This window comes from Mytilus galloprovincialis, chromosome 10, assembly GCF_965363235.1.
Source record: "Mytilus galloprovincialis chromosome 10, xbMytGall1.hap1.1, whole genome shotgun sequence".
Lineage (NCBI taxonomy): Eukaryota > Metazoa > Mollusca > Bivalvia > Mytilida > Mytilidae > Mytilus > Mytilus galloprovincialis.
Genome location: NC_134847.1, coordinates 31,083,423 through 31,155,511, shown reverse-complemented (window position 1 = coordinate 31,155,511; position 72,089 = coordinate 31,083,423). Strand labels below are relative to the sequence as shown.

At 31.8% G+C, this 72,089-nt stretch overlaps 1 protein-coding gene and 1 long non-coding RNA gene across 3 annotated transcripts; both read right to left on the bottom strand.

The window, feature by feature from the left end:
* Positions 1-21,060: 21,060 nt before the first annotated feature.
* LOC143048920 (uncharacterized) lies at positions 21,061-51,367 on the bottom strand. Its single transcript, XM_076222781.1, has 11 exons — positions 50,872-51,367; positions 42,260-42,381; positions 40,912-41,433; positions 39,916-40,222; positions 37,570-37,778; positions 36,996-37,199; positions 35,896-36,382; positions 34,789-34,883; positions 31,274-31,445; positions 30,726-30,827; positions 21,061-21,065 (listed from the first exon to the last, which is right to left on the bottom strand). The coding sequence occupies exons 1-11, from the start codon at positions 51,251-51,253 to the stop codon at positions 21,061-21,063; spliced, it is 2,607 nt and encodes an 868-aa protein (XP_076078896.1). The 5' UTR covers positions 51,254-51,367.
* LOC143049091 (uncharacterized) lies at positions 45,882-49,188 on the bottom strand. Of its 2 annotated transcripts, XR_012970055.1 has the most exons (3): positions 49,071-49,188; positions 46,922-47,073; positions 45,882-46,096 (listed from the first exon to the last, which is right to left on the bottom strand). It is a non-coding gene; the product is annotated as an uncharacterized LOC143049091 (long non-coding RNA). The 2 variants fall into 2 exon arrangements; XR_012970054.1 differs by lacking the exon at positions 49,071-49,188 and having other exon boundaries at positions 46,922-47,079.
* Positions 51,368-72,089: the final 20,722 nt, after the last annotated feature.

Here is a 72,089-nt window from a genome sequence, read left to right as displayed (position 1 = left end):
TGTATATAGTGCATCTAAATCATTGGTCAGTCCAAGTTATGGGAATTGTTAGGCACCAGCAAACAAGTTTGTCCTTTCACAAATGTGGAGCCAGAATGACAGCCACAGGATTATGAGCATATTTTTGATGTTGATCTCACACATGTCTTTGTAAATTATGCTTAACAAAAATCTCTTTGCTACACGTTTACTTGAGAAGTGTTGACAATGTTTAACTGTTAAATCACCGTTCAGTAGTAATATGTTCAATATATTAGGTGAATGTGTATCAACTAACTATTAACATGATTAAAGGACAGTTGTTTGAAAAACTCATAATTTGCATGTCCTGTCGTCAAAATCATCATTGGACAAGTTTCATTTCTCTGAAACACTGTGAGGTGCTTGTAGGTGTTATTTTCACCTTTCGTACCCTTGCTTTTATATATGAATTAATGTGTAGTTTATCGAGAAAGTCTTTATATATCATTATGTTTATCAACTCTTTTTCTGTCTTTGTTAGATATAATTATTTGTTTTTTTTTTATATTTTTTTATTTCAGTTGTGATGGATGTTTACACAATTATGACTGTTGAGTCCTAATTATTGTCACACTAACCAATTATGTTTGTTTAGATTACTTTTACAGTATTGCGAATATAACGGAATCAAAAAACAATTGTCATACAAGTTGGAGAATAATGTAACAACAAAATCATATTGTGCCTTTAATTTTCTTTGTAAACAGCTGCCTGATCAAGAGTTTGGCTTTGTCAAGTTTTATGGACCTTCCCCTTTTTCAATCTACCGTTGAAGTCCAGCTTTTTTGACATTATCATACATTAACGATTGGTTTATGTGTTTGCTTGATTGTTAGTTGAAATGGCAACAAGACATATATTTCTACAAAATGATAGAATATTAAAGTTATTTTATACATCAAAAGCACAACATATATTAACAACTACCAGTTGATTCAGAAATTACCAAATTGAATACACCATTGATAGACTTTTTAGCATTAAAATGATAACAAGTGGAATTGTAAGATTAATTCAAACAGAATCGTTACATGGTCAAACACCGTTGATCTGACATATAAGTTCTGAAAAATGGTCTTGTCTTGATTTTATACCATAATCATTGACTTGAATACATTCTTCGAACTTAACATCTATCGAAACCGATACCGCATAGCAAGCCATAAAAGACACCGGCATTCTAAATGTAAAACAATTTAAAAAAAAGGCCTGATTACAAAACGAAACACAAATACAATATATAGCAACAAAACAAACAAACAAACAAACAAACAACCAAACCCACACGTTCCTTGAATTATTGGAGCTACTAACCTACAATGATAATACTTGCAAATTTATATAAATTTCAACACAGCACGAAAATGTATGAATATGGTTTGCTATGTGATCAGGACGGTAAAAATAATATTGACCTTTCCCTAGATCCTCAAGTCAATATTAACTCCATTAGAAATTAAAAAACAAGTTTTTTGGGTAATTATTTATTTTAAAAACGAAAAGTCCCGGTTTCAAATAGTGTTTTGTAAAGTAAATAAATGTATCCATATTTGACCAAAATAGAGAACGTCTTTATATACAATTATTTTTATCCGCGATTACATGTTTAATATATTTTTGGTTAGGAGATTTTTAAATCGCAAACAAACATTTATATAACGCAACTAGAGATTCTAGTCCCATGCTGAATTGGAGCTTTGTTCCGGGTTCGTTTTGCCATTTGTTTCCCTACCTCGGTACTGTTTAATAACGGCTATTGTACTTGTTATATTTTGGTCATGATAGTGTCGGTTCTTCAAGTAATAATTTAAATGCCCCAAGATATCTCCATTATTTTTGTGATTTTACTTTTTACTTTTGTTTTTACAAGTACATGTGTAGAAAATTTATTTTTCTGTCGAAATTTCATCATCATTCACTAAAAATAACCAATTATGATCTTCTGAAGTAATTAAATCCTTATTTATGTCCAAAACTTTAGTTCTATATAATTGATCTCATAAGTAAGAGCGTTTCAAAGAACATTGTTGTTAACGCTAAACTTAACGAGTAAAGATTTAAAAGGCTCCTTTATGGACACATTTAAACTAAAAATATTTCCTCCATAATTAATTCAGAGAATACTAACCTATCAATAAGGTCAATGGCTAGCAAATCAGCGTTTGACTTATCTGTCTAATTTGGGTCTCAGGTATGGTAGTTCGTGAGAAATGAAAACACGTTGAATTGCAAGATTAATTAAAAAAGAATCATTTCAAAGTCAGTCACTGTTGATCTTAAAGTTCTAAAAAAAATCGCATTTTCACTCAAACACATTTTAGAACGTAACAAATGGAAAAGTTCATACCACATTGCAAACATTAAAAGGATCCAACATGCAAAAATTGAAACAATTTAAACGAAAAACAAATATGATATAAAGCAACAATCAAAAACAACATACCATGAATTATTGAAGGATATAGAAAAATGATACACTATTTAAGCACAACATTAACCTACTATGATAAAGCATTTTAATTCATATAAAAGTTGAAAACAAGATTTACGAAAAATCTTAGGCAGTAAGAAATAACTGCAACTGTATAAAACTATTTGAATATGAATAGCTGTGCGATCTGGAGCATGAAAATTAAATTGATGCATAAACAATCTAACCTAAGATACTGGAAGTCATTTTGACAAAATAAGTAAAAAAATAAGGGTTTCGAAAAATTATTGATGATAAGAAAGAACCGACCCGGTTTTAAACAGTGTTTTTTAACGTATATTTTATGCAATTAATGGATTATTAATTCGGAATAGAGAGCGTTTTCATATACATTTTTTCACCCGCAATTACATGTTTACAATATGATTTTTGTATTGGCAAAAACTTAGATGATTGCGTTGGATAAAAACCGCAATTTATATACGTGTGCATGTAAAACAAACTTCGTTGTAGAAGGGTCCACCTTTAACACAATTATAGGTTCGAACGTAGTTTTCAATTAAGACTCGTTTATATTTTTTCGTTTGGGCTTGTATCATATTTTCCCTCCGGTTTATATGATCCGTTGATCCTATATTGACTCTTAAAATTCAAGAGTCTATCTAAAAATGAGGGTACATTTTATATGGCCTTCCAAATACCGTTTCGATCCCTAACATCACTGAAGAGACATTTATTGTCGAAATCCGGATCTGGTGTACACAAAAATATTAACACCTTATGTTTGTGGCATAACATCGTGGCCACAAGTTAATTATTTTCTGTTTAGTATTAAATTTATATAAACCCTCTCCCTTTCACACCGGTACAGCTTACCGGTGAAACCAGTTTCGAGATTTTTTTGGGACATTTAGACATGTTTAATCGCCATTTGCTGACGTACAGATGTGGTTAAGGGCTCAAATTAATCCTCAGATAACCAGCCATTCGATTTAATGTGCATCAAACCTCTATCATTATTAGTTAATAAACAAGTCGCCCCTTACTGATGTGTAAATTTTCTGTAAAAACCATTTATTTTTCTTCGAATTTTGAGGGATATTCTCAAAAAGAAGTGCAAAGAAAACTGCTCTTTTAAGAGGATTTATGTCTTTTTTTTAATAACTGTGCAGTGAGTTTTTGAAGAATAGTATTAAACTAATAGTTCTAACTTGTACACTAGCTGCAAATGTAATTTTTAGTGTAGCAGCGCAATCACAAACTTGAATTACGTTAAAAATCTGAAGTCATTTCTTAAAGATATTATGAGAAAAGAGAAAAAAAAACGCTAAAATATTCTGAATTTTTTTGGCAAAGTTTAAATAGATGTAACAAAACATGGTTTCGTAAGTGTTGCGGCATACTAAAGTTGAAAACACTTTTGTTTGAATAAAGAAACATGTATATGTCAATGAAAAAATGACAGTTTAAAGAGTGGATTCCTCCAAGATTTGCGCAAAAAATCATGCATTTGACAACAAAAAATTATCATATGAACACATAATTCCAAAAAGAAAACAAACTGGGTGAGAATCTTTGTATTATTTTTTTTTCATTTCTTTCGTAGTATTAGACTTAAGTACTTAAATTTCGATAAATTCACTACAATGCCAGTGGCGCAGGGGTACGCTGATCTATCCCAAGGCTCTTGAGAGTTTGAATCTCACTGCCGGAGTTGGAAAAATAATTTCCTATATTAAATGTAACTTAACTTAACTACTTTCAATTTCAAAAAGGAAACCTACGATTTTTTTTTTAAAGAATGTGTGTGCAAAATTGCACACCCCCCTTTTTACCCCCTTTGCTCCATCGGGCTCGGTCAAGGGTGTCCCAGATCGAGCTAGCAGCCGTCCCGCTAGACCACACGACCACCTGGACTCTCAAAAAAAGAGCTTTCACTGGCCGTGTGTTACCTTTCCTCGTCAGTTTTAATCTAGCGGCGTACTACAGTACATGATATATAAGGCATGAAGATGTTATTGTTACAGATCAGCTAAATTATCTATACTAAAGGATCCTACAAATTAATGTAATATACTTGAAAGCTCTTTTTTTGAGAGCCCAGGTGGTCGTGTGGTCTAGCGGGACGGCTGCAGTGCAGGCGATTTGGTGTCACGATATCACAGTAGCATGGGTTTGAATCCCGGCGAGGGTAGAACCAAAAATTTGCGAAAGCAAATTTACAGATCTAAAATTGTTGGGTTGATGATTAGACGAGTTGTATATACATTATGTACACAGCCATGTATCACCATCATTGATGGCGATCCGATGGATACATCTGTTGTAGGGTTGTCACTGACTCAGACGTACTTATAAATATAATTATTTTCTGTGACTGTATCTTACATTCATATGCAGGATCCTTTACTATAGATAATTTAGCTGATCTGTAACAATAACATCTTCATGCCTTATATATCATGTACTGCATTACGCCGCTAGATTAAAACTGACGTGGAAAGGTAACACACGGCCAGCGAAAGCTCTTTTTTTGAGAGCCCAGGTGGTCGTGTGGTCTAGCGGGACGGCTGCAGTGCAGGCGATTTGCTGTCACGATATCACAGTAGCATGGGTTCGAATCCCGGCGAGGGAAGAACCAACAATTTGCGAAAGCAAATTTACAGATCTAACATTGTTGGGTTGATGTTTAGACGAGTTATATATATTAAGTGCCTAGAAAATCAACCTAACGATGTTAGAGTAGATTTGATTCGTAACTTGTTCCCCGGCGCAGGGGCTGGAACCTGTACTTTTTATTTCTAACTTCTACGACAACACCGCCTAGCATTACGCAGAGACCTTATCCCCTCCTCTAACTCTAGCTTATAAAAATAAGCTTTCGTTTCGGGAGGTGTTACCTTGTCGTAGGAATTGAACAAGGATCTCTGATACAATACACGCAGTATTCTTTTTAGTGTACAGAAATGATCATCTGTTATCTCTTCAGTATAATTACAGGATGCTAATCTATTTTTAGAAGCATACAATCACTGTAAATTAATATATGTATATCTCTGCCTATGTGTAGTGACAACTGCAAATTATACCTTGTCCATCGGATTTCTTATGATTAAGAAATACCAGGCGTTAGAATATGTATAAAGTGCCTAGAAAATCAACCTAACGATGTTAGAGTAGATTTGATTCGTAACTTCCTCCCCGGCGCCGGGGAACTACTAAAATGATATACATCCTTTTAAAACGGTAAAGTGAATGACTTTTGCCTTATTTATCACAACAACATGTGTTACTATCATTTTCTTAATATTTTCATATCCCTGCAGTAGTGATGCATATATGCATTCATTTACTGTGTAAACTGTTTAATACTTAATCCTTTATTGTGAAATTTGATACATAAAATAACAAATAATCATTAAAACATGAATGATCTTTATGAAAAACAATTGCAGTTCACTTCATTTCTTGTACAATATCACTGTGATTTGTATTTATCAATATCAACACTGGTTTCAACATGTTTAATGTTACCAGTTGTTGTTATTTTATATACTAGGTAATACTGTTTTTCTTTGAGTATATACAATAATGGACGGTAGAAATGTGAATATCTAGAATAAATTCAACTATAAAAGTTTATTTCTATAAGGGCACCGTCTGAAGTGAGAGAAATTTATAGGATTGGAATTCTTGGATATGCACCGCTTCGAATAGGAATTATTTAATCAAGAGGCAACATAAAGTGTTTGACAGTAAATAATATGTAAAGTGAAATATTCTAAAAGTAACCAACCCTTTTCTATTTTCTACTTGCATTACCTTACAAGAAAACTTTCTCAGGATCCATGGATGAAATAATTAGGCCGCATATTTCCAAAATGTTCATGGTGACAATTGCTGGTGTCTTGTGTTTAAAACGTTATTGGCTAATCAAGACAGGATACTTCTTTAAATCAGTAACCCCAGGGTAGCACTCTAACGCGAAATCCTACGTCGTTTTTGTCAATTAGGGCGCCCGAGCCGTGCAGATAAATTGAAATATACTCATTTATAAAAAAGAAGATGTGGTATGATTGCCAATGAGACAAAAATCCACCAAAGACCAAAATGATTTGCCTGTTTAATAACTATAACCTGTTCAATGGTGTATGCACATGATTTCCCTCATATGAATGGGTTGAATCAAATAGGGAGAGGGTTGGTATTATAAAATAAGGTTTATATAGTATGCCTAGATATCCATATGTCAATGGCATTATAAATACATGTTATAAATATGAATACTGGTCTTAACTCAAATTGTATGATAATAGCTATACATGAACTTGAAGCAATATATTGTGGTTTAGAGGGTCTTAACTCGACCCTGTCAAGTAGGGTTGAGTAGCTGATAAATCTAGTACATGTTATCCAAATAGATTTAAAAAATATTTTAGGCATTTGAATCGACATCTGAAAAGAAAGTTTCATATCCTTCATCAGCAACCTTATTTTATTTCTTGACTTTATCATATAACACAGTGACCAATTTCAGTGGTTCACCCCTACAACTCATTACAACATACTGATATACATGTAGATAGATATAGGAAGATGTGGTATGAGTCACAATTTATAAAAGTAAACCATTGTAGGTCCAGGTACGGTCTAGAACACGGAGCCTAGGCTTACACCGAACAGCAAGCTATAAAAGGCCCCAAAAATTAAAAAACATTCAAACGGGAAAAACGTAGATCTGTAGTATTTATCCATACTCTTATTTCCCTTTGTATTGCTTTCAAATATTTTGAGATAGTAAGCCCTATACAGATGTGTGGCATAGTGTTATAGCAGAGATACAAATGATACTAAAGATTTTAGAGGGTCGGTTAAAGAATATTTTTTGTAATTATATTTTACAATATCTGAAATCAATCCTACTAAAGTTAAATTTGAGAACATATATAATATATACTGTATACAAAACAAGTCATTTCGTGTTTCTTTTAACTGCCGTAAAATCAGTCAACATCAACATTATCCTTTAAGTGGGTAGACATGTTTCTTTTTGTAGTCTCGGATTAATTTCATATCAAAACACTCGTTTCTTTGTGGTTAGTCATATACCCGTGATATACTTCAAATATTGTCCTCCATCATATAACATTATATTGATCTCATTTCAAAACTAGTCAATCGTTACACATTATATTACAAAAAGCTATTTGAACATGTTAAAAATGACACTTAATAAATTATTTTACGTCAAAATATTTACACGAATTTGCAAACCCATTGCGATCTAAAAAAAATCACTGTTTGAATATGACACTTTGTAATCTGATGTTTATTTGTTTGGGGGAAATTAACAAATAACCGTAACAAAAACAGCTGTACTAAATGCATATATGCAGCACTGCTGCAAAAATTTATAAATATTAAAGAATATAATAAGAGATTCAAGATTAAAATAGTAACCCATGTTGTTATATTGAATAAGGCAAAACTACAATAATTGTGTACAACCTTTTAAAACTGTATAGGGAGTGACGTCTGCCTTATTTATCATAACAAAATTTGTTACTATTTTTTTTTTTTATTAAATTTCTTAATATTTACATATTTCTGCAGCAGCATTCATTTACTGTTAATAAAAAAAAATGTGTATTGATCAATCCTGTATTGTGAAATTAATCAATAAAATAACAAACAATTATTAATATCTGATATGGACTCGACCAAATTATACAAGACTTTTTTTCTCCATTATATCGATATTGATTGTCAGACGTTTTATTAAGGTGGCAGGTACCAGTTTTGGTGTACCAGAACATGTATCCCACGCAGAAATTTTGTTATAGTTAAGCATTGAGGTATATAATTGCATCATATGGACTATAAAAATAAATGAATGTAAATTCTGGGCTAGTGTACTACATAAGTAAGTAGTTGCATTCACGGGTTGGGGATTTCTTTCACACAAGGGTCCAATCAGATGTCAAAATTGTGGTCTCATCAGTTGATGACTCTAATTCACTAAATATCCTTTGTCTCTTGAATTTTGCCTTAAATTCTTGTCGGCTTTTAGCAGGATTCTCCAGGCGAGCATTAGATTGGTATCAGAGCATCACATTTTTTGCCTTATTTGCAATGCATTTATACATTTTCAAATCTCCATGCTGGACAGACACGCACATTTAAAGGTTTTCTATATATTTACATAGCACGCACACATCTCAGTTCCTTGAAACCATACATTTTATTTGCATATAAGCTTGAATGAATTTTCAAGAAAAATAAAATCATAAATCCATGAAATTCTAAAGATTTATTGTAAAATAACTGGTTTCTGCCACCTAATCATTCTCTCTATTCTGTAATCAGATTTAAACACAAGACCTGAAAGTGCTTAAATGTATTTTTTCTTTCTCAAATTTAGACCTTGACATTTTGAATTGACAACACATTCAGTGCGAATCTTTATAAATGTGTAAATATCAGAACAATAAAAATATAAAAAAAAATGTCGTTCGTAAAGCATAAATGTCCGCTTAGTCAAACATAGATCTTTAACAACATGCTGTTTCAGTAACAATTCTTCGCGAAATCATGAAATAATTATTCTACAATAAAGATTATTTTTATTGTACATTACCCTGAGTGTATATAACAGTAGTAAACGACAGTGAATCGCTTGAACATTTTCGTTGTCGACGTTCCATCAAAGCAATCAGACCACACCATTTACCTCTTATCCGTGAATCACCACAGATCAGTACACTTGACTGATCACACATGTCACAATATAATAATTAAAATTTAAGGATGTATTCTTCTGACGTTTCAGTCTCATTCAGTCTCATTGAAATCTCGTTCTGTTATTATTTCCAAAACGTGGGTCACAATTGAAAAATAGCAATGAATTTGATAAAAAATAGGTTTTTCCAATGAGTAGTTTTTGAGAAATCAAATTTTTAAATCTTATTACCAATTAAGTAAGTCTTTTTAGCCAAAATCTTGAGAAAATGGGTGAGGGATACAAAAAATGAAACATGACTTTTGTACATCCCACATCCCTTTTTTCTTTTCAATTTTTTTAGATATGTATTTTTTCAATCATTTATAACAAAGAAGTTGAAAAAATATGCAATTTATAATTAAAACTGAGAAAAATCACAAATTTACAAAATTAACAACATGGTAAATTTGACACAAAAAAGCATCAAAATGTGATAAAACTTTCTTATACACCTACCTATTGTTTTTTCAATTCAATTTTTTTCAGATTGGTCCCCTTCATATTGAAAGTATTACAAAAAGTTTAACTGTGGAATTGTGATTTAATATGTAATGTTAATAGCCCAAAATTAGGTTAAAATTTAAGAAAAAAAGGTAAAATCATGAAAATTGGGTACTTTCAAAGGGCGGTAGCAAAAAAAGAAGTGCACCACCATATGATTTTTTCTTCACCAATTATTATTTTACAGTCATATAAACCCAAAAATCAGGTTTAGAAAAAAAGTTTAATTCTAGAAATGTTTGGCTCCTCAGAGGTGTACATCCTTAAATGCTTTTTCTCCTTATCGAAAATTTTCAGAATTGTACATGTATTTTGTCAGTTACATGCATTTATATTAAAGTTTATAGTGACACATACAAACTGTTTATTATTATCTAAAATATTATTTAAGTAAAAAGAAAAAAAATATAATAAATGAATGCTTTAACGCTGACAATTCCAAATACTATGTTCAATGATATGAATAAAGCGAATAGAGCTGCAATGACATAACAATTAATGTTCTTACATATATAAAAGTATTATTTGTATTGATTGGTAAGAATTCTTATCATTTTGTCATGTCTGTATATACAAAAAAGACTTTGCTGTTGACATTGCTCCTTCTTTGCCATCGTTGATGCGAAGTAACATAGCAATAGCTGTAAGTGATTATTTTCTATATAGAGTATCAAATGCTCAAATACCGTTAATCATATAATTGAAATATATTAAAAGTGGCTCTATACTTTAACATCCCGTCATTGTATTATTGTTCTTTGATGGTTGATGTATTCTTGTCTATAATTTTTGCTAATATACTTTGTCAATATACCCTTTAGAGTTTCTTAGAAAGTTATATAAAACGTGGTGTTTAATTAAAAATTCCGGAATCGTTGATCTAGTCTTTTCCACATTCCAGTATGACGTCATATGTCCTGTTCCGATGTCAAACTTTGACATCAGACATTTTAAGACCATATGTGCGCATCGGAATGTAATAAAATTTGACAAAAAGAAGATTGTCAGGTGACAAGTGAGAGTGTTTTGTACATATCTGAAGAAATCACATATGTCAGTTGCTATAGACGAAATGTACATCGTTGTGACCTTTGAAAGTCATCAATGATCTAACGAATATGCAATGGAAATGCTGTTATATCGTGTTATGATGCTGGATAAACCAATCAGATTAAGGCAGATTTTGTATCCAATTTTTCGTGTCACACTCCGTGCATGCAAGAAATAGATCATAGGCCACAACCATTAGACAATATCAAATAAACATCATTTTATAATTTGGAAAATAGTGACATGATTAAAAAAAATGGACGATGCATTTATCCAAAAAGACTGCTTCGTCGTAAAGAAGTGTTTATCCGTCTTACATGGTTTGTTTTCATAATTAATTGTCCCCGAGTTATATATTTGTTAGCAACATTCCAAATATAATTTTGGGAAGGAAACAGTTAAAGATATTCTACTTACCACTCAAGTTTCCTGTAAATAGGTAATTAATAAATGGCAATAGCTCTCCGAATTTAAAATTCATAGATCCCGACATACGCTACAGTACATCTTGTTACTAAATGATCGTTTAAATGTGTTTGTTTGTTATACATGAATACATAACAAATGAGTACCCCACTTAAATGTGATTGGTTAGATTGGACAAAAGTCCAGCAAATAATATGTTTCTACGATATATCAGTCAAATGATAAATGGTTTTAGAATTAATTTGTATATCAGATATAAAAAACCTACAAAGTTAGTATAAAAATCAAAGAAAGAAATACAGTAAAAAAATAAATTGTTTTGAGAGGTACAGTGACACAAGATCATAGAGACAATAAACAAAACAGTGTATAAGGCGTTGGGCAAAACAAACATAAAGATGTAAGCTGTACTTTTAAAATAACGAGGTCCAATTTGTTAGTCGGCATGACATCAAAACGACGAATCAAATAATGTAACTTTATCATGTTTATATAAGACTAATATAGGACAATGATGTTGTACTATTCAAGGCCGTTTTGTTTTCCACATAATTGATGTAACCAATAATTAACAAGTTGCGGGTCGAATCCGATACCAACACCTGTCCAATAGTATATGTCAAATGTAGTTTTCGGTTGGAATTACCTGTTACTTTCTAAAAACACCCTATTAGGAGAACTTGGAATTCCTTCAGTAGATTTTTAAGACCTATGATACAATATAGTACACTATTTAACTAATTAAACAATAAACACTGTGCGGGACAATTTGTCATTCCAAAATTGGCATATCTTACTTTGTTGTTGTACAAGAAAGCAAAAATATGTTTTGTCCAAGGGATAGATAACTAAACAAAACAAAAAAAAACATATATCCCATCATGTCAATGTTTTCACTGTCATTACAGCTGATAAAACGTTCATTTCCTTTTGGAAAATTTAAAATTCCAATGTTTATATTAGATGTGTCTATAGGAAAATTCAAAGTTCCCATCAGAAAAAGTACTTTTCCAATGGGAATTTTAAAGTTTCCATCTAAACTTTAAAGTTCCCATGGGAGAACAAGAATACAAAAAGTTCCCATAGGAATTTGAACTTTTTCTATTGGAATAATTTGTCTTCCCTGTGGAACAATGTTTTGTTCCTATGCATATTTTATGATGGGAACAAATGTTTTTTTCCTAAAAACAAAAATGAAATTTGCTAAAAATACAGGAATTATGTTAAATTATTGCAGTGAGAAGGTTTTTCTACAAGATATCAATATGCTTTCGTATCAAAAGTGGGGCTCCACATGCAACTTTCATAAAATGATTATCTAGTAAAATATGAAGCAATGATCAGTAAGTTTTTTAATTATGTTGTGTGTGAGTGTTGTGATATTTAATACTTTTATGATTCCGTCCACCGTAAATCTTATTAAATTGTTACATAGAAATAAATCTTCTTTTAAATGCTTACTGCATGATTAGAACTATGTGTATTAAAGGCATTACTATAGAAGGATTTCAAATACATTATGTGCCTGGACCTGTATGAGTATTCTTATCAAAACCTCTGACAAAATGTATGTCACAACATCTTCAGTAAACAACTCAATGTTGTACAGTAAGATACTGCTGTCAAAAATCTGGTAGATTCAATTAGTGGTGTCAATGTAATACGAAGCAGATTCTTAAAATCAAATCTCCTTAAAATGTTCAGTCCCACATTTTTGTTAACATTTTTGCAGTAGTAACAAGCCCTTTCAAGTTTCTCCTGTTCACTTCGTTTGCCCGTATATTCGATTGAAACATCGTCTTCACTACAACATGTACAATGATAAAGTTTCTTGTATTTGATCTTGAAAATCTTCTGCAAAAAAAAACCTCAACAGAAAACGAAGATGATATACATGTAACAACAATGTTTAACTTTTGATTTGATCACATAATTTTCTTGTTTCATGGAATGCTTTTTTAATAGACGACTAATACCCAATGAGTACTAACTATGTACCGTTACAGGTCACTTTTTTATACTCATATAAAGTAGAATTCATACATAACTCACCAAAAGACACAATGCAAAAGCAACTTGCAAAGATAAGTTGATGATGCCCAGTCACTCAATAATTCAAATTTTAGTTAGTGAGAAAATATTATATACCAGTCAAATTGTTTTAAAAATATGACACTAAGATCTACCTCATACCGTGGTAATTTTCTTGATATTGCCTCAAATTAGAAGTTTTGACAAACGTTACAACTCACTAATAGTCAATTTGTCACTTTTTATTAGGAAAATGCCCTTTGTCTCATGAGTGATATTTATATGCTTATATCTCAATTAAAATTTACGCCCATGCATGTTCAAACTATATAGATTTCATTAACAGGGGTGTTGCATATATCCAATGACTGGCCAAGTATTTATCAATATCGAGTCGAATGAAATCGACTCGATATTAGCTTTACGGCCACCACCATGAATTAGTAGATCCATATCATGTGTTTATTCCTCAAATCAGTACCGACGAGTTTTCGTGGTGTCGGATCTCTTGATCCTTATAGTTACAGCCCCTCTGGCCATGTTATTACTGGGGATCTAAACATAATTCAACATGATAATCTCCGAAAGATGATTTCTCATGGTCCTAAGTTAAGAGAACATCAACATATAAATTGGAACCATAACTTTAAAATAATTATGGATTCCATTGAGGACTACGCAAGAGCATGGGCTAAACGAGAAAAACTTGACACTTTGTCAGAATGAGTCAAAACAATCAGGTCTCTGATAAAACGTCGCATTTATAAGTTGAACAACTGTGTGAATGATCGACCAAATTCCATTTTCAGAGACAAAGAGGCTGTGAAATGTCTATCATCTCTTCATGATAAGTATGTTGTTGTTCCAAAGCTTCAAATAATATTGTCTTTGTATGTAAATCGTATTACTACGAATGTCTTGTAAAAGAATAAGGAATAAATGAGGACTCAGGTTATCCCACATACAAAGACATATCATTTGACAAGGATGAGATTTTGGCGAATCATAAATCCGTCATGGCTTCAATGAGCATTACATTGAACAACAAATCCGAGGACTCACCTTGTTTGTATTTGATACCTAAGCTTCACAAAATTCCGTACAAACAACGGTACATTCCCGGCTCATCAGCATGTTCCACCAAAGAATTGTCTATTAGATTGATCACTAAAATACTGTCCGCCGTGAGGGAGGGTCTTCAGAAAAACTGTGAAGCTGTTTACTCGCGTAGTGGTGTTAATCACCTGTGGATTCTTAAAAATTATAAAGAACTTCTGGATAATTTATAATCTCGGTCTTTTTCTGAAATTAGTTCTATCAAAACTTTTGATTTTTCAACCCTGCATACCACCATTCCCCATATGAAATTGAAAAATCGCCTACTAGAAATAATCCACAATGCCTTTCAACATAAAAATGGTAGCATATGATTTGTAACCTTTGTACTTGCATGGTTTTATGAGAATAAACTATCTATCTATCTATATAAATCTATTACTTTTGAATACCATAAGGCATATTTTGTTAATAACGAACAAAAGAAAAAAACATGCTACCCACAGGAACAAGTGATCAGTATGCTGGAGTTTCTTATCGACAACATTTTTGTTGAATTTGGAAGTAGACTGTTTCGATAAATTGTTGGCATTCCTATGGGAACGAACTGTGCGCCTCTCCTTGTCGACCTTTTCTTATTTCCATATGAATCGGAGTTCCTTCAGACACTTGTCCAAATCAAGAAGATCAAAGAAGCCAGATTATTCAATTTCACTTTCAGATATATTGATGATGTTCTTTCCATTAACAATCCGAACTTTTCTAATTGGGTTCCATTAATATATCCCTCACTACTAGAAATTAAAGAAACAACATACACGGTTTCCTCCTTCCTTCCTTTAAGCATCCCGCCATTGTGTTCTTGTTCTATTATAATTTTTTCATACTTTTCACAACAAAATGATTTTATATCTCTACCTGTGTGACGTTTTCATTCTGACGTCAAACACGCGATTCTACGCCAGAGTTAATGTTAAAATTACGAGTCGGTCCCATAGCTAACAATCACTCGATCCTTTAATGGTTGATTTTGCATACATAAATGAAATACAAAAATAAGTAAGCAATGAACGATGTTGTTAAATGTGATACGTGTATTTTTTTGTTTTTGTTGTGATTAAGATTGTGACACGGTGTTGACTGCTGTACCTCTATTTTGACACTTTTACCTATTTTAAGTAGATAATAATTTATCTTCAACATCAAATGTTATGTTTTTGCTAATAAAAATTGAATGCCATTACAGCTCAAAATATAATTAAATTTCTCTTCTACATTCAAGGTCATACAAATATGATTAGATAGAATGGATGAATAGAAAGTTCCTCTCTCAAGTCCAAAAAAAATAACAGATCATGAAAAAATGTTAAGTTTCTATCGTTATATACAGCTCGTTAAGCAACACCTCATATTTTTCAGAATTGTTTTTTTTTACTGAATTCACAACTAATCGACATATCGATATAATGAACTGAATTTGGTTTTCTTTTAGGTAACATCCAGAATATTATTGAATTGAGTGTCTTTTTGGGCAAATGGTTGTTAAATGGCAAAATAAAAAGACATGATATATTTCAACTTATACTGAAGGTTTTGACAAGTTTGCTCTGCACTATACACACAATTCTTTTCAAAACTCGAAAGTGACAATTTGTAAATACATTTAAGTACAATTTAGGTCAGAAGCTTCCGGAAAGTTCATCCACACGTCGTCTCATGCTATGAACTAAGCGTCGTAATGTTCTAACAGGAATTCTTTGCCATTCGTCAAGGCTGTTCGTAATTCATATAAATTCTAACAAGATGGAACCTTGTTTTTTATTTTTCGACCAATATCATCCTAGACATGCTCAATGGGATTCATATTTGGTGAAATGGTTGGCCAAGGAATAGTGTAAATTGCCTCCTGACGGAAATAATCTGAAACAATGTATACAATGAGTGCTCTGTGGGACCTAGGATTATCCTCCATGAATATTGGTCTAGTTACAAGATTGTGATTGTCAAAATGTGGCATAACGGTATTCCGGATGAAGTTATCGCGAGATTTTTGGCCCGTCATAGTCCCATCTAGAACATAAAGGTCCATTTTGCAGTCGAATGAAAAGCATCCAAGTAACTGTCAAACCCCAACCACCAAACGCTGTTGTTTCAATGATGTGATGTTCCCTGTATGCTGTATTCCGCGGACGCCATACACGCATGCGTCCATCAATATTATGTAGGAGGAATCTGCTCTGGTCAGACCAATGGACTCGACGCCACTGCCTCAACGTCCAATTGCGTTGATCTTGTGACCACCGATGTCGAGCTTGACGATGCCTACGCGTTAGCGATGGTCTTTTGACTGGTCGACGGGCACGTAAATAGGTAAAATTTCGTCTGCGGTTAACAGTTTGTAGATTCACGCGACCATGTATTCCCAAGTTGTCCCGTAAGCGGCGAGCATTTGTGAATGGATGCCGACGAGCTGACTGTGAAAGAGCCCTGTCATCTCTTGCAGTTGTTTTACGTGGCTTAAAAGAACGTTCGCACTCATCAACGGTCCCAATATCTCTATGGCGCTTTAATAACCTCGAAATGACACTGTATGCAACCCAAAATTGAACAGCTATTCTGCGCAGATTCAAACCAGTAGTGCGCATACAAATGACTTGTCATTTCAGTGCAATTGTTAACTTACTTCTGGGCATCTTCCAAAACATAAATAATCTGTTTTATTTGAATATATAACAAAAGAGGGTTGTAATTGAAAACTGTAATCTAGATTTGTGATTTAACAAATTTAGTATTGCAAAAACTTGCTATTGATATGCCCTAATATAATCATGTAGCATGTATATAAAGCAAATGAAGAATCATTCAATGTATCAAGGATTAAAGATTTATTTCAATTATTCATAACTTAAATTAATACGTGGCTGGCCTGAAAAAAGAGATTATCAACAGAATTATCAAAAACCTTAAGGAACTACTGATACTGAAAGGTGGTTTTACATACATGACATGTATTTTTTCTACCAATTTAATTTTTTGAGGTTTTTTAATTTAAAAAATTCTTCCACATATTTTTCATTTTCCTTTAAAAATATCATACCACACGAGTATAAAATGGTTTTGACCGTGTATGATTAAAAATTATTGTTTGGTCAATTTAGGCCATAACACATAAAAATGAATACAGAAGCTATAGGAAATAGATTTTTTTACTTTTTGCATATGCTAAGAAGTACAATGTATGCTGATGCAATGTATTTTTTTCAATTTGTAGAGGAACACTTACATGTATTGTTTGTCCCGATTGGCATACACATGTACATTGTATTTGGTGAACTTACTATGCTACCGAAGAAAATAAAGGTAGAATATAAAATGAAACAGGTACATTTTTCAAAATAATTTACTGTTAAAAACTTTTATAATCTCAAAAACACTGTTTTAGCATAAAAACATGTGTGTACTAAAATTTTTGTAAAAGGGAAGGGGGAAAGGGAGTGCATAACATGATTTTATAGAAACAAGATAAAAAAAAACCTGACACACTGTGAATAGTCATAAGGTTATATGAATAGAATAAGCCTGTAAAGTTGGCCTGCTGCTACTCAAACCATGCTTTTCAACACTTGTTAATTAATTATAGGTTTTTGGAATTGATGTATTCTGGATAAGTAATGTATGTGAACTTAACTATGCTCATAAATGAGTACGTTTGTCACCTACATGTATACCGCATGTTGTTATTTATATTTGAAGTATATACCAAGATTGGATTTTATTATGCCCTGCCACAAATGTGGATGGATTATATAGATATACTCTTGTCAGTCCATAAGTTTGTACATCCCTATCCAGATAAGTTTTGCATTTATCTTCATTTCTCAGAAACGTATGGTAATATATCAATGATATTTATTCACCACAGACATCTTGTAACGTCAAACTTAGATATGAATGTCTCCTCTTATAATTCATTGAACAACAAGCTGTCCTTTGCGTTATTTTTGTCAGGATTATGTCTAAATTCTCAAATATAATATAAAAAGATGGGATATGATTGTCAATGGAGGCAACATGATTGCCACTGAGAAAACTTCCAATTAGAGACCAAAAGACATCAAAGTTAAGAACTATAGGTCACCCTATGGTCTTCAACAATGAGCCAACTCCACACCGCAGAACAAGCTATATAAAGAAATAACAAATGTAAAGCAATGCAAAAAAGAAAACTAACAGCCTAATTAATGTACAAAAGACCAAAAATATAAAAATATGACAACAAATGACAACTACTGAATTACATGAATTATAGGATCTGTACTTGCGACAGGCACAGACTACATGTTAATATAAACCTTTAACTTTTATACAATAATCAAGAAAGTTAAACGTAAGTCATGAAGTTTGCAGAGAATCTTAATTTCAAATGCAAATATGCACATATGTATTTTTTTATGGGAATGGTGTTTGAGGTTTCCCATATCAGACCTTGAGGAAAAGAGGGAAAATTAATTGTGTTTGTCTATCTAATCATCTAGTAGACAAGTACATCTTCTGAATTTGTATGCCCTATTGACAATAGATCTAATAAAGAGTATATTCCCTATCTAAAAATTTGAAAATTTTCCTTCTTTTAATTTAAATTTGGTATTTAAATTTATCTAGATTGTTCCCTACAATCCAAGTTGGACTGTTTTAACAATAGTGATTTGACAACTGAAAACTACAATCATTGAGTGTTCAGATGGTGTCTACAGCATAGAGAAAAATGGGGGAAAAGTGCAGAATAAAGGCAAAAACATTTAAGAATAGAGAATAATGGACCAAAAATAGACACATCTAAGAAAATTGAAACAAAAATTTAAAGAATACAGAATTGAAGGACCACCCCCCCCCCCCCCCTTTCGCACACACACACCTGGTCAGACCTTCTTCATTCAGGTCCACCTTCCACTTAATTCTTGTTTTTCATTTGTATGAAAGTAAACATGGAAACTTTGATTTACTAAGCGAATAATCTCATTTAAAAAAACCACATCAATACTTTCTAAAATATCATTAATTTAAATTAATTATCATGTGTATGAATACCATGACCTTAACCTTTGACCTAAAATTCAATGTTGGCCTGCATATCACTAAGGGATACTGTTACCCATAAATAGATTTTCATTTCACATAGATTTGGCTAAAAACGGGTAAAAAAAATGATTTTTTATCAAATGAAACCTTTTTTGGTTGCCATGGTTTCACACTTTTAGTGATTTATCTCTCCCCCTTTTTGTTGCTTTTTCTGAACTTCACTACTAAATCTCTTAGAATAGAAATCTGTTATTCTGTTCTTTTAAATTCTTAGTTAAAGGTAACTTAGATGCAATTTTCCCTATTAGTCTTTGTAAAAATTGCGTAAATTATGAGGAAAACAATATTTTTTTAGCAATCAGTAACTTGCTTAGATGGTCGGTGACCCCCTATTTTTTTGCATTTTTTAAATCCTTTTATGTTAAGACATCTGTCTTAAGATTTTCATGTTTTTTTTAAATTTTTAAATCCGATCAAAATACCACAAATTTCACATAAACTTGGTTGTTATATGATATCAATACATCAATGCTCTGTACCTTTTGTAAAAGATAACTACTTTTTGACATTTCACATTATAGATTATTATGATAACCCCTTATGCTGCATGATTTGTGTTGTATTGGTAGTTTTGGATCAAATTTTCAATAATGTATTACAGTTTTTATCATTATTTACTATAGCCGTCAATCCAAGTACATTTTTGTTGTGGCTAGGGATTCAATATCAAACTTGGCACCTTTTGTTCATGTTGTTTACAGAACGTTTTGGATCGTAGGTTGTGGCCAAAGGTTTTAAATGTAGGTCTGAAAAATGCACAACAACATCATATTCGTAAAAGATCTCCAAAATGTGCTGAATTTTGAGACTATAATTAATTAGCATGAAGAGATGTGTTAAAATTTAACAATGGCTCATTTTTAGAGCAAATTTGTTGACATTTTCATATGTCATGTAGTTAAAATTAAAGGTCATATTAAGCCAGAAGTGAACCTTGTCTTTTGCTATTATAAAACATGTAAAATGTAAGAAATTATTTTTAATTTAGGAAAATATTGACCTCATTCAAAGCTCTGATTCCCTGTCCGGATTTAACTGTTTTACGCCTTTTTTAATTTGATGAGCTTTTTAACGTTTGTATTAGATTTTGGATTTTCAAACATTTGGTCTAATGCATCACTGAAGAGACATTAATTGTCGAAATGCTCATGTGGTTCAGTAAAATTGGTACCGTTTATAATGTTACTATCCAACAGAGACAAAAGAAAAATGTTGGAAATAACCACTAGTCATCGTACGTTTCAACAATGAGGGAAACTAAATTATTCGTATAGTAATCCAAAAAATTACCTGGGATATCAAAACAAAAAAGAATTGTTACATGGTCAGACACCGTTGATCTGAAATATAAGATAATATTTTATATCACAAATATTCACTCAAATACGTTCTTCGAAGTAAACAATTAGCGAAACTCCATACCTCATACATGACGTAGCAAGCAATAAAATTCCCAAGCATGACAAATGTAAATCAATTTAAGCAAAAAAAAAATAAACGGCCCGATGTATTTACAAAACAAAAAACGAAACACAAATACGATGTATAGCAAAAAAAAAAAACAAAAAAAAACAAACAAAAAAAAAACCCCAAAAAACACACATACCATGAATTATTGAAGCTATTAACCTACAATGATAAAGCATATAAATTTATATAGAAGTTAAACATAGCACGAAAATATATTGATATGTTTCGCTGTGTCATCCAGACGGTGAAAATAATATTGTTGTTAAAACGATCTTACCCTAGATCATCAAGGTCGTGTTACCTCGATTAGAAGTTAAAAACAAGGTTTTCGAAAAATTGTTTATTATAAGAACGAACAGACTCGGTTTCAAACACTTTTTTTGTAAAGTAAATCAATGTATCAATCATTTTTCAAAGTGTGTGCGTTTTAATATACATTTCGTTTTAACCCCGATTTCATGTTTATAATATATTGTTTATGAGAATTATAAATTGCAAGAAACATTAATATAACGGAACTATAAATAAATGTCACACAAGTCGGAGATTAGCTAGCAATAAAACCAGGTTTAACCCATAAATTTGTTGGAAAATTCCTATACCAAGTCAGGATTATGACAGTTGTTTTTAACTTCGTCCGTTGATTGATAGTGTTTGATTTTGTCAGTTTTTATGGACTTTTCTTTTAGATTTTTTGCCTTGGAGTCTTGTGTTTTTGTTGAACCTTTTTTATTCTTAACATAACCCTTTTTAAATTATATTCGGCAAAGATATACTGAATCTTAATGTAACACTTTTTAGAGAACAAAATTCCTCTTACCTCCGCCTATCTCTTTTTAAAAGGATGTTATTAATAAGAAATTGCAAATGATATGCATATGTTCTGGAGTTCATTCCTTGTAATATTTATTTGGTTTCTGTAGTTATTTGCTTAAATTGATGCTGACAGACACGTTTTTCGCTTGCCACGACACACTGCAATTTTTAGTTTAGGTCATTTATAAAGATACGAAATATACCGATGTTGTACTATATGGTAATATATAAAGATTGGAGATGAAACTTCTAGTGGCATTGTATTGTATGATGCATTATTATCTGTTCAAATTTGTCACCGGATTTTCACACGAGTAATCCCATGCAGAATAATGTGATTTTGTAACGAATTGCAATTTGAATACCTACCTCGATAATGTTTTTTTACGGTTTGTGTAATTTTTATATTTTGTCATACCAGTGTTTGTTTTGAGTTCGAGTAATGACTTTTATGTCCTTAGGTATTTCCTTAATTTTTTATTTTACGATTACATGTATAGAAAATTTAGTAACACTTTCATCATCATTCACTGAAAATAATGAATTGTGAACTTTTGGAGTAATCGTTACAAAGTCAATTACTGTTGATCTGAAAATTCAGAAAAAAAGTCCTGACTATATGCATGATTTGACAATACATTTTTTGCACTCAAATACGCTCTTCTAACAAAACAAATAGCAAAGCCCATACCAAATAGGAAGCAATAAAAGGCCTGGACATGCAAAATCAGCCTGATTGATGTACAAAACAACAAACGAAAAACAAATATGATATAAAGCAACAACCAAAAGCAACATATCATGAATTATTGAAGGATAATAGAAAAATGATACACTGTTTAAATACAACCTTATAAAAAAGAAGATGTGGTATAATTGCCAATGAGACAGCTATCCACAAAAGACCAAAATGACACAAACATTAACAACTATAGGTCACAGTACGGTCTTCAACAATGAGCAAAGCCCATACCGCATAGTCAGCTATAAAAGGCCCCGCTAAGACAATGTAAAACAATTCAAACGAGAAAACTAACGGCCTTATTTATGTAAAAAAATGAACGAAAAACAAATATGTAACACATAAACAAACGACAACCACTGAATTACAGGCTCCTGACTTGGGACAGGCACATACATAAATAATGTGGCGGGGTTAAACATGTTAGCGGGATCCCAACCCTCCCCCTAACCTGGGACAGTGGTATAACAGTACAACATAAGAACGAACTATAAAAATCAGTTGAAAAAGGCTTAACTCATCAGATAGACAAAAACTACAAGTGGACGTGGCCGGGTACTTATACATCCCGACACAAAAAGACACAATGAACAGATCTGAGAATACTCGCAGTTATCTGACAGCTAGTTCAACGCCACTAACAACTAATAAAAAAATCACGCCTCTAAGACTAAAAACTCAATCCGTACACAGCCAACATATAATGGATTTAGTGTAAAGACGTCATAAACAGCCAGAGAAAAACATGACCTTGTGCAATGCCAAGTTACAGGTATCGACAGATTGTAGATCCATGAAAATGTATATGTATATAACATACTAGTAATATTTAGTTAGCTTTCAATCTACTGATAACAAAATCAATATTTATACCAATAAAAACAATATTCAATGATCTTATTACAGTGTTGAATAGGTAACCTTTTAGAATAAGTTTATTTAAAGGAGCAACAAGTTTACATGGATCATTTCTAAATTTCCGGGCACGGTTAACAACATTTCCGTAAAAATGAGGATGTGCTATCCCGTTTGAAATAAGTTTTCTACAGGTACAACCAAACTTCAAAACCAAATCTTTATATCTATGGAAAAATTTAGTAAATGTTTTAAGTAATTTATGGTAACGATATCCCTGATTTAATAATTTACCAGTTATACATAGGTTGCGTTCGTTAGAATCAACAACGTCACAACAGACACGGGCATAGCGAACAAGTTGTGAAATATAAACACCGTAAGTTTTGTATTTTGAGTTTTGAATGTCGTCTTTAAGGTTTTTAATAACATGACAGTCTTGCATTTCTTTACCTTTTAAGTCCATAGGTAATCTGTATCTAGTGTTGGTTAAACGTAGGTTCTCCTTTTCCAACCGCACGATTTCCTTCTTAAAATTTTAAGTTCTTTTTGTATGCTCAACGAACTCCCGCTCTATCTGAATTGTCCGGCCATGTTACAAACGTTCTAAATTTCAATTGTCCCATTTCTTTCTTAACATCACAATATATTTTATTACAGCATTTTAATTTTCACCCTTGAGTACATCAATGTCTTTGAGTGAGTTTTGATGAGACGCTTTTAACTTGTGCAGGTGCTGTTTCGCGGATTCGTCCAGAGTTGAGCACATAAAAGCGGAGAGTTCCTTGTTCTCAAGTCCTTAAAACGGAAGTTGAGACATTTGTTGCTTTTCAAAAAACTTTTTTATTCGGTCACTGTCTCTTTAAGTTTTTGATTTCGATTTCTTCTTTGGGTTGAGGTTGCTGACAAACGACTCTACATGAAAATTGCACATACGACCAAAATTTCTTTGATGTCTGCACTTGTATAAATAAGCGCATAACACCGATGGCATGTGAACACATTAACGGTCTTACCGAAGTATTTGCATAGAAAGTCCAAACAGGTATCTGCTTTTCTCATCAGAAACGAACGTCCATGCCTGCATTCTGACCGGACATGGCAATATATACACTCTACACAGTCAAATGGAAGCCCTACATTAACAAGTGTTTTACAGCCACTCAGAATTAGATTGTGATGACCATTTTCTACTCCCTATTCCAGTCAAAATAGTCAGACAATCAACATTAGTTTCAGGTAAAATCAAAATTTAATAATATTCCCTTCGTCCATGTCTATCAAATATATTTAAATATCGTTTGTGTAATTCTCTTTCTTCTTTCCTTTCTTTCGAACCAAGATAAAAAAAAAATTACAGAAATATGGTTTTGGAAATTAACTTCTTGCCTTTTGAAAATTTTCAAAAGTTTATGACCTTAATCTAGATTATAGATCTATTTCAGTAAATATTGTCAATATGTTCACTGTCGATAGTTCTAATTTCTGTGTCACTTTATTTCGAAATTGATATGAAGTTGTGTAAATGTAACGGTCCAGCATTTACAATTGGTACACAAAAAGTGCAATTACAATTAAAGAGAAATAACTGGTTTGTTCAAAAGAAGATCAGTTAAACTTTGTGTGGTTTTTACAGTTTTAATTGCATTTAAGAGATGCAAATTTTATAATCATCTCTTTTATAAAACCACAGGTTAAAAAACATACTCTTGTAGTTTATTTTGAAGCATGTTGAAAAACAAACAACAACACGATAGGTCTCTTTTTCACCATTTCACAAGAAATCATTCATACACATCAACATTTGAAGAGAGACACCCCTATTCATCTCTTAAAGTGATATAGAAAGAGCTAAATTAATATTTATAATATTTCTATCTAAAAACAAAATATCAACCATAAAATGTTGTCTCTCAAAAAAGCGACAATTGTATCTTTGTTTATGATATATGTCTGCATTTCATATTTCCTGCACCATATAAAAAGGAAGATATGGTATGATTGCCAATGAGTCAACTTTCCACAAGAAACCAATGACACAGAAATTAACAATTATAGGTCACCGTACGGCCTTCAACAATGAGTGAATCAAATATCGCATAGGCAGCTATACAAAGGCCTAGAAACGACAAATGAAAAACTATCCCAACGAGAGAACTAACGGCCAAATTCATGCACAAAATATTAACGAAAACAAACACAAACACATCAACAAAGGAAAACCACTGAATAACAGGCTTATGACTTTGCACAGGCACATATATACATAATGTGACGGGGTTAAACACGGTAGCGGGATCCCAACCCTTCCCTTACCTGGGACAGTGGTGTAACAGTACAAAAAAGGAACGACCTATACACATTTGTTCAAAAAGTCTTAAAACATCAGAAGGATACATATATAGATATATCTAACAAAAACAGAGTGGACATGGCCGGGTACTTGTATCTCACAACTTTAAAAAGACACAAGAAGTACTAATCATGATCGATATGCATGATCTGAGAGTACTCTAAGTTACTGACAGCTAGTTCAAAGACATTAAGAACTATTAAAAAAAAATCATGCATCAAAGAATATGCACTTTGTCACTTAAATCATATTTTCTCTGCTGGAGTGATTTTAACCAACGTTCTTTTTTTGAAATTCCATTATTATAATATACTGTTTTAACTAGCTGTGTTTCTATTGTCCCTGGTGTAAATTCTGTCTCAGCTGTAGACCCAAAACTTGAACAGCAGATAATCTATACCAGGGCGAAAACAGTTCATAACATCCTAATTTTGTTTACCTTTTTCTTCATTAAATTAAAAAAAAATAATAGTAATGAAACTAAGAAGTAAAGGACATCATATTTCAACGGATGTTTTCCCTGGGCTGTAACATTAACCTGTATGTCAATATAATTGATAGCTCTTATATCTCTTCTCAATCTGTACAAATGTATTCGTTTATTTTCTAGCAAATATAATATACATCTGTAATCTTTTACAGATAGAAACGGTCATTTTAAGTCTCAACAGATATTTATTAAATGAACAATGATTTGCAAAGTTACTTGCAGTTTTAGTAAATTTTCACATTTATCACGTCGGGTAGATTTAGTACCTATCAATTAAGATCTGTTCAGTCTATCATCAGACTTATCAGTGGTATTCTTTATTGTACACATTATAAAGAAATCCTCACAGATACCAGGCTTACATTTTAGCATTTGTGCTAGACGTGCGTTTCGTCTACAAAAGACTCATTTAAAAGGAACTGACTTGTATATCATGTATATATTCGATACCCTATATAGTAATACACGTTTGATTGTTTTGTCCATCTATGATACTGTGTTTTCTTCTTCAGCAATTTATCCTTTTCTGCACCCATTGCATAAAAAATGTAATCAACGTGTGGTTCGTTTCATCTTTGTTCTCCATCGGTTATAATCCGATAATGACGTCAAATGTTCTTGCTTTTCCTCTGAATATCCTATTGTAACGACATGAAAAAAAGATGACTATGTCTGATGACGTCACATAGAAAGAACACATCTTTTTGCAGATCATTTGGAAAGAAGGAACAACTTTGCCTGATGTATTGTTTGAAAATTATTACAGAAACAGATTTCAACACCTATAGCTAATTTCGTGTAAAACGGTATTTATCCACTCTAGACAATTAAATTTTAAATATTTAAAACGATACGCGAGCCTCGTCTCAAGTAAGGATACCAGAGTGAAAGTTGATGAATTCTAAAGTGTGTTGGTCACACTGAAATATAATGGCCTTCGCCGAAGTGCAATGGTATTGCACAACGTTTTCAATACAATATTGGTTTACACTAATCATAGATTTGCAAGCAGAAGGATAAGATTTTAAGGATTGTATGTGAACAAAGGAAATCCCGAACAGTTTGCAACAGTGTAGGTTGAGGTTACAAAAATATGATGAACAACATCAGACAGCATGAAGAACAAAGCGACTTAACGACTTAAACTGCAGTCGGCTACTTTTTATTCTTAGAGAAGATTACCAATGATTGCGCATACCATAAATTAAGACAATAATCGTTCGGTCTTAAAAACGAGATAGTTTTTGTTTTTACCAAAGTGTTTACGAAATATTTATTTTGTTAATAAATGCATTAGTTTCGTCAACAAAAAGATAATTTCATGAATATTTGTTATTTCCAAGAACGTGATATATTGTTTTATAATTACTTAATTTCATTTGAGGTGACTTATGTGTCCATTGGCCCGGATGTATCAATATTTATCATATATTGTATATTTATAATCTGTACATATTTACACATGTCACTATAATAAATAATTTACTTACATTACTTACCTACTTACTTACTTTTATCTTGGAGCAAACAATGCATCAAAATTATGCAAATTAGATCTAATGATCAAGATAAAATGGATTCTGCAGATGATAAACGAAACTTAAAAGCTTTATGGAAGTTAGATTTTTTCGTTAACGATCTGTTCTAAAAACACAATCTCATCATACATGTCATAATCGGACAATAAAATATGTACAATAAAGAATAGTACTGTATTGAATCTGATAACATTTCAATAGTTATGATAGTGTCAAATATGTTAATTACAAATACATGTAGGACACATTTTCATTAAAACAAGTAAAAATATTAGTGCATGCATAAAAGAGGTTAAGTAGCAGTTCAGAAGGACGTGATGAGTTAAAAGTAGATTTTAGAGTAAAGCGTATTATGAGAAAACAACAGATATATCACACAGTTACATAGAAAGACAAAACAATCAAACGTGTATTGAAACATAAGGTATGGTATCGTCCTGATACAGATTATACTATAGAGTGGATTTAGATATATTTATGTTTTTTCTGGGATAAAATTAATTTATTTGCAAAGATTAAGTCGAGAAATACGAAAAATCAGTTATATTGACAAACAAGTCAATGTTACAGGTCAGGGAAAACATCTGTTGAAATATGATTTTCTCTACTTTTGTAGTGTCACTATTTATATATTTTTTAATCACACAGTTACATAGAAAGACAAAACAATCAAACGTATATTGAAACATAAGGTATGGTATCGTCCTGATACAGATTATACTATAGAGTGGATTTAGATATATTTATCATTCAGCATGGGTAGATGTTTACGCGTAAAACAAAACTACTGATAATATTGATGTTACTTTTTATCTGTATAAATTTACAAATGTATGTTTTTTCTGGAATAAAATTAATCTATAAGCAAAGATTAAGTCGAGAAATGCGAAAAATCAGTTATATTGACAAACAAGTCAATATTACAGGTCAGGGAAAACATCTGTTGAAATATGATTTTCTCTACTTTTGTAGTGTCACTATTTATTTATTTTTTAATTCAATTAAGAAAAAGGTAAAAAAAAAAGATGTTATTAACTAGAGGTCTCTGTATTCGCCCTCGTATAGATTATCAGCTTTTCAAGTTTTGGGTCTATACAGTTTAGACCTAATTGACACCAGGGGTAATAGAAACACGGACATTTAAAATAGTATATTATAATAATGGTGATGCACAAGTAATAAGTTGGTTAAAATCACAAATTCAATACTATGTCAGCAGAGAAAATGTGATTTCACTAATAAAGAACATGGTGTAGGAAATATAAAATGCATACATATGTAGGACTCTAAAGTGCGATGGAGACGCTAAAGTAGGATGGTCACGCTAAAGTTCGATGGTCTACGCTAAAGTACGATGCCTACACACGCTAAAGTGTGATTGTCCGCGAAAGTATAAAAGTAATAAACGTACCATGGATTATGACGTGAACAGTTTTTTATACAAACAAAAAATGAACATGCCGAAAGATAAATGTAGAATATCTGATTAACGACTTTAAAGCAAATGTACATGACTTAATCAATCTAAACAAAGACCTGTTGGTGACCCTCTGCTGTTGTTTTTTATTTGGTCGGGTTGTTGTCTCTTTGACACATTCCCCATTTCCATTCTCAATTTTATTTTTTACAGAGTTTGTCTTTAGTGCCGTGTGGAGGCAGTAGAGTGCCTCCCCGTGCTTCAGGTTTATGCTCTTATAATATACTAGATTATGGAGTGTGTGTCCGAGCGAGAACTGCTCTAATTGATTACTTTAGGAATATTTATCAAAAAGTAGTATTTCAATATTCAGCCCCATTCTACTATTCAATACTGATAGCGTTTGACATTTTTAGCCGAACAAATTTATCCATTTTATATAACTTCAATTATTGTATGCTGGTTCATATTCTGGACACCAATCTTTGCTCCTTTATTATATAATTCACTAACAAAACAATTATGAAGCTTAGAAATGGAAAATTACTAAATACTAAACTTGTTCAAAGGGTATCCACACGTCTCAATCTTCAAAATCGGTTATCTAAAAATACTACCATCGCTAACATTTTTAACAATAAAAAACGTGGTTACCCTTCTATCGATAAGTGTCATGCCAAAAAATGACTTACATGTCCCCGTCTTTCCACCAACAATACGGTAAGGTCCACGTTTAATGGTCGCACATTTTCTTTTAAATTTTGAAACTGATATAACTTGAAAAACAAACAGTATTATTTATTTACTCACATGAAACAAACCGGGGTGTGGTATTCAGTACGTAGGAGAAACTGGACGATATTTATCTAAACGCACTCAAGAACATCTGTATCGTTTTAAGAGACCCAATAAATTCAAAAGTATCATTTACCAACACCTATTGATGGCCCTGAAAAGGACCCTTTATAAGAGATTTCATCGGCTGCTGGCACTCTCAGTTCTATTTATGTCAAATGCCATATTTCCTCATCTTTCGGTGGGCTTCTAGTGTAACGTGAATGCTGCCATTTTGTTTATTTACGTCTGTGACGTCATTTTCAGGGGAGGTAACTCAAGTACAAATAAACAAACTCAAAAGGTTATTCACCGGTGAATAATAGGGTTATTCTCTGCTAGTGCAAATTTTTAGGGTTATTCGTCCTGCCTTGCAATTGAATGAAAATTAACTGAATTATTCCATGTTACGTGATTACGTTTCAACCAATAGAATTGATTGAAATATATGTAAGGTATAATAATCTGTGTTATACAATGTATGATATGAACAATTTATGCAGGTGTTAAATGCATTAAGTAAATTATTTAACAAAATTTGTTCAATATAAAATCCAAAGACGTGATTTGATTTCCAAATCAATGAGACAAAATTTTCACTAGTGACCAAAGTATGATGATGAAAGCAAATAAAGGGCCACCATATAGTCTTAAATAATGAAGACAAAAAAATACTGTATAGTAAAGCACTAACTGATATCTCGGTGACACCAATTTTTTTTTCTCATAAAATTTATATACTTTATTACAATTTTTATATACACATTATCCTACCTGAAGAATAAACATTGCAAGATTTCTCCAACCAATTTTGAACTGTTTTCAACTGGGAAACATTCATATCTTGACAGATATCTGTCCATGGAATTAATTTCCCTGAAATAAAGATTAAACAAAAGTGCATGCATATGGTCTTATAATTTTCTATATTTAAAACCACAATTTAAATGATATTTCCGATAATTTCATCATGAATTCGAGATTATAAAAACAAGTTAGGATACCTAATATTGTCACAAATGTGTTTGATGTTCCCTATCATAAGGCTATTTTTCTATACTTTTCTGAACTTTTTTTCACCTACAAAAACTAAATGAATTCTAACCAAACATTATTAAATTTATGTAATTATTGATGATTCCTTTATGAGGGTTGATTTCAATTTGCTTAATAAGGGATTTTGGATGGAGCAACTGTTTTTTCTTGAAGGCTGTTTCAGAATTTATTCAAATAGGAGAATTTCAGGCATGTCCTTTATATATGAAAAAAAAACATTTACCGGTATGTTTATAGTTTTTGGATTATCATTTAATGTATTTTACCTGCTCCTATTCCATATGCTTTCCACACTCTCAGGCACGAATCCTCAAATTTGAAATTATGCAACTGTGATATTCCTGGTATTGATTTAATGCTATTTTGAACAGGATCCAGGTCAATTACAGGAGTTACAACTTTAACTCTATAGTTGAAGTTCTTTTTCAAATCAATAGCCTGAAATCAAACAAATCATATATCAACCCATTATTGATTCAACTCCTAAAATATAATCCTCTTCTGGGAAAATGGAATTATCCATATACATTTTACATTTAAAACTCTTTTAAGATTGATGACTTATACCAAATTAACTTAAATAGGTGGATTTCTTAAAAGGTTAAATTTAAACTTGCCCAACCAAGATATCAAATGTGGGTCTCATTGAGGTCTAAGCGTGACGCGGGATTGCCGATTTTTTGTAAGCGTGACACGTGAAAGTCAAATTATTGTGTCGTGAAAACGGTAAATGAGGTCTTGCGGGACCCGGGAAAGGACAAAAAAATGAGAATTGCTTACGTATATAGTGTAAGCGGGATACGGGAATCTGACAAAACAATAAGCGGGATCTGGGATCGGAACCCCCCAATGAGACCCCCTCAAAATTAGAGATATAAATTAGTGAAAGCACTTTATAGTCTAAATAACATGCAAACCTGATTACGAACAGGCTAATGTAATAAATTTTAATTTGTTAATAATTTTTTTGAAACCTCAAATTTCTTATTTTTTACATTACCAAGAACCATAACTCAGGAATAATAATTCATATGAAAAATCTGCTTGTGTGTGCTAAAAGGTACAGCCCGTAACAGAGAAGTGATCGAATTGATGTTTCTTTACCGTCAAAATTAGCTACGTTATCGACAAACTTAATTGAGTAGTGACCGAACTATTGGTTCTTTAACGTTAAAAAGATTGACAATGCTGACAAACTGTCATGTGTCGATAATCAAGTTTAATACCGATAATATTGAAAATAATTCTAATAATATGAAACAAAATATGTCCATGCACTATTTCGATTGGGCAAAAAGTAGTCATTTATTCAAAGTCAGAACAGAAAAAAAGATTTATGGAAGGACGTCTTGATAGTATTATTTCCTTTACAATTTTACCCAAAACTAAAAGAAATATACTGGTAAACAATTAAAAAGGTGTTTGATAGGAATGAAGTCCTTTATTTTTTCGGACTACAATGTGTACCGTATGTGTGATGGATTTGAATTCAATCAATAACTTTGAAATGTTTTCTCATATGTATACACAAAAGGGAGGACGTTTCACATGCCAAACTACCAACCCCTTCCTCCATGAAAATTGAATGGTCCGTGGCAAAAATCAAAAATTCCCACATGTTCAACTTCAAAATTTGACCAGATTCTATTCTTAACCGTCGGATAATAGGATAACATAGAAAAAATAATGTCCTGTATGGGACGATTCTGTACTCATACTTCACGCGTAGTTGGGTACAAGTGTCCTCGTAGTGAACGCACACGACTACGCGTGCAGTAAAATGTGTACTCTTACGTCGGATACCGGGCAGTTTCTTTGTTATATCTGTACATTATCAAATATTTGTGTACACATTCAAGGATCTACAATCTGTCGATCAAATACATGTACATGTTAATATTTACTTAATATTAAATACTAGGTAAACAGTATTGCTGAAAGCCTGTTCAGGTTTTCTTTCTTGTGTATGATTATATAATTTTTCACATGCCTGAACTCATTGATGATAATGCAAGGTGCTCTTAGAAAAAAATGGATTTCTAGTTCACTCACACGACAGGTTTGAAAAAGAAATTTCGCCTTGTCTTGAGCCTGTTTTGTACATTTAGTTCAACAGATATGATCCAATGGAAATTTTCACATGGAACTTCGGTAAATAGGAAAATGAAAAGATATGGGGTAATTTACAGAGAGACCACACTCCATCCATGAGAAAAACGGAGGGAATTTAAAAATCTAGAGGTCTCCACAAGGCTTTCAACAAGGGTGGAATCACACTCCTTCTGAAAAGCTCTAAATCGCCCCAACGTGTACATACGTTTGGTCATCAAGAGATTCTTGTTTCTCTTTTTGTGTGTCATAAACATTCAATTCGGATTTGAATTTAATTTACCGTACATTAAATCTTAGGACGGTCAGAACATTTTAAGGACGCAACAGATCGAAGTACAATTTTAAGTAGTACATAGATGTGCAATAATTCAACTTCCTGTACATGTTCATGGAGTTCTAAATTTTGAATGTTGATTTCTTTAAAAAAACACCATTTTTCGACAATAAAAAAATCTCAAAATGTCCGTTAACAATGAAAAAGTTTGACCATGAAAAATCACATATCTAAGAAAAGCAGTCGTTTAATTGATTATAAGAAAGTTTCAGTATATCATGTCAAATTTCTTTAATTTGAGAGTTTTCCTTTAGTTACAAATGTAGCTGCATGTCTGATGGTGAAATAAAAATGAAAGTCTCAGAAAGTGGTGAATTAGTTTCCATAAATGACAGATGAATCGGGCCAAGCTTAGTAACTTACAGTAAACAGACTACTGTAACATTGACGCACTCGTCGAACTGTTTAAAAGATTTGTGTTTATGACCAAAAATTTATATATACAACTTCATTTATAAATTAATCTGAATTTCATAGCGCGTCGTCACAATAATGAAAGTTATATAAAAAAAAAATCTATAACCAGCAGATCTATACTTCCATAAAGAAAGTATTCTTGTACAAAAAAGATTTTATCGAGGTCGCACCAACTGTTTCTACAGCTAAGATCAGTTACATGTAACATGATCTCGTCGATTCGCACGACGAAGCCATTGTTTATGACAGAACACACATTCAGACAGAACACACATTCTAGATTATGTATTTTTGTTTCAGTCAGTTCGAAAGTATTTGATCTGATTTCAACTCCTTTGTATTTCATAATATGTCTCATGAACAAACTAGACATAATATGTTCGATTGCATAATAAATTCCTCGTAACAAATGATAGAAATTTCGGAACCCGTATTTGATCCTTTACCGTTAAAATGAAAATGCCAATGACAGATGTTGATTATAAAAACGTTTTACTGTGCTAAAAAACTTCGACTTAAACAATGAAAACTTACACGTTGGACATGAAATATTTTGTCCATGAAGAAAATTAAATTATGTCACTTCTGAAATAAGTTTGTCGATAACGTCACTTATTCTGACGGTAAAGAAACGCGAATTCGATCACTACTCTGTTACGGGCTGTATGTCACAAAATTTATAAGTATCAAATTATTTCTCAATGGCTTTATGATGCTCAAATAATTGAATGTAAATCAATTTGCTAATGTACAAATTTATGTAATGAAAAAGGTAAAACTGAATGACATCTATGCCTTTTTGGTGAGGATAGATTAAATTTAACAATAATCATTTTAAGAAATTTTCGAAAATTTTTGTTAGAATTGTTAATCTTATGTTGTAATATAATGTTGGACCACAAACAATGTAATACAAACTTTTTTCATCTGTTCTGCTGTTACTACATCATTTCCTTCATTCACATATCTCTTAATGATCGACTTTAAATGTGATGCTCTACGATCACAAGGTCCTGCAGAAACAAAAGTAAAAACATACCAGGTAATGAGTTATTTCAGGACTGACATTGATAAGAAAAGCTAAGACATTCACATTAGTAAATATTGTCATTATTTTGGTGCATGGCATAGCTTACTTAATGATATGCTCATTCTTACAGAGATCTTATTTTAAAAGTTGACAATTGAACAAGATCGCCCAATTTTTATACATATAAAACATTGTCTACATAAATACTGCCGTTCGTTTTCTTGTATTTTTGTTTTACATTGTCATTTTAAGGCCTTTTATAGACCAGGTGACTTTGCCATATGGGCTTTGCTCATTGTTGAAGGCCATACACATGAAACAGTGACAATAAATGTTAATTTCTGTGTTATTTTGGTCTCTTGTGGAGAGTTGTTTCATTGGCAATCACACCGCATCTTCTTTTTTTTATATCTTATCATCATGTTGAATTGGCAGCTGTCTGTTCTTATAGTTACTACAGCTGTGCTATTTGAGCAGTCAAATTGCATTGACTGTATATTCATATGTGATATACAGTATCCGACCGTATATTGCCTTGTTTATGACGTTGACAATGCGTTTCTGTGTTATCTTATTTATGACGTTAATAAAAGATACAGGTTCCTGGAAATTTTACGTCATCCGCTCTAAATTAAAGAATGATAGTTTTTGCTCTAAATACTTCATTTAGAATAGTTATAAAAGTTGCAGTATATAAAGAATAACCATACATTGTCTCGAAATATAAATATTATTTGTAATCGGCTAAAAACAAGTAGAAATGCTTGAAACAGCCTCGCTTTCTACCTGTTTCTAAGCCTTGTACAAATAATTGATATTTCGAGACAATGTATGGTTATTCTATATTTATCAAGATTGTGTGTTATACTTTTGCATTCATGGTGAAAAATTCAGGTCAATTTTCCATTACATCAAGGGTTATTGAGTCTGTCATAACAATTTCACTCATTTTCAGTTTTCACAGATAATGATGCTGAAAGCAAAATGAATATTACCTTTCCCATCTTGTGCTTCACAAAAGTTATAGGTTTTGATTGTCCCTTTCAAGGTTTTGTGTAAGGCAGCTATGGTAGTGGTACTTTTGTAGCAGCCTGCATTGTCAGAAAACAAATGTACATTCGAAAGACCTTGGTTCATTTGAATTAAATCTTGGACAACATCAGAAATGATAGAAGATGTCACCGATGAATCCTGAGCAACAGTTGAAGAGAACACATGTACATGGGTGATAGACTGGTATGTGTCAGATGGTCCTTTCATCAGTGAAACACTGATATGCCAGTTTATGCCTCGTTTTGCGAACCAATCTGTTTGCCCTTCTCTGAATTGGCGGGGCAAGAACTTCATTGCCCAGTCTATGGTTATCATAACATCTTTTTTTTCTTCTATGATTCCAAGAGTATGCCTCCTTGCCTCTTCCTGATTTCTTGAGCGTAATATGTGTCCTTTCCACTCTTTAATGTCATCAACTGCCTTTTCTACCTGTGTTAATGAAAATAAAGGTGATTGTCTTTCAAATAAAGCAGTCTAGATGTAACTAATACTCACACTATCTTAAAAATGTAAGAATAATTATAAATTTTGATCTTACACTTTGTGTCAGGAATAACAAGAACAGGTTTATTGAAAACAAAACTGTTACTTGGGAGGACACTGTACTCAACTTTATTCTAGGTTTTACTTATTTTGATTTATTGCAGTCAAATTTTAGGAATTAATTAATAGGTGAAAAACGCTACAATTTTCAGTTCGCTCTAAATTCATTAACTTGTAGTAATCTTAAAATATTAATATAACCTTTTCAAATCAACTTTGATTCTGATAAATGTCTACAACTATCTTCATTAAACATTGACCCTACAAAATGCAAGATTATTTGATAGTTTGGTTTTATTGCTGTCAAAATTGAGCATTAAGTAAATAGGTGAATAAAGGCTAACATTATCAGTTCTAACTCTAAAATTCAGATGGTTACCAAAATAAATGTCTATTCATTTTTCAAATCAACTTAGATTTGCATAAAATGTTTAATTGTATATTGATATCATGTTTCTGATTTTAGTCTGAACTGAAAGGTCCATCATTTTTTTTTTACCTTAAACATAACTTGATCTGTGTGATCCTTTTCTTTGTTGTTGACTTTAACTAGAACATCATCCATAAAAGATTCTAATAAAAGACACTGAGTACAACAAAGTGTATGTTCATGTTTACAGTCATTTCTGAAATTACTGTCTATATCACTCAGTGCATATGATCTGCAATGGTCTGCAATTTGAGCCATGTCTCGTACATGTACCTGAAGAAAATCAAAATTATGGAGATCACTCACGAAAAGATTATTTATACACGTGATAATATTGAGAATTGAAATAGGAAATATGTCAAAGAGACAACAACCCAACCAAAGAGTAAAAACAATCAATATTTGACCTTTGATGGCAATGTCTAATTTCAATTCTAATGCAACATCATTTGTAAAGTTCATTTTGATTGGATAACGTCAAAAATTTCCATTGCATCAATTCGTTAATGTCAATTTCTGGTCATACAAAAAGTAGCAAAAAACAACAATGTCATTAAATTTCCATTATTTTTACCTGGGTTCAGAGATGAAGGTCATACGAAATGTTATCAAAGGTGAGATGTATTATAGTAGTATAAAATACCTTATAATCAGACTTTAAGTATCTTTTAACTTCAAGAAGATCAGCCTTCATCTTTTTGATATCCTCATCTTCACAATCAAATCCTTCCAAAATTTCTTCAATATCTCTAAACGCTCTTCCACCTTCAGCCACATAATAGTCCAACCCTTCCATACTATGTCTAACAGAAGCGGCACACTCTTCTAGAATCTTATACATTGTACTTGTGCCTGAAAAAAAAATTTCATTATTATTCAGAATTTTGAACATGTTATTTGAGCAGTCATTAAATAGTTTGTATGTTTATCATGTTAATGAATTAAGGCCGTGTTCCCATTGACCTAAACTCGGTGTTGTGTAAGTGTAACTCACACGTAAACTAAACAAAATTACGTTCCCATTGATAAAACTCAATGTTTACATGTAGTGTAAATCATGTTTTGTCTACATGCAGTCGATACTCGATGTAGGCCTTGTGTAGATTCAGTGTACATAAAACTAGGCATTTAAAACATTAGTTTCACCGTGCATATTTAAAGAAGAAACGATTTTTGAATAAAATTGATATTTATAGCAATTATTATAATAAAAGTTCTTTACAGAAATATTTGTCTAAACTTTATTTACGAGATATTTATTTGTTTTGTTTAGAAATAAAACTTAACGTAGCTTTATTAAGCCCTTATCAAGACTCAAAGCAGCATCATTGCCGAACACATAATTCATTTGAAAATTAAGGTATTTCCGAATAAACTTGACTTACACAGAAATATTTGCCACTGGTCTTTACTCAAACAACGATTCACTCATAAATGCATTACTTAAAAAGTGTGAGGTAAATGTATTGTTTGTGCAGTATCTCGGATCCGTGAAATTACACTTAAAAAGTAAAAAAAAAAAAACATAACCCCCCACCCCCCACTCCCTTTGCCAAATACTTCTTGGAGAAGAGTACCATTTGAACAAACAGAAAAGATAGAAATCTAGTGATCCCTAATATACCAATCTTTCTTCGTCTGTAAGCACGCTGTTGCAGCCTACGTTTTCTAATGCTTAATCGAGACATCTTTAGTATCCCTAAACTACTGCAAATCATCAAAATGGCTTTCATAAAGAAGCAACCACTTAACTTCAAAAAAGGGGGGTATATTTTTTATTTATCTGAGTCAGAATTATTTCCGCGCAAACGTTTTACGGGTTTGTTTGTTTTTTGTTTTTTTTATTTGATGCTGGTAATCAAATTTTTTTTTCTTCAATATTTAACACTATAATGTGTGGGGAAACTCTTGATTCAGAATATTTTTTTATCATCTATAGAACCAGAATTGTTTTCTTTATCCAATTGGGGTTTGGAATATTTCCATCCCCCCTATTCAGAGTCAAATGGTCGTTCCCTTACTGCTAGAAAAGTTGTCCGAAAACTTTTCATTCGATTCTACGTAATGGAACATTTAAATGACATAGAGTTTACAAGTGTGAACGAATCTTATGTACAGGTAATTAAACAAGGTGTATAGATGTGAACAAATTTAATGTGAAACCAATGGCCAGTACGTTAAACTAATTGTAAACAAGTTTACTGTACATGGAGTTTGGTGTGAACACGGCCTAAGAATAAGAACCCTGTTTTGTGTAAGACCCACACGTTGAGCCAGATTTTAAACATGCTAGTCACAAGGTAACAGTCTGCAAGAAAACTTGTCACATTACTTGTACACATTATTCTGACTCTGAGCTGACCAGTCTTTGTTCTTACTCCTTAATGTCACATGTTTAGCAGAGAAGCAGCACATACCAAGTAATTTAGAACTTGAAAATTCCTGCTGTAGATGAGTTGCATGGGTGATTTAAAATATTGAAACACAGGAAGTATGTCACTTGATATTGTTCCAGTTGATATAAATGTATACATAACATGTTTATCAGAACAACAATTTTTTTTCATTGTTGAAAGCCATACAGTAACACAAATATACATATAGTTGCTTACTTTTACATCTCTTATTCTTGTTATTGGCAAGCAGACCACATCTTCTGATTTTCATGAATATAATTTTGTCTTATGAATAACAAGCAATTGTAAAAACTAGGAATAATACAAGAAACAATGTACATGTGGTTTCTATTTCATTGTTGAAGAACATAAATAAAAATTACATTTATGAATTGAAACATTGTGATTTTGATAGTGCTTTACATTCAAAATTATATGAAAGCAATCAAATAATCAAAACTAATATTTCTTAAATTTTGATATAAATATTTTAATCTAATTACATGAATTAATCATGTTTATATATGCATTAAGTTCATCAATTGAAATATTAATTGCACAGTGATCTTAACAGTACTTATTTAAATACCAACCCAATGGTCTGATTTCTTCATCTTCACAAAACTGCTTGTACTGTCTGATGATACTTGTTGGAGCAATAGCCCTGATCACATTTGGTGTAGAAATAGTCTCCCCAGTAGAAAGTTTCAGTTTCCTTTCACCGAATGGCAGGTCTTTGATAATGTGTGATGACGTAATGAAGTCAAGAAATGGTTCTAATTGACATGGGTCAATTTTTTCTCTCGTCTGTTTCATTTCTTGAATAGGCAGGCCACATCCAACTTCAGAAATGTGTTTCTTTGCTGCATAATACCTGTATGAGGTTAAACCAGGTATCATCTAAAAAAGGGGAAAAAACTTTGAATTTACTGTAGTTTTTATGTATAACAGTACATTTATAAAATGATTCAAACAACAAAAATAATAGCCTCCATGTTGTATAGCTTAATTTGCTATATGAGTTTTGCTCATTATTGAATACTGTAGTATTCCTGTAGTTGCTAACTTCTATGTCATTTAATCTCTGGTTGAGAGTTGTTAAATTGGCAATCATACCACATCATGGCATATGTTCTTCTATCTCTATAAAGTTTGAGTACCTAAGGCCAAATAAAAATATATGTGTGGTTCCAGTAACCCTACCGTCCCTACTTTTTCGGCTTAAAAATAGCCTACCCAAAAGATTTTATTGTCATTTTTCATTAAGCACTGTTAAAGTCAGAATGTTGCTCCCATAGACTCAATGTTAAAAAAAAGACATAAAATAAAAAAAAAAATTTCTACCTACCTACATTGTACCCTAACTTTTTTTCAGATGTAACTGAAACCACACATACTTTTTATTTAGTCTAAGATGAATGTTAAGGCTACATTCTTATACATAAATTAAGCTTCATGCTCAGTGGAATGTTAGTATTAATGTTGGTGACTTTCTGTGGTTGTCTGTTCTATGGTCGGGTTGTTGTCTCTTTGACAGATTCCCAATTTCCTTTTTCAATTTTATGTAATAATTTTTACGTGTACTTTACCTGTTTCATTTGGCTGTACGTGTGTTCAAAAGCCAAAATTGATAAAATCTGCCTTCTGAAAGTCCAGGTTTCTGCTCGGTCATAGATTTCTTTTAGTATTGAAACATTCACTCCACATGATCTAGATGATTGATTATTTTCAACTGCTGTACTTTTACAAAGACTTTCTACAAATTTTTCCATAAAGGCCTCTTTTTCTTTAGGACAAATTGCTTCAATTACTACTGCAAGGCAATCATTGGCTTTTTGTAAATATCTCCTTTGTGTTCTTTCACTAGATAAGAATGAACCTTGCATGTGTTTGACAGGACTAACACCTGACTGTTGTAAAAATATGTTCAAGTTAGACAGCTTATCAGTTTGTACTAGGGATGAATCTGAAATCTGACTGTTTTGACTTGAATCTTCAGTTATACATGTAGATGTAGTTTGGCTGAGGGTTGGTAGACTTTCAACATGTTCCATGTCCTTTAAGTTCACATTTAATTCATCCATTTCATCTGAATCCCATTTCAGCTGTGCCTACATGAAAGTATACAAGCTGACATGTAGATGATATAATATAATATTCAAAACACAGTAGAGACTAACAAACTGACACAAATGTTATGCAAATACAGACATGTGATTTAATAATGTATAAATCATGTAAATATTTCAAAAGTAAAGGAGATTAAGTGAATAACCTTCAAAAATCTTATTTGAAATCAAATATGTCTTTTACCTGATGATTCCAGAATAAAATATTTTTACACAACCCATTTTTCATGTTCTGACATTTTACCCTGTTTCATGGTATATCATATTTAGATGTCAGCAACTTGTGATCACTAATTGTATTACATGTAGGTAAAAAAATCAGAACACAGGTTTTATAGTTCTTAACCAGAAGATGAAATTTATGACCCTTTGACATATATATATATGAATTTTACCAATTATCATATTACATTCATAACATTGCACTCTGTTGATAATATATATATAAATAATACATGTACATGTACATATTGGATATTACAAGTAATTAATACCAGAAATACTGTGTTTTATACCTACATATATTGAAAGCAATACACTGTTAATTTCCAATCAAAAGACATGAAAGATACATATATGGGTTTTGCTCAATGTTATGGTCATAGGATGACCTTAAAGTAGTTTGTATTTTCATTTAGAAATAGATTGTTTGTTTATCATATGATAAATATTTGTCTCATTGGCAGATCATATTTTCACATGGACATGGTATGATCTTAATATTGCATGTATGTACAAATGTATGTACATGTATATTGTATTTTTTGTAAAAACTGGCATTTAAATATTCATTTAAAAATCTACATACAATGTTTTCTATAAAATCATCTTCTTCCAAATCTGTACATGGTGGACCACAAATAACATCATTACATTTTTCTTCATTGCCCTTTTGTCCTAACCATTTTCTTCTACATACTCTGCAAATACCTGTAATGCAATTGATAGTTGTTTACATGAATACATTGTTACGATGGCCGAAGTAAGCCGACAAAAATACTATTTAAACTTTATATAGTACTGTACAGAAAGTTTGTACATAGTACTTTCTTGTTGTTTTACTTCCTGGTTAAAAGATAGTACTCTGTACAGAAAGTTGGTACATAGTACTATCTTGTCGTTTTACTTCCTGGTTAAAAGATAGTACTCTGTACAGAAAGTTTGTACATAGTACTATCTTGTTGTTTTACTTCCGGGTAAAAAGAAAGTACTCTGTACAGAAAGTTGGTACAGTGTACTATCTCGTGTTTTACTTCCGGGTAAAAAGATAGCAATATGTACAGACAAGTTTGTACAGTGTACTATCTTTTTATGGACTCAGAAAGTACATATTAACCACCATTTTTACATTAGTTGAACTACCTTTTAAAAATGTCTTGAACTGTACAGAATGTTTGTGTTCCTAGTTATCATTGTTTTTTTTGTATGAATGAAACCAAAAGCATTTGATTTATTATTAAAAACAAAAAGAAATGATATGCGTAATTGGACAAAATATGTATAAATTGAAAAAAGTCAATGTTTTTTCTCCGAAAAGTGACAAATAACATTTATACATATGCTATTTGTTTCTGGATAAACTGCATAAAACAGAAAAACCTCTGATAAAAAGTGTTATACATTTTGTAAACACCACAATTAAAAAAGGTCACCAGCGTACGCGATCGGTCAAGTTAGTTTACAGACACAATTAGTTTTCGCACTATAACTTTAGTTAAAGTATAATGGATCTCCATGAAATTTTACCATAAGGTTCAATACCACAAAAGGAAGGTTGGGATTGATTGTTGGGGGTTATGGTACCAACAGTTAAGGAATTAGGGGCCAAAAAATAAGCAAGAAATCTTCAATTGCACAGTATTACACAATAGCAAGAAATATCCAATTGCACAGTATTGCTCAATAGTTAGAAATATTCAATTGCACAGTATTGTCCAATTTTCAAATTGGTCTACATTAAGGTCTAATGGGTCCAAAATTAAATTTAGTTTGATTTTAACAAATATTGAATTCTTGGGGTTCTTTGATATTCTGAATCTATACATGTATTAAGATTTTTATACGACCGCAAAAATTGAAAAAAATTTGGTCGTATATTGGTATCACGTTGGGGTCGTCGTCGTCGTCGTCCGAATACTTTTAGTTTTCGCACTCTGACTTTGTAAAAGTGAATAGAAATCTATGATATTTTAACACAAGGTTTATGACTACAAAAGGAAGGTTGGGATTGGTTTTGGTCCCAACATTTTAGGAATTAGGGGCCAAAAAGGGCCCAAATAAGTATTTTCTTGGTTTTCGCAATATAACTTTAGTTTAAGTGAATAGAAATATTAAATTTTGACACAAGGTTTATGACCACAAAAGGAAGATTGGGATTGACTTTGGGAGTTTTGGTTCCAACAGTTTAGGAAAAAGGGCCCAAAAAAGGGCCCAAATAAGCATTATTCTTGGTTTTCACATAATAACTTTAGTATAAGTAAATAGATATCTATGAAATTTAATTCAAGGTTTATGACCATAAAAGGAAGGTTGCGATTGATTTTGGGAGGTGTGGTCCCAACAGTTCATGAATAAGGGGCCCAAAGGGTAACCAATTTAACTTAATTTTAATTTCATCAAAAGTTGAATAATTGGGATTCTTTGATATGCCGAATCCAACTGTGTATGTAGATTCTTAATTTTTGGTCCCGTTTCAAATTGGTCTACATTAAGGTCCAAAGGGTCCAAAATTAAACTTAGTTTGATTTTAACAAAACATGAATCTTTGGGGTTCTTTGATATGCTTCATCTAAAAATGTACTTAGATTTTTGTTTATTGGCCCAGTTTTCAAGTTGGTCCAAAATGGGGTTCAAAATTAAACTTTGTTTGATTTCATCAAAAATTAAATAATTGGGGTTCTTTGATATGCCGAATCTAACTGTACATGTAGATTCTTAATTTTTGTCCCGTTTCAAATTGGTCTACATTAAGGTCCAAAGGGTCCAAAATTAAACTTAGTTTGATTTTAACAAAAATTTAATCTTTGGGGTTCTTTGATATGCTTCATCTAAAAATGTACTTAGATTTTTGATCGTAGGCCCAGTTTTCAAGTTGGTCCAAATTGGGGTTCAAAATTAAACTTTGTTTGATTTCATCAAAAATTGAATAATTGGGGTTATTTGATATGCCGAATCTAACTGAACATGTAGATTCTTAATTTTTGGTCCCTTTTTCAAATTGGTCTACATGAAGGTCCAAAGGGTCCAAAATTCATATAAGTTTGATATTAACAAAAATTGAATTCTTGGGCTTCTTTGATATGCTGAATCTAAACATGTCCTTAGTTTTTTGATTGTAGGCCCAGTTTTCAAGTTGGTCCAAATTAAGATCCAAAATTATTATGTGCAATTGCAAGAAATTTTCAATTGCACAGTATTGCACAATACCAAGAAATCTTCAATTGCACAGTATTATGCAATTGCAAGTATTTTCAATTGCACAGTATTGCGCAATAGCAAGAAATATTTAATTGTAAATTATATAAATAGGACTGCACCATTTCATTTTCAGAGCTGTATCAAGCTTGAATGTTGTGTCCATACTTGCCCCAACTGTTCAGGGTTCGACCTCTGCGGTCATATCAAGGTGCGCCCTGTGGAGCATTTTATTCTAGTTTCTAGACAATAACGGTATAAGTGTATGGATCTCTCTAAACTTGTACTACAATGTTCCATATCACATAGGGAATGATGGGCTTGACTTAGGGGGTTATAGGAATTTTTTTCCCATTTTCTTTTGGGCGGGGGGAAGGGGGGGGGGGTCATATTTTTTTTCTTCAAAAGTTTTGAAAAGTTACAAGAAGAATTCTTCAGTGGCAAAGTATTGCGCAAAAGATTTTTAAGATCTTTGACCACATTTATTTTGAACCTACATGTTGTATATACATATAAAATGTTTATCATAATCCATATTCAGCCAGTATCAAACTTGAATAGGGTGTTCAAACTTTGTCCAACTGTTCAGGGTTTAACCTCTGCGGTCGTATCATACTGTGCTCAGCGAAGCATTTCATGAAACTATTGACAAACAGGAAGCATGGTACGTATACAAGATGCTTGCACATTACAACCAGAGAAATATAATACAATGTCTCTGTTACAACTCACAGTTAAGACAAATATAAAATCAATACTGTTCATATAAGCCAAGAACACTTTGACAGGAGTTATAAACGCGAGTCGTTTGGAAAGACGGACGTAGTGGTGACGATGCTTTTGGTGACATGGGTTTAAAAAAACGACAAACTGTTTTACATATTATAGTGTAAGGTATTATAACCTCTTTTTAGCATTAAGTAAAAAATAAGGAGGTAGCCTTGGGTTACTCCAGGTAAGAAGAAAAGAAAAACATCAAATATTTTAAACAGAAAAATAAACAGATAATTCAAACAAACAATTTAAGCATTTATTAACATTTTTTCTCTGAGATAAAAGTACTTTTTTAACGCATCTTCCCATCTCTCTGCTTCTTTCCATGCCAAATTTTGGTATAGGTCAGCTGCTCTTTGGTCGAATTCTTAAGATCCAGATATGGTTGATACTTTGCATAAGTGCAATGCAAAATCTATATCAATTTCTTCAACAGGCTGAAGACAGTCAGTTCCTCCTACAACAGGGTAAATTATATAAATAGGACTGCACCAATTTATTTTGTTTGCGTTATTCACCTTTAAATGAAAAATCAATGAAAAGGGTTTAGAGGTTTACTTTCTTTAAATTATGGTTTAAGTGCCGATAAGCATTGGAAGCTTTTTTCCTTTCGATAAAAAATTGAAACTGTTTTAGTATAAATGTGCGCCCATTTGTGGAGATGATGATTTTATAGGATGAATCATTCATTTTCACTTTTTTGGCGAAATTGTTTTCTCATTTTTTTCCTGTCATGGGTTCTTTTGTTTATTTTCAATCATTGTCAGTACATATTATTAGTCCTTTTTGGCGAAGCCGAATTGGACTTTAGGTTTGCACTCTCGTTTGTCCGTCCGTCTTTCCGTCCATCCGACAGTCCGGCAAATCAATTTTCCACAAGTTTTTATGTGGTTCGGGTTCGGGGTTGTATGAATTATGACATAATCACACTTCTTTTGTTTTTGTCCGCAATATAATCCCGAAAATCATTAAATATTTACTAAAACTTGGTTATCATAAGGATAATCAAAAACATATACAGTCTAAATAACCAGATAATCAAATAGTCCTTTAATACTTGATCAAGTAATCACATACTAGTAATCAGAATCCCCAAGAGGAGGACCAACAAACCGAATAGATACTCATGTGTAATGCCTTTCAGGTCTTTTACCATTGAAAAAAAGTAGAATGATTACAGTCAATGCATAACAAATTTAGATATCATCAAATAAAGCTTCCTTTGATAAATATGTTGTTAATATCTTGAATACAAAATAAACCAGTTGTCACTATCATTTACCCGAATCTTCTGGAGCAATATGAAGAGTGTTGGGTCTTCCATTTGGACATGCTGCATTTCTATTTGCCGAAATATGGTGGTTATTCCATCTTTCAACCAGAAGATTTAATTCTTGTTGCACAACTGGCATGAAGCAGTATCGTAAACACTGGCTATAAAGAACAGAAAAGAAGGAAGATTGATAAAGAAAAAATAACAAGTAAAAATTGAAATTGTCAAGGATGTTCTTATATATAATTAGGTGAATTAAAAAAAAATAAGGATTAAAAATTGAAACTATCAGTTGAAATAGCAATATTTTAGGAAAAACAGAGGCTAAAGTAAAACTGTTGATATAATAGGTTATGAAACTCCTTTTAGAGATATCCGATTTTTTAAAAGCTGGGAAAAGACTGGCTCGGGCTTTTACCTTATTTTTGCATTGGTATTATTAGAGTCTCAAATCGAAAGAAAAGAAATCTAGAATCTGTTTAAATTTTGTTAAATGACTTTTAAGAGCTATAGAATTATTGTATGAAAAGAAAAATGGGTGTTATGGGGCAGGATATATTATCCTGAATTGAAAAGGGGGGGAATCTAGGAATCCGAATATCTTACACAAAATCCTAACGGAGTGGCTATTTGTACGTCCAGTGCAGTGCGCATGTCATTTTATGGAAGTGCGTGTAATATTATCTTCAGCAGTACAAGGGAGACGCATGCAATCCCTGCCAATCACTGATTTTCACGGTGATATCAATATTTGTGATAAATTTTCTAGTTTTTTCAGAATTTGACAAGGGCCGATGATACGATAGTTTGAACTTCATAAAATGATATAAATTTATAAAAAAAAATAATTGAAAAGTGAAAATAAATGGTAATTGATCGGAGAACTACAATTTGACCAAATTCGACCTGCTAGAGCTGTATATATGTTGGAACGGAGTAATTGTGAAAGGCCTTTACGAAGGCATATCTAACTTAAGAAAATTAAATTTTATTTCGAAAAAAAAAAAATAATCCAGCAAAAAGCCCGGGAACTCAGTGGAGAGGAATTGCAAGCTTTTAGGAAGAGGGTCATGATATTAGAACGGTGTACAAAAGTGAGGATGTGAACTTTAGGGAACAGTAAAGCTGACATTTGGGGGGAATTAAAAGAAAAGATGGATTCCGACACCATCAAGAAAAAAAATAAAGTTACATCTGGGATTTTTACAGCGTTGTTTTCTTTTGGGGAACATTATAGAAAACATCTCACACCTCTAACTCACAATATGGATAACATTATGTTGAAGGGGCTATAGTTCTGTTCGACAGCTTCAAATATAATAATTTGTAACTTTTTCACCTAAACAAAATCCTTATGTTAACTTAAAATGTTGTACTTCTTCCTCACAATCAAGGAAATATCTTTAAATGGTACATCTGTATAACGAAATTCTTCTAGAAAATCCATTCTACAATAAAAATGTTTTGAACTCTTTATGTGAATCTTTATTACCAAAGTCTATATGCTACTGAGATATCGTGACACCAATATATATATATAAGTACGTCTGAGTCAGTGACAACTCTACAACAAATTTATCCATCGGAGCACCAGCAATGATGGTGATACATGGCTGTGTACATTACTAGTATGTATATACAACTCGTCTAAACATCAACCCAACAATGTTAGATCTGTAAATTGTTCGAATCCCGGAGAGGGAAGAACAAAAAATTTGCGAAAGCAAATTTACAGATCTAACATTGTTGTGTTGATATATAGACTGAAGGTACCCATTTGATTTACATCAACATCAATAACACATTCAATACATGTATACATACATAGAGTTGTCTCATTGGCACTCATACCACATGTGCATCTTCCTAGTTTATCTATAAACACAAACTATGTGACAGAATAGCAGAAGTTGTTGTAGTAACACATACACATTATATGGTTCGATTTGATGTATCCAATCTACATCCAAAATTGATGGTGTACACAATGAAAGATTTCAATATTCTATCTTATATATGTTCCATTCCATTTATACGAAATGACATCTAAGTTAACGTTTATAAAGAAATAATTTTAGAATTTAATATAAAAACATATTATATTATAATATATTATATTATTATGTTGAAAAAACGAGTGTGGAAATAAGGTACTTACATGTATAGTTTTTACAATATATCCATTCCTACTTCAAAATAATGCGTCCCAGCGTTTTCAAGCTAAAAAACCTGCGTATATTATTATGTTTGTTTCAAGTACATAAAAGTTATCAGTTTCATTTCTACGTGTGTGACTTTCAACACAAAACGCTCAAGAATTTGACATACTTTGCAGACTGTTTTATATCTAACATTCCCTTTCAATTTATCATGAAAGTCAATGAACATGATAAAAAAAAAACAGATAAAAATACGTCGATAAATCAAATAGCTAGTCTCCACAAACTCTGCTCTTGTACTTTCTGATCCCATAAAAAGATAGTACACTGTACCAACTTTCTGTACAGAGTACTATCTTTTTACCCGGAAGTAAAACAACAAGATAGTACTATGTACAAACTTTCTGTACAGAGTACTATCTTTTAACCAGGAAGTAAAACGACAAGATAGTACTATGTACCAACTTTCTGTACAGAGTACTATCTTTTAACCAGGAAGTAAAACGACAAGAAAGTACTATGTGCAAACTTTCTGTACAGTACTATACAAAGTTAAAATTGTATTTTTGTCGGCTTACTTCGGCCATCGTACATTGTAACATAAATTTCAATATGTTCAACTTCTACAATTAGTATTTTTTTTATATATCATAATTCAATAATATAGAGTTATTGCATGAATATTGTGGAATATTGTCCTGAGTAGAATTTTATATTGCATGAGCTTGCGAGTGCAATTTATGTTTGTATGAAGGACAATATTCCACAATATTCATGCAATAACTCTTTTATTGTATAGCAATATATAATATTTGAAAGTAAAAATTGGTTGAAACTAAGATTTTGTCGTTAATGACGTCATGAATTTCGAAAAATTATTGCATTAGTGCAATATTAGAATTTATTGCAAGCTTACTTTTTGTTACTTTCTGTGGGAAATATTATATTGCTATGCAATAATACAAAGTATTTTAATAGTAGCCGATACAGACAATGTATGAACATGATGAAGGTTAAATTAATATAGTATTATTCATTTTAATTTCAATTTATTAACAGATTAGAACTTCAGCAGTGATGTTGTATTTAAAATTGTGCATCCAGCATATTTTAGAACATACATTTGTATAATTACATGTACATTTAAAATATCTAATCTATACATTAGATGAGAGATTGAGTCTTCTTTCAATCAATATAATGATTGGATATAGATAAATCACTCAAGTGCAATTATGTATCAGCAGCCAATCATGCATGTCTAAGGTATAAATCAATATTGTCATATTTTCTCAAATTCAACAAAAAGATTGGTATCTAGATGGTACATTGGATTTCCCAAATTAGGCAATTTAGGATGGTATATTAGTATCATAGATTCATACTGCAGGAAAGAATTATTTGATTAAAAGAACATACATGCAAATGAGATACATAAATAATTAAAACATGAACAATGAACATGTATATTATTAAATTAATTTATCCTGTAATCAGCCCTCTATTGTACAAATAACAGGTACATGTATACAAATAAATTTTTGCTTTATTTATACATATGCTGAAGCTAAATTTGGCCTTTTTTATGCAATATATTGACGGCTAAATATAAATGTACATTTGTAATTGCAAGCAAATCACCACCCCTACCACAAATGGAAAAGTTCCCCCTGCCCCTGCTACATGTATGCCTGTAAACACCCCCCCCCCCCCCCAAAAAAAAATAAATAAAAATAAATATATATATTCATGTCATGAAATTTTATATATGTTCTATAACTCTAACTAATTCAAACTTACATGTTCCTATGGGTATCACAACTCCAAACTCATTGTAGATTGTTCTCATTTGGTCTGATGATACTCTTCTGTCACCACGAATTGCCTGGCCAAGTTTTCTTTTAGTTTTTTGTTTTTCATGATCATGTTCTGATGCAAAAAAGGTTGGTACATTGCATGCATACCTTCTCAGTCTTGATTTGTGTTTGTCTTTAAAAAGCTTAACATGAGAAGGGCAGATACTGTAATTTTTTGAGGTAGCAGGACCCCAAAAAACTCCGATATCGGACTGTATTATCAGTTGATCAACTGTACTTAAACTTTCAAAGTTTAGATGTTTACCAACTTCATCACATATTGGTGATCTTTCATAGAAATGAAATGTGCAAATGTTCTCTTCCATTTATATCATTTTAAAAACAAATATTTCTCTGACCAAAGTTGTTATGCATGATAGTGATGTAAACAAGGTAAAACAAGTCTTTCTAATGGAGAGTAAGCAAAGGGGAAGTAACTCTGTACTTCCAATCCTAGAGAAAGGGAAGTATGACCCGAACGATAACGCTGTATGGAGTTTGATTATTTTGCTGAAACTGTACCGTAATTTCCTTTAAAGTGGTATTTAAGGATATAAATAAAAAAAGAAGTTTCTTTTGATTGATTTTTATGTACATTTATTTAACAAATTGAGTAAGAAATGGAAAAAGCAGATATATATTCCGTTTATGACATTTTTTCAAAATAAAATAAAAAAGATAAATATAAGTTTCCCCAAACTGAAACTTTACAAAAGTATTAGTTAGTATACTGCTAAATTGCCAAACTTGAAAAAATAGTCCTAACCCATGTGCATTTTCTATAAATTTCATTGAAAATTCACCATTTTTAATAGTTTTCTTGTTTGGCAAAAAATTGAAATTTAGTCTTTTTGGTGTAGTTTTAATCAAAATCTATGAAGATGTAACAATCTTTCATTTTGAATTTATTGAATAATCAGACAAAGTCTATTGAAAGAACAAAAGATGAAAATATTCAAAGAAACACAACATATAAAAAATTAGCACACAAAAAATGCCAATTTCTGCTTTTTTGCAATGTAAAAATTGCAGGAAATTATTTTGGTCAAATTACCATGGCAACCATATTTTTTTTTCGATTAATTAGTTATGTTTTTTTTAATTAGACATAAATATAATCATATATGTGCAATATAAAGAAGATTGAAGAATATGCGTGGCCACACAATTTTGATGGTTACAGGGAACTGGTATTAAGAAGCACAACCATCCTTTTAAATATTTAGCAGTTCAACATTTAGAAGTAGTAAATAAGCAGCCTGGTGAATCGCATTCAAAGTTTGTACGATCACGGAAAATAATTGAATTAAATTGGATTAAAAAATTACAGACAGTTTACCCTCTCGGTCTAAATGATAATATCATGGGAATTGGTTATATATCTAGAACAAATTCCGTTAACATTTTGGATATAGTTTCTAAAACTGTTCGTAAAAAACGTTCTCACGGTCGTAGAACAAATCGCAATCAAAGAAAATTTCGGGCCAATCATACCAATATTTCGGACCTAATTTCTATTTCAAAAAACAACGGCAGACATTATCTGTTAACAAAACTCTGTTCGTTACCGGTTAATAAGTTAAATAAAATTTTGGAGGATTGCAACACAATTTCATATAGCAGTCCTAAGTATGAAATTGTTTAAATTATTATGGCATATTGTTATTCTAAATTATTTCCCAAAATTGATCGCCCTGAAGATCATAAAAAACATTTTATTAAAATTAAGTATGTTAATAAAGGCTTTGATTTTGTAAATATTGCCGGTATATTTAACGACCATTCTGTTAAAGAACAAATTCCTGGATATTTTGACAATACTGAGCTACCTCTTATTTGTTATATTTACAAGAAATCTACCCGGAAATTTGTGTTTAATTATAGTCAATTGTGTAGAGATGTTAATATCAGTGAAAATACACCTACTTCATGTAATTGAAGTAACTCCGAATATATTTATGGACCCATTTCCCATGTTATAACAGGAGATCTTAACATCGTTCAAGACTGAGAGTTAAAATCATTCCTCAGTAAAGGACCTAAATATCGTCCCCCGTCAATTATTAATTGGAATGAGTGTCGTAATATCATCCACGACTCACTCCATACTTACTGTATGAAATGGATAAAACGGGAAAAAGCTGACAAAAAATCTTTGGACTCTTTTTTTAATTCAGTAATGAAGATAGTTGATATACGTATTCAACATTTTAAAGAACATTTTACTATAAACAATAACCACAATAAACCTATTTCTCGTATCAAACATAAACTAAAAGAACTAGCCAAGGAATTTGTTTTTGTCCCGGCAGATAAAGCTGCTAATAATATTATTATTGTTTGACGTAAATTTTACATTGAGGTTCTGAAAAAGGAAATCACCAATTCACCAACATTCCAACTGACTCCATTTTCAGAAAACGAAATCTGTAATAAACATAAACATAAACTTTTAGGCACCGCTTTACAAGCAGAGCCAAATACAATGAAAGTCCCAACTATGCTTCCGAAGCTACACAAAACCCCTTACAAATATAGATTTATTTCGTCTTCAAGCCATTGTTCAACTACTAAATTGTCTATTCTTCTTACCAGCACACTTGGTACAATTAAAAACCTGATAATAAATTGTTCAAATAAGGCCTTCGAAAATAGTGGAATAAATTACTTTTGGAGTGTCAAGAACTCGTTGGAAGTACTTGATAAATTGCATGCTTATATTGGGGATTTTGAATCTGTTCAAAGTTTTGATTTTTCTACCCTGTATACCACATTGCCTCACATTCTCATTAAGAAAAAATTCACACACCTAATTAAATGGGCATTCAAAAAATCAGAATGTGAATACATATGTTCAAACTCTTTTAGGTCATTTTTTAGTAGCAATAAACAAAAAAACTATGTTAATTGGACATGCTTTGATACTATATATGCCCTTGAATTTTTACTAGATAACATTTTTGTTCGCTTTGGGGATTCCGTATATCGTCAGATTATCGGAATTCCAATGGGGACTAACTGTGCACCACTTATTGCGGACCTGTTTTTGTATTGTTATGAGTTACAATTTATGACTAAAATAAGCAAAGACCCATCGAAACAACATCTGATAAACAAATTTAATAATACTTCTAGATATTTGGATGATATTTTGGCTCTCAATAATGACGACTTCAGTATGTATATCAATGAAATTTATCCTGTTGAACTTACTTTAAATAAAGCTAATACTAACAATGACCACTGCCCTTTTCTCGATCTTGATATCTATATCACTAATGGAAAGCTGAATACTAAAATTTATGATAAAAGGGATGATTTTTCATTTCCTATCGTTAATTATCCGTTTTTAGATGGTGACGTTCCCTTGTCACCATCTTACGGTGTTTATGTATCTCAACTTGTACGATTCGCTCGTGTATGTAACAATGTTTTAGATTTTAACGAGAGAAATTTATGTATTACTGAAAAATTATTACACCAGGGTTTTCGATATCACAAACTAGTCAAAACATTTACTAAATTTTATCATCGGTATAAAGACATCATTCGTAAATATAGCTCAACATGCAGACTTCTAATACGTTCAGGTATTTCACATCCAATTTTTTATGGAAATATTCTTTATAAAGCACAAAGGTGTCAGTATTCACCTCAGAAACTTACAAAACCTTTGAATAGACTTATTAAGAAGGGATATAATTACGATACTGTTGTCAAGTCATTAAAGATTGCATATTTTGGCGTTAATATTGAGTCACTGATAAGGTCTTTGCATCGGAACTAAACACATTTATTCTAAAAACAGTTGTTGGCATGACACGGGTTATGTTCTTCTCATATATGTTATGATGGTATGATACTAAACCCCTAACGGGAAGGATTGTGCCTGATGTTCATATGATGAAATCATAATCTTTCAGTCAGTTTAATTGAAGTCTGGAGCTGGCATGTCAGTTAACTGCTAGTAGTCTGTTGTTATTTATGTATTATTGTCATTTTGTTTATTTTCTTTGGTTACATCTTCTGACATCAGACTCGGATTTCTCTTGAACTGAATTTTAATGTGCGTATTGTTATGCGTTTACTTTACTACATTGGTTAGAGGTATAGGGGGAGGGTTGAGATCTCACAAACATGTTTAACCCCGCCGCATTTTTGCGCCTGTCCCAAGTCAGGAGCCTCTGGCCTTTGTTAGTCTTGTATTATTTTAATTTTAGTTTCTTGTGTACAATTTGGAAATTAGTATGGCGTTCATTATCACTGGACTAGTATATATTTGTTTAGGGGCCAGCTGAAGGACGCCTCCGGGTGCGGGAATTTCTCGCTACATTGAAGACCTGTTGGTGACCCTCTGCTGTTGTTTTTTATTTGGTCGGGTTGTTGTCTCTTTGACACATTCCCCATTTCCATTCTCAATTTTAATCATGATAACCGTGTTTTGTCGGCTGAAGTAAATGTGGATTTTTTTCGGTGCTAGAAGAACAATGAAGAAGGTTCAAATATTGTCGATTTTAATGAAAAGTAAAGTCGGTAAAATAAAGGTACGTCATGTTTCCATGCGTAAATCATAAATTGTCTGCTAAAAAATTAGAACGAATTTTGTATCAGTAATTTACAATGACGACTTTGAGAGGAGATGTTCATATAAGGGATAGACTACACCAATTATCCAAATATGTGATACCGGCCTGAATTTAAAAAAAACATATACAGGATATATAGATTTTTGTCACATCTAAATTACCATTTTAGCAATTATGACGTGGTCGTTCTTCTTTATTTAAAACAATGATCACTTAAGCCTACCGGTAATTATAACATGTATAAAGCCTATCAAATATGTCATAAAACCTTGTACTAGCTTTCGCAAGAAGACTATTTTTTAAATCCGTGTTCTTTAATACTTTACGCACTTTAACATTACCCTTTTAGTCCATTGCACTTTAGTGTGTTTTGAAGATTTACGTTGATATTTTTCTTTATAGAAAGAAATGTCAAAAATCTTAATTTTTTCTATTCCACTTTTTTTTATGATCGCAGTTGTCTCTCTTTAAATGGGAATTTGCACGGACGATTTCTTGTGAAATAGTGAAAACAAAGGTTAAAAGAAATACATTATTGTTAGATTTTTTTTTCAATATGTTTCAAAATGAATTACAAGAGTGTTTTTCTTATCTGTGTATAACAGAAGAGATGATTATTATGTCACCTCTTTTAAAAAGGGGGGACATAGTGTTATTGTTCCGAATTATTCTTCCACACTTTTTGTCCAGCTTATATTTTAGTTTTAGGAGATGAATTTTCATACATTGATAAAACGGCACCATAAATACAATCCCCATGTGCAGATGTGCACTTAGGATTTGGAATTTTCAAGATGGCCGCCGTTACCTTGGAAACGGCAAAAATGTGAAAAACCGAAAAATGGTCAAAATTAAATGAAACTGTCAAACATTCGAACTTATCATTCGAAAACGTGCAATCCATCTTAAGAACTTTTAAAATGGCTACCGTTGCCATGGAAACAGTCCAAACGTGAAAAAAACTAAATTATTTCTTAATTAATTCATGGTTAATCAACCGTTACAGATACGACCCCCAAACCTACCCCTGCGTAACAATAATATAAACTGTGGAATTCATTGGCGTTGAAATTTTTGAGATTGCTGTTGTTACCATGGAGTTCGGGCTAAAAGTGCAATATTGACTCAGATGGTTAAAAACGTCAAAGTAACATTGTCTTACAAATGTTAAGCTCATTCCTGCTATTTAAATGTCATCTGTCTTTGAAATTTCGTACACTGAAAATATTTGCTGCTACTGTGACAATGTCCAGGTGACATCCTCCGCTATTGCTTGCCATGACAAATATATATAGCTAGTTAACTTTGCATTTCTTCAATGCAATTAAAAACTATGAAAAAACACCAACTCTAACTGAATTGCATTCGAACTCACCAGTTAGTTCTCTTAAATAATTCTGAATTCTGGACCGTGACATATACACAACTTCAGTTAGAGTTGGTATTTTTTCATAGTTTTTAATTGCATTGAAGAAATGCAAAGTTAACTAGATTTGTCATGGCAAGCAATAGCGGAGGATGTCACCTGGACATTGTCACAGTAGCAGCAACTATTTTGAGTGTATGAAAGTCACATGGCACATCTAGAATACATGCCTTTGACCCTCCATTTTCTTCTAGCGTATTCTAACAGGTGTTTTGTAGTACAAATTTGCTTTTGATCATATGCACATACTCTAGATTACAGAAATTTGACACAAATTGCGAGGTGTTTTAAGGTTTTCTGTAATTTGTTGTTTCCATGGCAACGACGGCCATTTTAAAAATTTCAAAGACAGATGACATTTAAATAGCAGGAATGAGCTTAACATTTGTAAGACAATGTTACTTTGGCGTTTTTAACCATCTGAGTCAATATTGCACTTTTAGCCCGAACTCCATGGTAACAACAGCAATCTCAAAAATTCCAACGCCAATGAATTCCACAGTTTATATTATTGTTACGCAGGGGTGGGTTTGGGGGTCGTATCTGTAACGGTTGATTAACCATGAATTAATTAAGAAATAATTTAGTTTTTTTCACGTTTGGACTATTTCCATGGCAACGGTAGCCATTTTAAAAGTTCTTAAGATGGATTGCACGTTTTCGAATGATAAGTTAGAATGTTTGACAGTTTCATTTAATTTTGACCATTTTTCGGTTTTTCACATTTTTGCCGTTTCCAAGGTAACGGCGGTCATCTTGAAAATTCCAAACCCTAAGTGCACATCTGCTCATGGGGATTGTCATTATGGTGCCGTTTTATCAATGTAGGAAAATTCATCTCCTAAAACTAAAATATAAGCTGGACAAAAAGTGTGGAAGAATAATTCGGAACAATAACACTATGTCCCCCCTTTTTAAAAGAGGTGACATAATAATCATCTCTTCTGTTATACACAGATAAGAAAAACATTCTTGTAATTCATTTTGAAACATATTGAGAAAAAAAATCTAACAATAATGTATTTCTTTTAACCTTTGTTTTTACTATTTCACAAGAAATTGTCCGTGCAAACTCACATTTAAAGAGAGACAACTGCGATCATAAAAAAAGTGGAATAGACAAAAGCAGAGCTAAATTAAGATTTCTGACATTTCTTTCTATAAAGAAAAATACCAACGTAAATCTTCAAAACACGCTAAAGTGCAATAGACTAAAAGGGTAATGTTAAAGTGCGTAAAGTATTAAAGAACACGGATTTCAAAAATAGTCTTCTTGAGAAAGCTAGTACAAGGTTTCATGACATATTTGATAGGCTTTATACATGTTATAATTACCGGTAGGCTTAAGTGATCATTGTTTTAAATAAAGAAGAACGACCACGTCATAATTGCTAAAATGGTAATTTAGATGTGACAAAAATCTATATGTCCTGTATATGTTTTTTTTTAATTCAGTCCGGTATCACATATTTTGTTTGTCAATATAACTGATTTTTAGCTCACCTGGCCCAAAGGGCCAAGTGAGCTTTTCTCAGCACTTGGCGTCCGGCGTCCGTCGTCCGTCGTCTGTCGTCCGTCGTCTGTCGTCCGTCGTCGTCTGGCGTCGTTAACTTTTACAAAAATCTTCTCCTCTGAAACTACTGGGCCAAATTTAACCAAACTTGGCCACAATCATCATTGGGGTATCTAGTTTAAAAAATGTGTCTGGTGACCCGGTCAACCAACCAAGATGGCCGCCATGGCTAAAAATAGAACATAGGGGTAAAATGCAGTTTTTGGCTTATAACTCAAAAACCAAAGCATTTAGAGCAAATCTGACATTGTGGTAAAATTGTTCATCAGGTCAAGATCTATCTGCCCTGAAATTTTCAGATGAATCGGACAACCCGTTGTTGGGTTGCTGCCCCTGAATTGGTAATTTTAAGGAAATTTTACTGTTTTTGGTTATTATCTTGAATATTATTATAGATAGAGATAAACTGTAAACAGCAATAATGTTCAGCAAAGTAAGATTTACAAATAAGTCAACATGACCGAAATGGTCAATTGACCCCTTTAGGAGTTATTGCCCTTTATAGTCAATTTTTAACCATTTTTCGTAAATCTTAGTCATCTTTTAGAAAAATCTTCTCCTCTGAAACTACTGGGCCAAATTAAACCAAACATGGCCACAATCATTATTGGGGTATCTTGTTTAAAAAATGTGTCCGGTGACCCGGTCAACCATCCAAGATGGCCGCCATGGCTAAAAATAGAACATGGGGGTAAAATGCAGTTTTTGGCTTATAACTCAAAAACCTAAGCATTTAGAGCAAATCTGACATGGGTAAAATTGTTCATCAGGTCAAAATCTATCTGCCCTGAAATTTTCAGATGAATCGGATAACCTGTTGTTGGGTTGCTGTCTCTGAACTGGTAATTTTAAGGAAATTTTACTGTTTTTGGTTATTATCTTGAATATTATTATAGATAGAGATAAACTGTAAACAGCAATAATGTTCAGCAAAGTAAGATTCACAAATAAGTCAACATGACCAAAATGGTCAGTTGACCAATTTAGGAGTTATTGCCCTTTATAGTCAATTTTTAACCATTTTTCGTAAATCTTAGTAATCTTTTACAAAAATCTTTTCCTCTGAAACTACTGGGCCAAATTAATCCAGACTTGGCCACAATCATCATTGGGGTATCTAGTTTAAAAAATGTGTCCGGTGACCCGGCAAACTAACCAAGATGGCCGCCACGCCTAAAAATAGAACATAGGGGTAAAATGCAGTTTTTGGCTTATAACTCAAAAACCAAAGCATTTAGAGCAAATCTGACATGAGTAAAAAAAATTATCGGGTCAAGATCTATCTGCCCTGAAATTTTCAAATGAATCAGACAACCTGTTGTTGGGTTACTGCCCCTGAATTGGTAATTTTAAGGAAATTTTGCTGTTTTTGGTTATTATCTTGAATATTATTATAGATAGAGATAAACTGTAAACAGCAATAATGTACAGCAAAGTAAGACCTAAAAAGAAGTCAACATGACCAAAATGGTCAATTGACCCCTAAGGAGTTATTGCCCTTTATATAGTCATTTTTTTTAACAATTTTCACAAAATTTGTAAAATTTTACTAACATTTTCCACTGTAACTACTGGGTCAAGTTCATTATAGATAGAGATAATTGTAAGCAGCAAGAATGTTCAGTAAAGTAAGATCTACAAACACATCACCATCACCAAACCACAATTTTGTCTTGAATCCATCTGTGTCCTTTGTTTAGTATTCACATAGACCAAGGTGAGCGACACAGGCTCTTTAGAGCCTCTAGTTCGTATTTCTCGACTTAATCTTTGCTAATAGATTAATTTTATTCCAGAAAAAACATACATTTGTAAATTTATACAGATAAAAAGTAACATCAATATTATCAGTAGTTTCGTGTAAACATCCACCCATGCTGAATGATAAATGTATCTAAATCCACTCTATAGTATAATCTGTATCAGGACGATACCATACCTTATGTTTCAATATACGTTTGATTGTCTTGTCTTTCTATGTAACTGTGTGATTAAAAAATAAATAAATAGTGACACTACACATTGTTACAAAAGTAGAGAAAATCATATTTCAACAGATGTTTTCCCTGACCTGTAACATTGACTTGTTTGTCAATATAACTGATTTTTCGTAATTCTCGACTTAATCTTTGCAAATACATTAACTTTATTCCAGAAAAAAACATACATTTGTAAATTTATACAGATAAAAAGTGACATTAATATTATCAGTAGTTTTGTTTTACGCGTAAACATCTACCCATGCTGAATGATAAATATATCTAAATCCACTCTATAGTATAATCTGTATCAGGACGATACCATACCTTATGTTTCAATACACGTTTGATTGTTTTGTCTTTCTATGTAACTGTGTGATTAAAAAATATATAAATAGTGACACTACAAAAGTAGAGAAAATCATATTTCAACAGATGTTTTCCCTGACCTGTAACATTGACTTGTTTGTCAATATAACTGATTTTTCGTATTTCTCGACTTAATCTTTGCAAACAAATTAATTTTATCCCAGAAAAAACATAAATATATCTAAATCCACTCTATAGTATAATCTGTATCAGGACGATACCATACCTTATGTTTCAATATACGTTTGATTGTTTTGTCTTTCTATGTAACTGTGTGATATATCTGTTGTTTTCTCATAATACGCTTTACTCTAAAATCTACTTTTAACTCATCACGTCCTTCTGAACTGCTACTTAACCTCTTTTATGCATGCACTAGTATTTTTACTTGTTTTACAGGGGCACTAGCTGTCAAATTCATGGTCACCAATTTGACTCAAATTCACATATTTGATTTTTAACCATGTAAAACATTTATCCAAACTATCAAAAGTCTAAAATAAACAGTTTACAGAGCATGGGGTAGATGATATATAGGTTCGCTTCGTGTGTATTTTAGTCTAGACGCCATCTAATTAACTATCGATTTGACCTCAGATGACCATATAAGCGATGTAAACATAAATAAAGATATGAATAGATTAAACCAACACGTGCAATTGGATTTTTATAGGTCTGTTTAATTTTATTTTATAGATTAAAAACAGATGTTTCTCATTGCTTTTAACCGTATAAGAATGATGTTATGTGCATCGAATTAGTAATCAAATGATTTACCGTAGTTTCACTTTCATTGTTGACATTCTTTTTCTTTAAATAACCAGTACACGTACAATGCATGCGTTGTCAATCTCTAGCTAGGGGTTAAATTGAAGTTCACATAAATACGGATTTAAAGAGGTCAACTAATTCACTTGCAAGTGAATACCTTATTATCAATGTTTCTTAGCGTAATTTGACAAAATTGACCATTTTTGGCTGCAAAAAGCGAATTGTTATTTCACTATTTCACTTTCATTATTGATTAAACAAAAAACAAAAATCAAACTTTAGATTTTTTATATATCTCGTATCGTAGCCCCTTTAATGAAAATGTGTCCTACATGTATTTGTAATTAATATATTTGACACTATCATAACTATTGATATGTTATCAGATTCAATACAGTACTATTCTTTATCGTTCATATTTCATTGTCTGATTATGACATGTATGATGAGATGGTGTTTTTAGAACATATCGTTAACGAAAAAATCTCACTGTCATAAAACTTTTCGCTTATCATCTGCAGAATCCATTTTATCTTGATCATTAGATCTAATTTGCATAATTTTGATGCATTGTTTTCTCCAAGATAAAAGTAGTTAAGTAAGTAAGTAAGTGAATTATTTATCATAGTGACATGTGTAAATATGTACAGATTATAAATATACAATATATGATAAATATTGATACACCCGGCCCAATGGACCTATAAGTCACCTCAAATGCAATTAAATAATTATAAAACAATATATCACGTTCTTGGAAATCACAAATTATTCATGAAATTATCTTATTGTTGACGAAACTATTGTATTTATTGACAAAATAAATATTTCGTAACACTTTAGTTAAAAAAAAAACCATCTCGTTTTTAAGACCGAACGATTATTGTCTTAATGTATGGTATGCGCAATCATTGGTAATCTTGTCTAAAAACAAACAGTATCCGACTGTTTAAGTCTTTAAGTCGCTTTGTTCTTCATGCTGTCTGATGTTCTTCAACATATTTTTGTAACCTCAACCTACACTGTTGCCAACTGTTCGGGATTTCCTTTGTTCACATACAATCCTTAAAATATTATCCTTCTGCTTGCAAATCTATGATGAGTGTAAAGCAACATTGTATTGAAAACGTTGTGCAATACCATTGCACTTCGGCGAAGGCCATCATATTTCAGTGAGACCAACGCATTTTATAATTCATCAACTTTCACTCTGGAATCCTTTGATAACTACTTTCATCCCTCTTTCAGTCACAATAGTAATAGTTTTTTTTCATATTTAGCCATGGCGTTGTCAGTTTATTTTCGATGTTTGAGTTTGACTATCCCTCTTGTATCTTGTGTCTTTTACAAAATCGTTATCTGCCGATGTCTGTAATAACAGAGGCGTCGCATGAAACCAGCTGACTTGAGATATATTCAGACAGATATTTTCACTTTGTTTGTAAAATAAAAACTGTTTTAACTGATATGAATAATTTTCTACTCAGTACACACGTATTGAAAAAAATAACAACAACGTTTGTACGCTTTATGACGTTAACGATCTTTGAATATCTAACGTTTTAAATGCAAACCAATATCTAACATTGCTCAATAGTGTGTACTCTCCTTCGAAAAAAAAATTCAAACAAATTCAAAGATTTAAGATTGAAGTTCATACAACTTTATGGTACAGTGTAAGTAAAACAAAACGTATTTTGAACATAAAGAAAAGCTTTCAAATTTTCTAAATATTATGGGAATGGTGAAGAATCTGGTTTAATTGATGTATAAATTTCTCTTCGTGCTACACGAAAGCAAATAGCATAATAATATCCCAATTATTTGTCGGTTCTATCATTTGATTACAAGATTCATAAGAGACAGCCACTGGTCTTAATAAGATGAATTAAAGTCAGAGCCTGTATTTTAACCTTACTTTTTAAAGCCGTTTACATGGTCAAAAGGATTTTGAAAAAGTGACTATTATCTTTATGCAAGACAACTGCGACTTATTTTACGGTATACGTAACTGGTAATTTTGATAACTGATTAAGGCCAGGTAAAGGCTCGTATCTCACTTTCTTCTTTGTTTTATTTTCTATAGGATACACGTAAATGAGACAGTAGCACATCGACATTTAGATTTAAAAGGTTTCTATCAAGAATAGAAAAAATCTAATAATTGATCCCTGTCTAAAATATTTAAATAAGGCAACAGTAGTATACCGCTGTTCAAAACTCATAAATCCATGGACAAAAAAACAAAATCGGGATAACAAACTAAAACCGAGGGAAACGCATTAAATATATGAGGAGAACAACGACATAACACTAAAATGTAACACACGTAGACAAAATCCCACGAGAATAATATATATAACATCAAAACCAAATACATGAATTGGGGATAGACAAGTACCGTGACACGTCTTATCGCAATGTGAATTTACACTCAAAAATAAGAGAAAACAAACGACACAACGTTATAATGTAATACACACAGAAACGAACTATAATATAACAATGACCATATTCCTGACTTGGTACAGGGCATTTTTAAAGGAAAAAATGGTGGGTTGAACCTGGTTTTGTGGCATGCCAAACCTCGCACTTTTATGGCCATGTGAAATATAACATCAAAATAACAACACAGGACTACAATATAAATAAATTGGAGAACACAATTGACAAAGAATCACACGAACAACAGCCAACAAAAGGCAACAAGTTCAAAATTTTAATACGCCAGAAGTGTATTTTGTCCACACAAGACCTATGTGTGACGCACAGATACAAAAGTTTGAAAGCCGAAACGAGTACAAAGTTGAACAGCATCGAGGACCAAAAGATCAAAAAGGTTGTGCCAAAAACGGCAAGGGTTTTCTGTTAAGTTACCAGAAAATCCCTATAATTTAGAGTAATTTATACTTTTGCAAACAGTAAATTTAATAAAATGAATATTCAAAAGATGTACATGATAAAGTTGAAGTATTAACTAATTACAGGAAACAACTGAAATACATTTACATAACCAGACATTTGAAACACAAAAGTAGACACATCCGAATACGTTTAAACCTCTACGCCAAGTGACGTCCTATTTGAAACTGAAAAATGACGAAAAAATGACGTCATTTGAATTAGTAAAACAGAGCATCAAAAAATGAAAAATGACGTCACATAAGAATGAATAAGATAGAATTAGGATTAATTTAAGATTATATATTTGAACTAAATACTGATATTGCATTTAATAACAAAGCACATTTTAATTCTTATTTATATAAAACTGAGGTAGCAATTAACTATATTATAAAACTATGTCCGGTTTGCTATAAATCTAACTTCAAACGTAAAATATCGTACTGATTACTTTGAACGAAATCAAATCTGATAAATGAAGGCGGTGATTAATTTTCTTTACCATAACACATAAATATAATAGAAAAGACGTCAACACATTTGACAAAATCCGATGAGAATTACAAATATAACATTAAACATTTAAACTAAATACATGAATTTGGGATGGATAAGTACCCTACCACGTCTTATAGTAATGCGAGTTCACACTCGGCAAAACAGTCACAATCGGGAATAAGTCACGTTTGGTAATTAAAAGATTAGACGACATTATGACAAAACACAATCTACCATGTGGTAAAAATGTCCTTAGTTAGTTTGGTCAACGAAACATCGTATGGATCCACCAAATCGTGATGGTGTCCATAAAATTTACGGAGTGTCAATTTTAATCTGTCCTCCTCACAATATATCATCTATAACACTTAATTTTTCAAATACCAAAATAATATATGAAATATAGCGACAAATGACGCAAAAAAAGTTGAAAAGAAGGATTTTTTTTAGAGATTCAGATTTTTATAAATATAGTGCTATCACTTTTTCAACTCAAACAGCACCAGCATTACATTAGTTTCAAAACATTTAGCATTGTATATATAACGTCTGTTTTGATTGGTAATTGGAAAGAAGTCAAATATCAATATCTAGAGTATCCATGAATCCTGTTTTTAATTGACAACTGATTTTTATTAATCCGTAATCCAATCTATTTATCCAAACGGGCACTGTAAGTATTGCAGACGTTGACGACTCTCTGATTATAGTGCATAACCCTGTGGCTTTGATATATTAGGAAACTTTTACGATACGATAACAACTGCTATAGTTTGAACCTTTATCATTATTCATTATATTATTAGTTACATGGTGTGTAAGGGACCTAATACGATATATATTTGGTCAGTTAATTCCATATGGAATAATTTTGTTTAATTTGGACATCCCGGGAAGTGTTGTTGAGTCGTATCAGCCAACATATATTACTGCTATGTTCAGAGGTGAACGTTATTTGTTCATTGTTAATCCTGCACTGCAGACGTCATATATCAACAAGGTGGCAATGAAAAATGCATCGTTGTACTAGTTTTACATAATTATAGGATTAGTATCTAATGAGAATTGTACATCGTTTCATTTCAACTTGAGTTGGGTTTTTTCATTTCATTTTAATAAGAAACGAGTCTTTTATCATTTAAATCAAATATCGATTAATTTAAGAAATAGATAATAGGCCTAAACCATAAGAGAGTGCATGCATGTCGTATAAAACACCGAGGGATAACAGAATTCATAAAAATGAAGTCCGGCCGTAGAGTCGTATTTTGTTGAATACAAGCAAACAGTATTTTATACAGTGGCTAAATATAGCATTCATTATATCATTTGAAATGAGTGTAGTAGATCTCTTTATTATTTTGTAAAGTTTATTTTGTGTGAATATTTTAAATTCGTCAGTATATCTATAGTTAATTTTTGAATTGTATAAAATAATATTCTGTAAAACATGTCTTTTAAATATCTATTTTAAATGATTACAAAAATCACGTATACACAATAAACACACGTAATAAGGGGTAAAGTATAATACGGTAAAGAATTAAATCTTATTGAACTCTAGTCGATTTTTAACTGTTTAACATCGAGAAATTGATAAATAGGTAGTTTGTTTTTCAGCAGATACCTGTTTATTATAAACATTTCCTCAGTTGCTCTTGATCATATTCGTTCCTGAAGGGAATTCCAAATAAATTACGCTTTCATAAATGAGATACTTAAATATTGTATCAGGGGTTGATTGAGATTCTTTTTTAATCAGAATGGTTAGAAATATCATTTTAGTGATGATAAAATTTCAAGAAGGAATCATTGTTCAGAGGTATAATGGAATTTCAAGTAAAGGCAAAAATATAATTTTGAATTCAAATAATGTAAATATGTGTTAATAGAGTAATACAAGTTGACATAATATACTAATATTTTGTCACTTTAGAAAGAAAGAGCAATATTATCAAGGACTGGATGCAAGCTGGAACATGTTGTAATAATAAGACGTCCAATATGAATAGTTTCCTACCTCCTTTGTATACTTATTTATGATCATCAACTATAAGTAAGGATCTTAAAAGGACAACAGGACATGCAAAGCAATATTAGTAAACATCATTTTAGTTTTCTCTCTCTTTCATTTGATAGATTTGCATATATTTATAAGACTGAGTGAAATGATTTATTTTTTATAGATATGATTTTTTCCAAAAAAAGTGTTAGGTTTTTATCACCTTGTTTCGTTCTATTTTTAAGGAAAATGTGTTAGTTGGTATTCTGAAAGACCGATATTACCCCTTTGTGATACTACATGTATTTGCATCATGAAAGGACAAGACAATTTAGCGTTCATAGAAATACTTTCCATCATTGGTACTTTATTTAACTAGGACCAGTTAACGATGACAAATGACTACCATAAACTCATTTACAATTGGATAACTATATATGTCGGATACGATACCAAATTGTTATAACATTAAAAGATTGGAAAAAGGAAACAAAACGACAAAAAGTTTTCAATCTTTCTTGTGTGATTCTTTTTTGTTCAGAATGTTCATTTATTGATAATAAAGAAAAACATTCTATCTTTACAATTGACTTACAGACTTTTCGAGCAAAGGGGTAGATAAATTGTTTATTGATCTCAATAATTTGGCAAGATTATTTACACTTTAAAGTCGTATTTCAATAGGTAAACACTTGATAAGATTGTAATATTTCAAAAGGCATAAATGTGTCAGGTACACGTCATATTTTAAAAGATGTAAAGGAGTAGGTCCGGTAAGTACCGATTTTGGCCTCAAATTTCAGGTTCATCTGACGAAAGATTTTGACCACTTTTTAAACACTTAAGTGTCTATTTTATTTGAATTGATTAGTTTATGTGAAAGATTTTAACAGATCTAGTCATTAAAAACGACCCGATTCAAGCTCAAATATGAAAATTCTACCTAATATGACGAAAAATGTCACTTTTCAGATGGTTTTTGGTAAAAATGAAAGTGGCCGCATCCGTGTTCATCCTCAATCTTTATATATGTTATGTATTATCATAAAATACAACTTACATTTCAATATCAAGGATGAACACGAATGCGGCCACTTTCGTTTTACACGAAAACCGTCTAAAATATAACTAAAATGCTAGAATTATGAGGATTTCAGTAATTTATCATGACTTAATGGTGCTAGTACCGGATATATGTGCATTGTATTGTCAAAAACAGCCCATATTTATGTAGCTGAAGCATTCTACTGTCCCATAAATAACTAAAGTTTTACATTTTAACAATTTTGTAAAACTGCTATATTTTGTGGCCAAAAAGGGGTCTTACTGAACCTACTCCTTTGTCAGAATAAAGTTATCGTATTGACAAACAGGTCAACCATGCAACACATTAAGTTTAAGTAACCCTTCACTGTTCATTTGTGTATGCACATGATTTTTATTGTGATCTATAAAACAATAGATACATATTTAAATCATGTAAATAACTAATTCTAAGGGTATCAATATTTTGAATTTTATATAAGACACCAGACTGCAAATATCTTTACTATCATACAATTAAGATCTACATGTATTGATTTTCGACAACGATATTATTTGATTTAAAGTACGTGCGCAAAATATTTTGCTGACTGTTATTTAATAGGGTGAGGTAATCGTAATCTTGTAATCTAAATCATTTAGTCGTTCTCTCCGGCTATTCTTGATTGGGATATCGCCGATTGCAACTTTTCACCAAATCATTATTTTTTGACAAGTTTTAATTTATTCTAACATTTACCATATATCTGTGATAGATTGGTCAAAACTGTTACAAATGTATCAGCAGTAATGATCAACTATTCAGAATAATAGAAAAACAAACTATAAAATTGAAAATTACCTAAACAATTGATCTTGATACACAATATCTGACTAAAGTGGCTTTTATTTTCTAAACAATTGTTTTTCGAAAGCTATTATAGATATGAATGAATGAAAATATGCGTTAGCAACATGAACATATATACAATGACGAACACAATAAACAGCAGATGTTCAAATAACTGTAAACGGCACAAAATTATAAGCGTTCCCTGATTTCCAATATTTCAATGCGAGAAAGCTACCTACTGTTCTAATAATTATTCATAATGTGCGTAATTGCTGAAATCTATTGTTGATAGATATAAACGACATTTTCAGTAGTAAAAGAGCAACAGGAAAAAGATCTTTTGAACATTAATTCCTATCAACAACAAAAATAAGTTGTAGTAGGATTACCAATTATACAGCTCTTCTTTATAGACAAAATAACAAAGAAATTTACAACCAAATGTCATTATACTAGGTACACAACGAATACCACATAGTAACCTATTATATGCCCATTAATAGCAAATAAATAACCATTCAAACGCGAAAAATATCGGCCTGATTTATGTATTAAACAATAATTGAAACAAATGTTATTAACAGCAGAAAACAAAAACTCTAAATTACAGGCCGACTTGGAACAGGCACAGGCTGTCTTTTGGTAACAATACTTCTCCCTGTACCTAGTACAGCTGTGTCAAATGTATAAAAAAGAACAAAGTATAAAAATAAGACGGACAGGGCTTAACACATCAGATCAAAACCTGATCACACAGAAACTCTCACAAAAACACAAAAGACACACAGATTGGAGAGTACTCGAAGTGACTGAATATAAAAAAGAAGATGTGGTACGATTGTCAATGAGACAACTGTCCACAAGAGACCAAAAACACACAGACATTAACAAATATAAGTCACCGTACGGCGTTCAACAACGAGCAAAGCCCATACCGCATAGTCAGCTATAAAAGGCCCCGATATGACAATGTAAAACAATTCAAACGACAAAACAAACGGCCTTATGTAAAATAACAGAATGAACGAAAAACAAATATTTAACACATAAACAAACGACAACCACTGAATGACAGGCTCCTGACTTGAGACAGGCATATACATAAACAATGTGGTTGGGTTGAAGTCTAGTGCAAAACCAAAAAGAAGATTAAAAAATCATATGTCAAGGATTTAACTATCAATCAGTATACATCTAATATTCAATGAATTCAGTATAAAGCCATCCATAACTATCAGAGGAAAACATATTATTGTACAATACCAAAATATAGGCTTCGATACATTGTAGCATCATCATCTTTACACGGTTTTAATCTACTGATAACAAAAATCAATTTAGACCTAAAATCAGTATTCTAACAACTAACTACATAGGCTGAATTGAAATCGTATAAGAGTTAGTTTTTTCAAATCATCAATACATCTTTCAGGATCGGATCTTAATTTACGGGTAGGGAAAGTAACATAATACAAATAAATCGTGTGTGTTACCAGTTTGTAATATCTATTGTACATGTGTATAGCTTGAGTTACAAACTAAATAGCTTTGTATCTTTGAAAGAATGTAGTTATTGTTTAACGTTATTTGTAGTAACATAATTTTTGACTCAGTAATCAAGCATTAATAAATATATTAAGTTCATTGCAAGCAAAAACATCAATACAGACACGGACATACTAACGGGTTGAAATATATGAAACCCGTAAGATGGTGTCTAGTCTCTAATGTTACGGAGTTTTAAATACTTAAGGTGAACACAGGTCCGAACGAGCAGGAAATACTCTTTTTAAGGAATCTATCCGTGACATTCTTAAAAAAAGAAGCATTTTCTTTTCACTTTCGTCGCACTACTCTAATATTCACAATATTATTACATGTATAAGTTGTATTTCATAATGACTTTCAAAACAATTTATTTATATTGACAGCATAAAACATATAAAGTTTCCTAATAATATGCATGCATTCAATGCTAATGAAGCTGTGTCATTCTATCAACAAAAACGAAGAAAAAGTATTTTATTGATTTCTAAAATTTTTGTTTTCAGTATTCACAGGCATCGAAATGCTTTATGTAAGTATCAACAACTCAACTTCTATTAACTCGTATTATTTCATTATTTGCTCAACGACATATAAAATAAGGCCATAATGCAAACCTTTGTCACAGCCACTATTCTTAATGAACTAACTTATAATAAATTGTTCATTTCTTCGTGATGTAGACCTTTATTTATAAAATTTACATTTGAAACAATGTCATCCTTCAATTGTTGTGGTTATTTTTATTTTGTATATGATAAGTGTATTTTGGTACGATACCTACGGAAGCCCTGGAGTGCCATGCAAAAAAAAAATTTCAACTTGTGCGCACAAGTTACTAACTTGCGCGCACAAGTTACTATCTTGTGCGCACAAGTTACACAACTTGTGCGCACGAGTTATACAACTTGTGCGCACGAGTTATTAACTTGAGCGCATGAGTTGTACAACTTGTGCGCACAAGTTACACGTGATCTTATAGACATGCGCTGTTTTGCTAAAGAGACTTCTTTATGGAACGCCATAGCTGCCGAATACAAACATATGTTTATATAAATGAATGCACATACTTTCAATATCTGCACATGTTTTTTTCTGTGTATACACATACTTTTCATATATATGAACATAGTTTACTTTATATGCACTTACTTTTTATAAATATATGCACATACTTTTCCTACATATGCACATCGTTTACCTTATATGCACATACTTTTCCTACATATGCACATAGTTATCCTCATATGCATATACTTTTTTTTCTATATATGCACAGACTTATTCTACATATGAATGACCGGTATATGAATGTACAAATGTAGTTCTGCATGTGAATACTTTTCTCAGTATATATGAACATAGTTTTTCAACGTGAGAATTACAATTCATATTATGCTTTTCTGTTGTTTTTTTTCAAACTGAACTAAGGGTTCCAATATCATAAAAAGAATGTTTATCAAGAATTTCTAAATGATGTATGTTGTTCAATTAAGCAACTTTTGAAATCATTTTCATATGAATGCAATACTATTTTGGTATGTATTATGGTATGGCGCTGTTTTCTTCATCTATAGTCTCTTGCTTTAATGCCATAACTTTGTATTTTGTATGAGTCGTTTGTATTACATTT

Bases quoted from the DNA above. Each gene is read 5' to 3' on its own strand.
- LOC143048920 (XM_076222781.1), bottom strand. From the start codon at position 51,253: ATGGAAGAGAACATTTGCACATTTCATTTCTATGAAAGATCACCAATA. The intron at 42,382-50,871 runs GTAAGTTTGAAT...ATTGCATTACAG, and splicing joins TGTGATACCCATAGGAACAT to GTATTTGCAGAGTATGTAGA. The intron at 34,884-35,895 runs GTAATATTCATT...TTGTTTCTGCAG, and splicing joins TGAAGCACAAGATGGGAAAG to GACCTTGTGATCGTAGAGCA.